General features: G+C 34.7%; 1 protein-coding gene across 1 annotated transcript; it reads left to right on the forward strand.

The window, feature by feature from the left end:
* The first annotated feature begins 44,198 nt into the window (after positions 1 to 44,198).
* Positions 44,199 to 60,598, forward strand: LOC149806891 (uncharacterized). The gene is made up of 5 exons (XM_089931956.1): positions 44,199 to 44,386; positions 46,815 to 46,877; positions 50,562 to 50,609; positions 58,339 to 58,383; positions 58,810 to 60,598. Exons 1-5 carry the CDS (start codon positions 44,293 to 44,295, stop codon positions 58,956 to 58,958), a joined length of 399 nt encoding a protein of 132 aa, XP_089788082.1. The 5' UTR covers positions 44,199 to 44,292; the 3' UTR covers positions 58,959 to 60,598.
* The last annotated feature ends 11,380 nt before the right edge of the window (positions 60,599 to 71,978 follow it).

Genomic DNA, 71,978 nt, shown 5'->3' on the forward strand with positions numbered 1-71,978 from the left:
TCTGTCTCTCTCTCTCTGTCTCTGTCTGTCTGTCTGTCTGTCTCTCTGTCTCTCTCTGTCTCTCTGTCTGTCTGTCTGTCTGTCTGTCTGTCTCTCTCTCTCTCTCAGCATTTCTGGATCACGGTTAACAAGGGAACTTTGTAAATAGCGATTCAATAGTTTTGACTCAGCTTCACGCATAATATCTTCTTCTCTTTCATAAATGCCACGATTTCCTTTCTGACAATATTGTGGAACGTTTGAACCCCGAACACTAGGTAATTGAATGTTCTGAACAAATAATTACCATCTCCACGTGGCTACACTTACGATTGACTTTGCAATGAATGAAATATACATTGCTGAACCTTTTGCATATGAATTGTTTACATTTTTACGAAATATATTTGATGTGTTCATTTTCCAGGGCTCATAAACAGGGTTAAAATAAAACGATATCATCATCAGTTTGATATAATGCACAATCCTCATTTGTCATTTTTCAGAGGAAGAGTGCTTTTTTTTTCTGTCCGCAATATGTACATGAAACATCTTCTTTCGCCGACCCTGTAGCTGTTGGTCATTTGGTCTATTTGTGTGCTGTTGCTGATCCCGTAGCTGTTGGTCCTTTGGTCTATTTGCGTGCTGTAGCCAACCGTGTAGTTGTTGGTCCTTTGGTCTATTTGTGTGCTGTCGCCAACCGTGTAGTTGTTGGTCCTTTGGTCTATTTGTGTGCTGTCGCCAACCCTGTAACTGTTGGTCCTTTGGTCTATTTGTGTGCTGTCGCCAATCCCGTAGCTGTTGGTTCTTTGGTCTATTTGTGTGCTGTCGCCAATCCTGTAACTGTTGGTCCTTTGGTCTGTTTGTGTGCTGTCGCCAATCCTGTAACTGATGGTTCTTTGGTCAATTTGTGTGCTGTCACCAATCCTGTAACTGTTGGTCCTTTGGTCTATTTGTGTGCTGTCGCCAATCCTGTAGCTGTTGGTCCTTTGGTCTGTTTGTGTGCTGTCACCAATCCTGTAACTGATGGTCCTTTGGTCTATTTGTGTGCTGTCGCCAATCCTGTAACTGATGGTCCTTTGGTCTATTTGTGTGCTGTCGCCAATCCTGTAGCTGTTGGTCCTTTGGTCTATTTGTGTGCTGTCGCCAACCCTGTAGCTGTTGGTCCTTTGGTCTATTTGTGTGCTGTCACCAATCCTGTAACTGATGGCCCTTTGGTCTATTTGTGTGCTGTTGCCAATCCTGTATTTGATGGTCCTTTGGTCAATTTGTGTGCTGTCACCAATCCTGTAACTGATGGTCCTTTGGTCGATTTGTGTTTTTTCACCGACCCTCTAGCTGTCCGTCCTATGGCCGGTATCTGTTCTTTCGTCGACCCTGTAGCTAACGGTTCTATGTTCGATTTCTCTGCTTTCGCCGACCTTACATCTAATGGTCCGGTTTTCCCACATGCAGTTAATTTCTTTTCTTGCGATGACGTTGTAATTGGCTTTGCTTTTTCTTCAGGGAGTTCCCCTTTTTGTTGACTGTTACGATTGTAAATGGTCCTGCAAACTTTGATTCCAGCATAACTCTTCGAGTAGCTTTTCTTGTATCGCGAAGCAGAACACGGTCTCTACTTTAAACAAATGTTTGCCAGCTACAGCGTAATGGTATTTCTTTTGGATAGTTTGCACTTTTTATGTTTCTTGAAGCTTCCTCTCTCTCTCTCTTTTACGATAGTTGCACTAATACTTCACACCTGACACTCAACAATTGTCATCTTGCCCATCACTGCAAGTCGGTATGTCTAACTGTATCGGCAATCGTGCCCCTCTTCCATTCTCCAAGTAGAAGGGAGTTTATTGTTGACACGTGCTCGTATGTCCTAAAAGCCAACAGGATATATGGTAACTTGTCTTCCCAGTCGTTTTGTGCTTCATTAACATAGCTAGACAACATGTTGCACATTATCCGGTTAAACATTTCTGTTTAGTCTCCGGTTTAGGGATGATACACTGAAACCATTTTATATTCGATCCCTATCTGTTTACAGAACCTATCATTGAGACTGTTACAAAACTGCATTCCTCAGCAAGTAATCAGCAAGTTGGGACAACCATGGCTCGCCACAAATCTAGTCAACGACCAAAGGACGATCTCTGCTGTTTTTCTGGAATCGGCTTAGCTTCCACCGATTTAGTCGAATACTCGTGAATATCAATATATATTTATTGTCTGAAACAAAACAGACGATATGTTTATTCGGTCTACGAAAGTATTTTCACTTAAATGGAGTACATCAGGATTTTGGGGAATTGTTCAAGTATATTATTACTATACCAAATTGATAAAAAATAAACCCATTGATCCATAAACCATTAATACAATTGTACTGGGCATATACGATTTTACTTGAGTACATTTTCAGTTAATCATGAGATCATGAGTAGTTTTAGAAATGATTTAAATATAAGAAACAAATTTACTTTCAATTGGACCTAATAATGATTGCAAAATATGCGCTTTCTATTTCTTTCACCATTAATCCTTTCTTCTATTAGGCAAAGTGTAACTATTCAATAAAAAACCAAGCGGGCTATGTACAGTTTATTTATCACTTAAATGACAATTAACGGTTTATAAATAACAGGAGGGTTTACATCGGTATATTTGTGTTGCCTGATGTGAGGTTGACAATGAATGTGATATGTTAAAAAAGTTCAACCAGTTTTTGAACTAACGGACACTGTGACCTTGACTTTTGACTTAGTGACTGTAGCATCAATTTGAGTCAGCTACTGACCATGTCCAAGATCCCTACTAAGTTAGAGGACCTATGGCCATGTCATTCAAAAGTTATTGATCTGAAATAATTGTCCAACTCAAGGTCACTGTGACCTTGACCTTTGACTGACTGCTCCCAAAATCAATATGGTCATCTAAAGGCTATGGTCAATGTCCCTTCCAAACTTGAGGACTGTGGACCAATCGCTCAAACGCTTTTAAACTGAAATTGTTTTTCAACTCATGGTCAATGTGACATAGACCTTTGACCGACTGACACCAACATTAAAATAGGTATCCTAATGACCTAAAAATGTTGTTAATCAGAAGCCAAATCTACTGATCATGAGCAACGCTCATTGAAAGTTTTAGGAGAGGGGTCCAGTAGTTGAAAAATTACACTGGTCAACAGTGAAATCATTACTGACTTGAAAAGGCCCTAATCTGTAGTATTTTGGTGTGCCGAACACGAATATAACCGTGAAAAATTTGTATTGGCTCTCGTTTTGAAGATATTCATATACCTCATTTTCTATGTTTCACTGTGTAAATTTCTCCAGTAGGACTGCAGCAACATCCGGAATAATGATGTAACATTGCATAATGCCATCATGCTCACATCATCCACAGTTGATTGCATCATTTTCTGATGCAATGCAATACTAATGCCATGCGGCTGCTGAAGTAAGTTGACGTCAGCAGTGTACTATACATGTGTAGGCCTATTATACTAATGCCAGGCGGCTGCTGAAGCTGACGTAAGCAGTGTACTATATAAAGCCCAATCAAATAGGTTCAGCATTTAAAATATTTTAGACGTTGTGCGAGACAGTTCAAGCTACTGTTACATAAAACTTATTATTTTATCCATTTACGTACAATAAAGAACAGTAATGCCTCGAAAGTGTGTTAATACCGCGGACAATTTTTGCTATATTTGTGGGGAAGTGACATTTGCCAACCAGAAGAAAAGTATCAATTCTCAAGTGAAGAAGGCACATCTTTACTTCGGATGCAAGGTTGGTGACCAAGACAAGCCTTGGGCTCCGCATATATGCTGTGCTACATGTACAACACAGCTTTCACAGTGGTTGAATTGCAAAAGGTCATCAATGCCGTTTGCAGTCCCAATGGTGTGGAGAGAGCCAAGCAACCACCTAAATGACTGTTACTTCTGCTTGGTTCCTCCTCTTTCCGGCGGAATAACGAAGCGAAAGAAGTCGAGAATAGTCTACCCAAACATTCCGTCTGCATTGAGACCAGTTCCACATGGTGAGGGACTTCCTATTCCAGAACCTCCAGCAGAATATTCTCTTGATTCATCTGACGAAGACAAAGGTGAGTCGACCTGTTCTTCTCCTGGTCCATCAGCATGCAGTGATCCAGATTTTCACTGTGGTGCATCATCAACCCCACACAGAATAACACAGGAAGAACTAAATGACCTGATTCGTGATTTGGACTTATCAAAGAACAAGGCAGAATTGCTAGGATCAAGACTCCAACAATGGAATCTTCTAGAAGAAGATGTCACAATTACTGCATATCGAAAGCGCCACCAGCAATTGGAGCCTTTCTTCAGAAAGGAAAGTAATCTGATATTCTGTTCCGATATTGAGGGCCTCATGAATGCTTTAAAAATCACTCATGACCCACAAGAATGGAGACTATTTGTGGACTCTTCGAAACTGAGTCTCAAGGCTGTGCTTTTGCACAATGGAAACATTCTTCCATCTATTCCAGTAGCGTATGCTGTCCACATGAAAGAGACATACGATAACTTAAGGCAGCTACTGAATTCCGTTGAGTATAACAAGTACAGCTGGCACCTCTGTGGTGATTTGAAGGTAGTTGCCCTTTTAATGGGACTGCAGCAAGGATATACAAAATACATGTGTTTCTTATGCGAGTGGGATAGCCGAGCAAGGGAAATGCACTACATGAGGAAGGAATGGACTCACAGGCAGAATGTAGCCATTGGAGAGAAGAATATCCAACACCCAGCTCTGGTTGAGGCTCAGAAAATCTTGCTACCACCCCTTCACATCAAACTAGGTTTGATGAAGAACTTCGTGAAAGCCATTGACCGGACTTTGCCAGCATTCCGATACCTGCATGAAAAATTCCCTCGACTCAGCGAAGCAAAGATTAAAGAGGGAGTTTTTGTGGGTCCTCAGATTCGAGAGCTTTTCAAAGATGACCGGTTCAACAACTTGCTGGAAGGTGACGCGAAACAAGCATGGAATGCTTTTCGCCTAGTTTCTACAAACTTCCTCGGAAATGTTAGGGCAGAAAACTATAAGGAACTAGTAGAAGACATGTTGATGAAGTATAAGAAACTTGGCTGCAATATGTCTCTAAAGATTCACTTCCTTCATTCCCATTTGGATTTCTTTCCTAGCAACTGTGGTATTGTTAGTGATGAACACGGCGAACGTTTTCATCAAGATATCGCAACAATGGAACAAAGATACCAGGGAAAATGGTCCACTACAATGCTGGCTGACTACTGCTGGACACTCCTCAGAGATGCTCCCGAACAGCTGTACAAGAGACAGGCGAAGAAATCTAAGATGTAGTCAATGACTTGATTTTTTATAGGTAGGCTATTACAGTTGACCTTTTACTATTGGAATGCATTTCGTTATGTAAACATTAATTTCTTGCAGATTACAAAAAAACTAGAGCCAATTTTGCAATTTGACTGTCATATTCGTGTTCAGCACATAAAAATTGATAAGAATTGACTAATTTTATTTCAGTAACATGACTTTTGTAAAAATTTGTTGTCCAGTGTTATTGATCAGGACGAAAAGAATGACGCCAGCAACTACTCCTTCTACAGTGATCCTTATATGTCTGCCATGCTACGCATTCGACAGAAAAACACCAGCATATTCACGTGCCTTAGAACTGTCACGTTAAAAAAGGGTACATTTGGGTCGCTAAATAACTCTATAAACTTTAAAACACGTGACGTTTTCCATAAAATGATGTACCTCTCAAAGGAATTTTAGTAAATTGTGAAATAATCCACAAAAAATATAAATATAAATGAAGTGATTAATTTGCGTAGCCTTTGCAGAACAATTGTTAGGTCCGCTGAAAATTCGGTATGGATTATTTCTAGCTGGGAAATTAGGTGGCGCGAGTGTTTTCATGTTTTAAGACTTTATGTTCATATTTCACTCAACGACTTGAATACACTTTGAAATGAATGATAATGCAAGTATCATGTGTTTGTTATTGAAAATATGAGTAAACTGTCTTCGAATTTGGAAAAATGATAATAGTATGAACACTTTCCAATGGACACCAAATTATGCATCAATGGGATAAAACAATTTGTGTGGACACGACTATGGTTCTGCAAGCTGACCATCACTGCGACTATAAACTTTGTAAACAAGAGGAAAATGCAATTTATAATACTCCTTTTTGATGAGACGTGGTTCCAATTTGTGTTCCCTTTTACGAGAAACGGGTCTCAAATCTATGCGTTTCATTTTATATTTTGCTCTAACAAATATCGTTACTTTATCATTGTAGCATTGATAATCATCAATGGAAGGAAGTGTTGCTTAATAAATATCGATTGATATCTATTCCAGCTCTCGGCCTAATCAAATTTGGGCACAAAAAATATATAGTTTGTACCTGTCCTTGTTCTTCTCTAATGGTCCAATCAAATCCGTATATATATATATATATATATATATATATATATATATATATATATATATATATATATATATATATATATATATATATATATATATATATATATATCGAAATATGATAAATGTAATGGTTTAATTCCCGTAGAAATAGTCATGTAAAGTTTTGCAAACACAACGGTTTTTCGGTTTTATTTTTTGTCCTGTCTATGTTTTGTATTTGCCTTTGAAATAGACTCATTAAGGGTCGAAAGCGCTCAGGCTTATAGCTAGTTAAATACTAGTTTCGCACTGTTCGTTGTCAGTTTATTGCATTTTATCTTAATCAATCCCTGACACGCGTGATCTCTTGCTGGATCCAGTGCACTATAAAGGATTGTTATTCGCCATATGATTTTTATTCTTTATACATACATACATACATACATACATACATACATACATACATACATACATGCATACATACATACATACATACATACATACATACATACATACATATAAGACAAGGTTTGTCAGAGACCCACAATGAAAAATGCAAGAAGTACTCGCCTCCGTGGTCGACGGGTTAACGACGCTGCGTTGGAAACCTTTTCGGCTCTCACCGATGCAGGTTTGAATCCCACTGGGAGCTCGACTTGGGCATTCAAGCCTCAGTCGTCGGAATTTAGCAGATTATTACTGTTGTTTTCCCTCTGATCTTTCCGCCTCTTTTAATTCTCTCTCTTTGGAAAATGGGTTGAATATAATGGTTTATTTCAATTACTTTAATCCATTGTATGTCACATTACATTAAAAGTTACAATTTATTTACCTCTGGGATGAGACAGGAAAAGCAAATGACAACATCAAAGGTTGCTTATAGTATGATTATCAATTTGTCGTTTTATTAATGTACAGAATGTAATGAAAATGCTAGAATTTTTTTAAAAAGTGAATTAAAACTTAAAAATTAAACAGCGCTGAGCAACACGTACATACATATCACAGACTTTCAATGAAAAGGTAACGTAGTTTTGGGCTGTATTATGCCTTTTTTTATAAATTTGTTTTATATCTTCAGCACTTTCCTGCACCGAGAGCATGACTGAGAATGTATTAAAATTAATATAGTGTCGGTATGTCGGTACTTACAATGACAAGAAAAATAACAGATGTAACCAAGGATATTCTCACTCATGTCATCATTTCTTCTCTTATATTTTCGATTGTTTAAAAAGTAAAGAACAAACACCAAAATAATTGTTGTTACTACTTGCTATAGTAGATAGTAATGCAATGTTTCTTTAAACGAAGAAAGTAACAAAAATGACGAGAAAGTTAATATCGACAAAAAAGAACACATTATATCAAACACATACTTACTAAAAATACAAAGCTGATCAAGAAACGTATGTCAAACGGATAAAACTGGCAACAAAAAAAGGAAAGCCTCTATATACGTTATGTCAGTGGTGCGTGATCGTAATTTGTGAAAAGAAAATAATATAATTTGGAGATACGAAAATTAGACATCTTTACCACATATTACAAAAATTCATGCTCACATGCTGAGAAAAAATGTCACTGATAAGCATGAATTTTATTTGTAACTCAATATGGACTTTTCTCTCTCTCTCTCTCTCTCTGTGTATGTGTGTGTGTGTGTGTGTGTGTATGTGTGTGGTAACTACATAAAAATCTGTTCTCTGTAGCATAGTAGGGTAGCCACTAAAGAACACTGCCCCCCCCCCCAAGAAAAAAGCTTCATACCCTCGCATCGCCGTTGCTAGCCATATACATGTTATGTGTCCAATTATTTTTTATTAAAAAAGTGACAAATTCTAAAATGTTACCATACAATCTGAGATTGAAATTCGTGGAGAGAAATGTCCCCTTTTCTTCGTAAAAAGAAGCACGGTTTTTTGTCCTGCGAAATGTATATCATAAAATAAGCAATACGTTATGACTCTGACATTACCAACACACACACACACACACACACACACACACACACACGTGATAGGAGAAAACATGCAATTCTCTTGGGCTGATTAAGTAAAATAAAATGATTTATTTAATATCTTTAACATCAGCATTCATCATACTTGCTGTTGGTCGTATAAGAATCAAACGGTCACAAAAATGTACCAGAATAAAATTAGAATAGGTGCTTTCAATGTGACAGGACCATGTTACACTAAGAAGGGACATACATTTTCAAATGGATTCATGAAGGAAAAAACCCCAATAGATATATACAATTTGTAAGAAACGTATATCAGTAGAAATATTAAAGACACTACTGGAATAAGAATTCTGTTAGACACGACGTGTCAGTGGAAATAGTAAAGAGAGTACCGGGATAGGAATTCTGTTCGACTCTAAGTGTCAGTGGAAATAGTAAAGACAGTACCGGGATAGGAATTATGTTAGACTATACGTGTCAAATAAGATAAAAAATACTCTTGAGCCTTTAAGTGTTAGAATTCTTATTATGGAAGAAAATCTGGAAGATTTAATTACGATCGTTAAAAAATATAAATGGACCAAATACTGAAAATCCAAGTTTTAGTGGCAACGTGGAGGAATATCTGCATGATAATGATCCGGAACTGTGATTATGAAGGACGGAACAGTCATTCAGGATTGGTCATATTTCTTTTTTAATATCTAGCTTTTTACAAAATGCGTTAAATACCTTTAATGCTCTGCATATCTATTTGGGGAGGAAACAATAAAAACTATCTGGACCCAAAATCTTCGAGCTTTTTCAGTTCGGCTTAAATTTGCTTGCAAAATGTTTTATTAGTTTTCATTATGCGAGATTCTATAAAACCTCTTATCGGAGGCAAGTCATTGTGCTCAATTATAGGATTTAAATATTGTTATCACACACGTCAACACACTACAGGTGATCCTTCTTTCTCTTCTAATGTTTCTAAAGGAAATATTATGCCTAATGTACACTATCTGTATCTGCCATTACTTCTCAACAATTAGCCAGCCTTCGGATTTGCAAACAAAAAATACACAGAGAACATGCACAAATAAAAATGAAATATAAGTCACCAGGGTGTGATCTCTAACATTCAACCTACTTATACAAAATCATCAATATTTATTAAGTCCTAGACAATCGAACTATCTGTAATAATGACTCATTAAGTTGCTTTAACAAGTTTTGCAAATCAGCTTGGTTTATAGATGTTGATGGTGTGTTCCATACATTGCTGTGCAAAATTGGAAAAGGATTTTTGGAGCAATCTTACTTGCTCTTTAATTCCAGCTCGAACATCTTTAATGACTTCTTATTCTTTCTCGAATGACACGGTTTAGCGGTCCTCATCTAATTATGGACAGGACTTTAATTGCAGCTGAATTTGTCGGGATGCTACAATATCAAGTGAATTTTTTTATCAGCATACAATAACAATGTGATAGAGGCATATAATTACATTAAAATATCATTCGAAACCATGCATTACCCATCCGTGACAAAAGCAATTATATTTGAAAATAACTTATGCTGATGTATTCTGAATTTAAGCTTTATTAAAAGCATCTCAAGTAAGATAATTAAAAATAACATACATTAATTACTGCGAATATTACAACATAATTTAATTTAACTGAACTCGATATTTGGTGTACTGCACTACAGTATAAGTAACCGGGAACTTACTTATACTGAACTCGGTTTTTGGTGTACAGTAGTAACCATGAACTTATTTATACTGAGCTCGATATTTGGTGTACAGTAGTAACCAAGAACTTTTTTATACTGAACTCGATATTTGGTGTACAGTAGTAACCAGGAACTGTCTTATACTAAATTCGATATTTGGTGTACAGTAGTAACCAGGAACTTTACTGAACTCGATATTTGGTGTACAGTAGTAACCAGTAACTTACTCATATTGTTTCCTTTCTTTCATATTGACGTAGACAACAATACTTTCGACAACATAAATGACAAAGTAATGTACACTCCGCAAAACCAAGCCTACATTAAAAACTCACTACTACAGTTCACAGCTGGAACTATAGACTCGACGTGATTAAATGTTTACGAAAGGCAAGATGACACATTACCAAGACTGGAGTTAGGCTCGAACGTGAAACAATTCTCCATTCGTATGCTGCTCCATTTTGGTGATATAACCGAAAATGCATGAACTGGACAAGATTACGTTACTAAATACATGCTCTTGAGCAGGAGAAAAAGACGACTTCGTAGAAACAGCTTTGTCGAATGAAAAAAGAAAGGATACATTTTGTACTGCCTGTCATCCGATCCCAAGCATTTGTGTCTAATAAATCAATCAATAAATAAATGATACATGTATATTATACATTCGTTCGATGGTACTGGATATTTTTAGCGGATACGTTTGTCATGCAACGAAATATGTGATTTCTTGAACATGAATAAATCATTTGCATTTATCTTCCAAGCAAATGTTGATATATATTTTGAGATCTGCTCAACTGTCAACCGTCATGCAACAAAGGTATCACCTGGTTATTCTTTAGTTAAAGGAAAAACCCATTTTATAAAACCGATCTGCATACAATAGGTTTCTGGTTGCGCTCGGTCATACATATCCCATGTAAGCACTGCTACAAACAGAGACTGGATTTCGATTCCTAATAATTCGCAGCTATGAGTAATAGTTGGTAGTGGAATGAAATATAAAGTACATGTACAAATTCCACATCGAAGGGTTCATACATTATTGTGAAAGAAAAATGTGTAATCGGAAAGTTCAAATTTCGTTGCTGATCGGTTTCAGATTCTAATTTTATAGGACAATATGGATGTTTTATGCATACATGCAAAAAGGTCTTGGTGTTTGATGTTTGATGGCGAATCAGAACTTGAAAGGCCATATCTAGCCTAGGCAATAGATGTAAGTGCTTTTTCGATGAGCACACCACGGCAGCCATTCAGGTCTGGACTCTGTCATAAAACTTTACTCGACTTTAAATCTTTCTTCAAAATACTGTGACCAATCAAAATCCTGCACTTTGACATTTCAAGTAGAATTTTCCTGTCTGGAGTAATTGATGTTACTTGTAATGCTAAGCAAAATTTGATGGCGGAGGGGTTTGGTCTTCGCAGGATTACATTCCACTCAGCCACCATGACTCCGAAATCATGTAAAAGTTTCACAATCCAATGCTCGAATATGAAGAAAATTACCACTCAGATTTGAAAACAAACAAACAAAACAAATAAAAATAGAACTTCAAAAGTAAATAGGCCGCCCCAGGTGGCCGAGTTATTTAAGGCGCCCGCCCTTACTGATAACTGTCATTCCAAATCTGTCCGCGTTGGTTCGAGTCTCAAGCTCGATCATTGCGGGTATGTGAGAAAGCATATCAGTAGCTTCCCTTGGGTCAGTGGTTATTACCGGGGTTTCACGGGTTCTTCCTCCGCTAGCAATACTGGCCGCCATGTACAGTCTGTCTCATGGTGAGAAATGGCGTTTAGCCAAAAACACTAACAACATCAAGAATAAATTTTGACAATGTAATCCAGTAAAATAAACTAATCATTTCAAAATAAATTTTAAAACAATGTAGCTATCCCTAACGAAACATTTATTTGGTTCTGTGCATACATTCTTGTTAAATACACGTGTATATTGAGAACTCGATAAGCCTAACACGTATTTTATTCAATAAATGCCTTATGGCAATTTCACGAAACGAAACATTTGAGTTAGAAATCCAAACCACAAACATGTTCACATGCGTAAAATGTTTTCCAGCAATGAATCATTCCGCATTCTTTTGTTTATAGAATTGCTTATGATTAAATAAATTACAATTAACCTGATGATTAAGTGGAGGAGATTACTATCTTCTCTACTAATTTCATTATTTAACACCGGTTCAGGTCAAAGTTTCGTATATTATTCAAAATTTGTTAGTATATCAGATAGCTTTTTATGTAAGTATGTGATGCTCAGTCGCAGACCAGAACGTGATATCATTTTGTGCTAACTCATTTTGCCAAAACGACCGATTAATGGGGACAGAAACGACCGATTTATTTCATTCTATATTTTTTGACAGCTTCATTGAACCATGGCATGCTTCTACTCACAATTGCAAAAACACCATGGGACTTCTGGAATAAAAAAAAGAAACACCACTGCAACCTTACACACATGTAACATTACGTATGCATGTCTAGCAAAGATCACACATCATGGCAAATGCATGTTTTTGATTTCACCAGGTATAGTAGATCTAAAGATGCAGAATTAAAGTTGATAATATTAAATAAAATACATTATATAGATCAGGTTAAGCAAATGCTATGACGTATTCGCAGCATACAAAATACATCGGATTTGACCCGCACATGATTATAAATACAGTATCATAAATATACAGTTTATCCATGCTTGCAAGCTGACCCCGCTAGAGATTACTTTTTATTGAAGCTTTTACAGACAAACCAGCCTCTACATCAACACACACACACACACACACACACACACATATATATATTGAGAGAGAGAGAGAGAGAGAGAGAGAGAGAGAGAGAGTGATGTGTAATTTGGATTTTTAACATGGCTTAAAAAAAAATTTGTCATATCGCTACGATGTCTGCAGTGTGGCAGTTTATAGTGATGTCTAGCACTGGGGCATCATGCAGCATGCAGATTTTTGCATGTACTTTTGCTACGGCCCAATTGAGTCTGCGTCATTTGCTCTCGAACCAGTCAAATTGAATAAGTGTACAAAGTAATCTTATCGGAAAGGTCTGTGGAAACTTCCCCCACTTTATAAACCCAATTTGTAAATCAAAGAAAACTTTACTGGCAGCGATAGATAGACATTGATTGAAGTCATGCTTACTTAAATGAGCTTATCAAGGAAAAAGGAATCTGATTGGTCTTGTAATCATCAAAGCCAAGTACATCAACGGTCGAGCAGACGTTCTTTGAAATGTTGTCGATACTTTGCTGTTACAAATGGACAGAGTAATCTTTTCCGTATATACCTGTGTATAGCGCACTCATAACTTCTGCAGCGTAGACCCAGCTCTCCCAATGCATGATACGATAAGAGATAAAACGATCAACTATTAGTTAAACTGATTATATCGTACAGAGCAGACCATGAGCTACCAGCGCATGATAGATGAGGAAGTTACCGAGGTAAATATGGCATGTTTCCAAATTGTCGTACATCCTTTTTCCAGTTGGTATCCAAAGTCTGTCAGATTTGCTTTCAGCACGAACTCGTCCAGCAGTTACCAGTAAATGGACATCACCCTGAATCAAAAGATCACCAAGGACAATTGTTTCCAAAATATTTAGCTTTCTTCGCTTCCTTTTTACTTTTCTTTCGTGTGTTGGCAGTATGGAAATATGATATTCATATTTGTATATTGGTCTATTTCTTTATTCTTTTTTCCCTAATTATTCTTTTATATGATACCATTATTACTTCTGGAAGTTTCTTTTTTTTATTGTCGTCATACGTCTGTTATTGTTCCATCTGTAACTGAGTTGGAAAATCTCTTGCCCAGTCCTAAATGGTGAACATTTAACAGTAAAATATTAAGTTCAGATAAAAAAGTCCGCCACAATGGCACAGTATCATAAATGCTGAACGTGCGACTGAAGGGGTGCAGGTTCGAATCCTAGTCTCGTATCAGCCTGAGTTTGCTCTGTGGTGGACAAATGGGCAAGGCACTAAATAACCTATGTTGCTGAGCTGTAAACGTTCAAAGACCAAACTTTATGTGCTTACTGGCATCAAATTGTTAAGACAGTTATTTTAGTTTTCCAGTCAGAGTTACCTTCTCTAGATACTGCTCTTCATCATGGCAATTAACCCACCAAAACATTGTTATCATTTCGAGGAAACAGTGACATCTTACACATAATGTTAAAGAATGTGGTCTTAAAAATAAAATATTTTGTTTGAATGAGCTATTGCTATCACACTGCCAATAATTAAATATCGTGTTTAATGACAGATGTGGGAAAGTTTTGTTGAAACAGTTACTTCTACATATTTCATGGGTGGACCATTCAAAATATGGCGGACATTCAATGCAAGGGAAGCAAAAATGAATGCCAATAACACCATGTGATGAAAACGATAAATAGCACAAGAGTATGTATTAAAATATTGTATTATTGATTCACATTACAGCTTTATAAATTATATCATCTAATCTATTAAATGCATTGATAAAATTTATAATCATTGCACGTATGTAGGTGGGCAGGATGAAGTTATGAGTAGTATCATTATGGATGTTTTGCATTTTTATTATTTTTTTTCTATGTCGCAGCTTCTATCCCCCATGACTTTTTCTATTCAGCAACCAAGCTAACCATGTTGTGCAGCTGTAGAGTATTAGCATTAATAATCTGGGAAAATAAAGTGGCCCAATCAAATCATACAGAAACGCAGATCAAAATAGCTTACGACACATTCTTTTTTATTTTACTTGTTTTTTATTGTCTGTAAATTCGCTCCGCTGTTCCTTGTCTGTGCTCGAAGCTGTCGGTGACTTACTATTTCCACCAACACTGTTTAAGATTCAGTCATGCTAGTTATTTTATTTTCGATAGCCACCGAATACAGTTTACTAATCGTGTTGAGACTAGATTGTGCCGCTGCAAGCAGTTCTGAATAGATACGTGCACTTGAATATAACAGTAGCAAAATTATTTTGCTAGCATCAACATAGACACAGTTTGCTATCCTGTCACAAGTACACAGTTATTGCCGCAGCAAGATCACGAAAACATTACGACCACTGAGAACATTTGTTAAATGATTTGATGAAATGAATTCTATGGCCAAACAAAGATTAACCTAATAGCTGAACTGATTTTTTTCTCTCTACAAGATAGCATTGGTTTGACAGAGAAAAGAACTGGAAATTTAATCAAAATATCACGAGCTGAACATTCTGCATCTTGTGTGTAAAAGTTGGAAATATGATATCTATATCACAGTCTGCTTAAATTGTCCATGACTCTCCTAAAACACTTAACGGAGCTATTAATTTTAATAGGGCACTTACGACATGATAAAAAGGCAATATCGATAGATAAAACAATAATGTTATGAATACAAAGACTTGCCTAAACCCTAATATCAGCCACAATGCATTGATATTGGTTCTCAACAGCTTGATAATCAGTCCGTGCCAGTACACAAGAACACGTAGAGGACAAAAACATTATTTGACAGTACAAAAGGAACATATAGAGGACAATGGGCAGTTTGTGTTTGTGATTTGGATTTTTAACGTAGCTTTATTAATTTTTCAGTCATATCGCTACGATGTCTGCAGTGTGACAGTTTATAGTGATGTCTAGCACTGGGGCATCATGCCTTTGGCATGTAGCATGATGTCCCACCTAGTCACATTATCCTGACATCAGACCGACCAGTCCTAACACTGACATCTTAATGCTGAGAGCCAAGCGAAGCAGCTGTTAGTACCATTTTTGTAAGTCTTTGCTATGACTCGGCCTGGGATTGAATCCACGACCTCCCGCATCCGAGGCGGACGCTCTAACCACTAGGTCACCGGAGTGGTCAGTAGGCAGTCTGATAGTACTATAAGAACATCTAGATGACAATAAGCAGTCTATGCCAGAACAACAAGATCATAAAAGAAACAATAAACAGTCTGTGATAGTGCAACAAGAACATGTAGAGGAGAATAAACAGTCTATGCCAGTACAACAAGAACATGAAGAGGACAACAAGCGGTCCATGTCAGTACAACAAGAACATGTAGATGACAATAAGCAGTCTATTCTAGTACAACAAGTACATGTAGAGTACAATAAGCAGTATATGCCAGCACAACAAGAACATGTAGAAGAAAATAAGGAGTCTATGCCAGTACAACAAGAACATGTAGATGACAATAAGCAGTCTATGCCAGTACAACAAGTACATGAAGTGGACAATAAGCAGTCTATGCCAGTACAACACGAACATGTAGAGGAAAAGAGCAGTATATGCCAGTACAGCAGGTACATGTAAATGACAATAAGCAGTATATGCCAGTACAGCAAGAACATGTAGATGACAATAAGCAGACTATGCCAGTACAACAAGAACATGTAGAGGAAAATAAGCAGTCTATGCAAGTACAATAATAACATGAAGAGTACAATAAGCAGTATATGCCAGTACAACAAGAACATGTAGAAGACAATAAGCAGTATATGCCAGTACAACAAGAACATGTAGTTGACAATAAGCAGTCTATGCCAGGACAACACGAACTTGTAGAGGAAATAAAGCAGTATATGCCAGTACAGCAAGTACATGTAGATGACAATAAGCAGTATATGCCAGTACAACAAGAACATGTAGATGACAATAAGCAGACTAAGCCAGTACAACAAGAACATGTAGAGGAAAATAAGCAGTCTATGCAAGTACAATAATAACATGAAGAGTACAATAAGCAGTATATGCCAGTACAACAAGAACATGTAGAAGACAATAAGCAGTATATGCCAGTACAACACGAACTTGTAGAGGAAAAAAGCAGTATATGCCAGTACAACACGAACTTGTAGAGGAAAAAAAGCAGTATATGCCAGTACAGCAAGTACATGTAGATGACAATAAGCAGTATATGCCAGTACAACAAGAACATGTAGATGACAATAAGCAGACTATGCCAGTACAACAAGAACATGTAGAGGAAAATAAGCAGTCTATGCAAGTACAATAATAACATGAAGAGTACAATAAGCAGTATATGCCAGTACAACAAGAACATGTAGAAGACAATAAACAGTATATGCCAGTACAACACGAACTTGTAGAGGAAAAAAGCAGTATATGCCAGTACAACACGAACTTGTAGAGGAAAAAAAGCAGTATATGCCAGTACAGCAAGTACATGTAGATGACAATAAGCAGTATATGCCAGTACAACAAGAACATGTAGATGACAATAAGCAGACTATGCCAGTACAACAAGAACATGTAGAGGAAAATAAGCAGTCTATGCAAGTACAATAATAACATGAAGAGTACAATAAGCAGTATATGCCAGTACAACAAGAACATGTAGAAGACAATAAGCAGTATATGCCAGTACAACACGAACTTGTAGAGGAATAAAAGCAGTATATGCCAGTACAGCAAGTACATGTAGATGACATTAAGCAGTATATGCCAGTACAACAAGAACATGTAGATGACAATAAGCAGACTATGCCAATACAACAAGAACATGTAGAGGATAATAAGCAGACTATGCCAGTACAACAAGAACATGTAGAGGAGAATAAGCAGTCTATGCCAGTATAACAAGAACATGTAGAGGACAATAAGCAGTCTCTGCCAGTCTATGTCAGTCCATTAAGAAGATGTAGAGGACAAAACTTAGTCTGTGACAGTGCAACAGGAACATGTAGACGACAATAATCAGACTGTAGCAGTACAACAAAACATGTAGAGAACAATAAGCAGTCTATGTCAGTACAACACGAACATGTAGACGACAATAAGCAGTCTGTGACACTAAAAGAACATGCACAGGAGAATAAGCAGTCTGTGACAGTACAAAAAGAACACCTAGAGGACAATAAGCAGTCTATGCCAGTACAACAAGTACAGGCAGAGGACAATAAGCAGTCTGTGAAAATAAAGCAAGAGCATCTAGAAGACAATAAAGAAGACAACAATAGAAGTAAACATTCTGTAGAAAAGAATGATTTCAATATGAAATTTTTCGCGGTGCCTCAGCTATATGTGGTTCAGCATACCTACGGAAACAACGTTACTACGGCAAGCGTTGTCTTTGACACGATGACACACGACGATTTATAAACGTCAGCAAACAAAATTTATCATAAAATAAAGAAACAGTCATTTATATTTATATTGACAGTTGCACGAACTGCTTGAATGTACTATCTGAAACAGATCACGAATTGTACCTTCAGCACACGTACAGAACACGATTAACACTTTTAACCTACAATGTTCTCCCATCGGAGGAAATCTCCTTCGGCGAGAAACATCCACTACGTTGACGAGTTTTGTTGATTGTTTTTTTCTTTCTATTTGATGCCTTTGATCATCAATGCAAATAAATCCACTAATGCCAAAACAAGTCATACAGCGTTATTAGCTAAAAAGGAAACAAACTGACTTGCATTCATAAAGGCCAAGATCAGCTGTACAGAAAAAACAATTACTACCTGTCACGGGATTGTTTTATTCAAGGATATCAATCCCTGAGTCCTGGCAGCTGGAAAGTTCAGCAGCACAAATCGGACCAGCCCTAGTTTGCTTAACTGACCCCGGCTACGAAAGAAGAATCCTGCAAAGTAACAGGTAAAAATAAACCTAACACAAAAAACAATGAAATCTGAGCACTTCTCACGCAGTACTTTCTACACTAGACAGATTCACATACAGCCAGGTACAGAAGGGTCATATGATCCTTGTTAGAAGACTTTCACAAAAGACAGAACATATACTCGAGACATGCATGGTTTGGCTAGAAATACTGGTATTATGATACATTTGAGCAGCAGTGGAATTTTATACCGGTAGATTCTAATGTTAGGTTGTGTGTATTTTAAAAAGCTTCCTACCTGGTGAATTGATTGTTCCAGCTAATTAGAAAGGAGCGGACGATCCTATCCCGGGATTCTACAAGAGAATGTTGATAATATTAACAGAATTTCATTGATATGAATAAATAACGTGTATGAAACAGGTTGGAGATCCAAAGCCGGGTTCGCGGGTAAATGGCATCTATCGTCTTGCGTGTATGCACGAACCTTTTATTCCATCTCAACCATGCACACAACACCCACAAATGATTCTATGAAGTCGGTCGCATAGGCATTTGCACGCAATCCGGGTACGTATCTCCGTCGAATATGAATTAAAAATTATTTAACCTTAATGGTATTGTAATATATATATATATATATATATATATATATATATATATATATATATATATATATATATATATATATATATATATATATACCAGAAAAGTTCTGTCCCTGAATTCAGTAGGAGAATGCTTGATAATAGTAGGCAGAATTAATATTAATTACAAATAATACTATCAAGCAGGTTATAGAATTTTTAGTTCGTATTCTACGGAGATTCGAACCCTACAGCACCCATCGCCTTGCCTGCACACACCAGCCCATATTCCATCACGACCAAACACACATCACCAAACAATGATGCTACTTAATCTGTGTTACATGCACCCGTGTGTCTATCTACAGTCAGTCCGGATTCCTACGAAAGAAATCATGATATGATTAATTGTAGAGAATTATATATATACACTAAACAGAACGGAAAGTGTTAATCCTTGATGCTGTAGGAGAATGCTTGATAACAGTAGACAGAATTAATATTTAATACAAATAATACTATATATATATATATATATATATATATATATATATATATATATATATATATATATATATATATATATATATATATATATATATATGTGTGTGTGTGTGTGTGTGTGTGTGTGTGTGTGTGTGTGTGTGTGTGTGTGTTCTTCAAAAAGTTCCTAACAGTGCATTATGTTCAGATAATTCACATGATAACATAAAGTGCATTGGTATGTCGATGAAAGTAAACGAAGTGTGGTTTTGAGGAATAATGAACTGTTAATGGGCAATATACATCTATAAACGAAGCGGTAATTCACAATCGCTTTTTCATTGAACATTTCAAACTGCTAGATTGTTCTTTTGTATATATCCTTTTTTTTACATTTATTTATCCAAACATCGATTATTCGAGTAAACCTTCTTAATTGATGTAATTCAGCTGTCAGAAATCTGCTAATCATATTGAAATCGCAACGCAGTGTCCGAAAACCATCATGAGTGGCATGTTTGACTTCTTAAATAGTGTCTTAAGTTAAATCAACAAGAAATTTATGTTCCTGCAACACAAAATAAAAATTCAAAATATTTTGAAATAAATTCCAAATAATCCAAAATGTCTTATCACAAGTTCAAAAGTGTAGAATGTTCCTAAGGAATTACAATAGTATGGGATGTCCTGGTGTAACTGTTACCATCCATCACAAAATACACATAATATAAGTTCTGAGAATAAGAACTATAATGTCAAAAAATAAAATAGTCCATCTATATAGTTTCAGAATAATTCTTATTCCCATTTTTGCAGCTGTAAGGAAACCTTTTAAATTGGGTTGAAACTGCCTTACGTTCTCTATTACAAAATATGCATCAACTATCCTTTGTGGTTAAGTACAGAACGTCTGTGATAAGATATCAATAATAATAATCTCCTTAACTTTTACAGCCGAAGGAGTCTCAAATAGATCGAGCATAATCATAATCATCATTACTAACACCCTCAAAATTTAACCTAGAATAAAAGATATCTTTGTCAGGTAGACACGTTTCGTCAAATTTATCCCAATTACCAAGATACTCGTAGTGAAAGATACCTTTTCGTGTCAGCAAGCTTGCCTTGCCAACGAAATGTTCCGTCAAATTATCAAATTTACCGCAGCCTTTTACTAGCTCATCCAGCGACGCTGCCATAAACTGCAGACTGTTCTGGACCACGATGCTTTCCAGTAATATGGCAGTGATCTTTAACTCTATCTTGTGGAAAAAGCACCCCCTCACAAATATGGCGTAGTTCTGCTGAATCAAATTCGGCTTCTTGTTTTGCTGCTAGTGGTTTCATTTTTTTCTGTCTTAGTGAGTAACATCATGATGTCGTTGATAAGGTTTCTTAGCAACCAGACAGCAGGATCTTTACCTCTATAAATCTGTATTGGTTTTCATAAAGATGTCTCAGCAACACAAACGACCTTATACGTTGCTCCGCAAGGAATATACTCCTGTATTTTTCTTGTGGAAGATTTATCAGGGTTATTATTTGCTCCTTGCACCGGAAGTAAAATGGACTCCAAAATCTGCATAGATTATAACAGTCAATTTCATCTCGTGTCTGTAATTTGTAAATTTTAATATTTTATTATCTTCGCCAGTCATAGATATTTTCTGTATGTTAGAGCAGTATTATACGTGTCGATAAAGTACACATTGGGATTTACATCCTGCAAGCACAGAAATATTTCTTTTCTTTATGCTTGTTATACTGACCTCCGACTAGCCCGTTAAAGTTAATAATCCACGCATAATGATTTTTATAACATATTAAATGTACTGTTTTTTGTGATACTAAATCGCTAATGTATCTTGGACATATGTTTTGCTCAACATCGACACCCCCCAATACATTAATACCAGCAGGTAACAGTAGATTGATCTGTTTTTCGAATTTTGGAATCGAATATTCAGAAACAGGAAAGACAATCCCACTAAAGTTTAGATTGTTAACATGACTAGTATACTTCGATACTCGACAAGAATGATCCCGTGCAGGAAATTACGCTGATAATACTGTCCATTGGAAACATTTTTTTATCATACTTATTTACATTAATACAACATTTCGAGTTTCTTTTGAAATTTTAATTGATATTTCGACATATGAGCTACCTTGCAATGGATTATATTTCATAGTGTGAATCAGTATCCCTGTTATTTTATCGAATTTCCAGCCAGACCTCGATGCTGTGTAATCATCTCTCTTCTTACAATATCTCCTGAAATATATTATCTGACAGCGATATTAAATCTGTCCCAGCTAGAATTCGACTAGATTATGATGTAATATTAGGATCGGCAAATTCCTCACGTGCTTAACGGCAAACTGCTCTGCCGCAAGATGCTCTGACGTAGACGTCTGATTGACGGGTCAATCCCTGGCTTTCTGTTGGGATTCCAGAAATATATTTAGCTTAGAAAGCTTACATTGAATTGCACTATCATTTTCAAGCCCTTTGCGCGGCAAGCTAAGATTTAATTGTTGGCTGAAGCAGATGATATAAGTTTGTGGCAGAGAAATTTGCTAGCGAACGTTTATTATCGAATCGAAAACTGTTATCAAAACCAGAAAATGCGGTTGCGATTTTTTGTGGGATGGTATCTTTCTATTGAGAATAGACATTTCTTTGCTATATCGGCAAGTTTCAACATTCTATAGCTACTGTTTTATATTTCTTTAATTGAGTGTGCTGTGAAAAGTATCGATTAGAGAAACGAAATTGCTATTGTATAAGAGGAGCAAAATTATGCTTATTGGACACATGCCAACAGTTCACGAGAAACACAGCTGCTATGCAGGAAATATGTTAAGAGTGGTGATTAATCTTAAAACTAAGGTTTCGTTTGGGATTCGAACTCCGGCTGGGTATATAATAAAAGTGAAATGTGTTGATGATGCAGAGTATACTGAAATGTTAATCAAGGACTTCATTTATTCTTTGTTTTGTGAGGGGATTCCAAATGGGATCCGAGTCTATCAGGTAAATAAGAGTATTACTGACAATAACATCGCCAACTTGTCGTTACAGGACGAATTCCAGCCATATCCGATTTATAATTTGTATGAAGCTTCTGACAAGGGTATTATCAGACATATTAAAACAAAGCATGTTGTTGGAAATATTGATAATATGGCTTATCTTACTGTACAGATTGGTGGAACTAATACTACTCGAATTAATTATAGATGTTCGTGTTCGTGTTTTAAGTTTTTCATAGACGTATTTCATTTGGTTTAGTGGCTGACCATCTTAAAAACGTCAGAGTTGATAACCGACTTCAGAAATGGACCTTGTAACACAGAAAGAAAATAGTGGGCGAGGTAATGCTGGAAATCCTAACATTTTCAAAAATCTAAAGCCGGTAGTATCAACTATGTCACAGGCAAAGAAACAACATTTTCATCAGCCTATGCAGCATCAAAATATTTTAGCATTTGCTCAGCATCAATAAAATGTCTTGCAGATGGCATTACAAACTCCATCTTTTCAAAACGATTTAATGTCGGAATTGTCTTTTGATACGAATCAACTGCTATTCAAAATATTAGCTACTTCGCTATTTGTCAGGCAAAAATTGAGACCATTCTTTAAGGTTTCCTTGTATTCGACTGGGATGTTTCCATGTCGAAGTATATGATCAAGTTCTACGGTGCTTTACCAAATCAAATTATTTTTTTCTCTTTCTACTTCAAAGCGAGCTACCATGTTAACATCACCACGAAACATATTTCTTACAACCTCTTCCAGCTGAAAATAATTTATAATATTAGCTCGAGTAACAAACCTACTCATTATTTTAATTTAACATAAAATTGCGATTGCTATGCAATCAGTACAAAGAACTCCATTGCATATCAATTTTTAGAATCTTTCTTAGAGTTTCCCTTGTCAAACAGCAGTGAGCACATTTCATAATAGTTTCTCTATCATCTCTAACAAATATTTTTTTTTATATTTCTCAAGTTCTGATACCTCAGAATCTGTCAGAAGCACATCGAACGTCCAGCAAGGATCGTATTCAAGGAGGAAAATTCACATCCTTTTTTCTGTTTTCTGTTTTTGTATATGATCACACATAAACAACTTGACAGCGTCGAATAAGAAGTTCATATTTAAAATTTTAGCTCTGAATATTATTCTTATTTCGACTGGCATTTTATTATAGTAATTTAGATTAAAATATTATGTATTATATGTCTCAAACAAATTTCTTGTTTGTGAAATGTCTGTTACATTTTTATACCGATATCGATCGTGATACAGCAAACTAGCCAGCGCATCAGAATTTGGCAAATTCCAATATTGACGGTCATGTAAAGCATCTCAAATTTGATCTAGAAACACGTTTATTCCCTGTCATTGAGGATAAATTTACCGATGAATAAGGTATAGTACAAGAAAATGAACAAATTTATGTAGCAGCGAAATCGCGGTATAATGTTAAATATCACATACAAAGAAAGATTAAAAAGTTTAATTTTTACTGTCTCTGAATATCAGATATTGTCGGAAATTGTTAAGGCCGTTTATGAACAGGCGAGAGAAGTTTACTGGCGTCGTAAAAATATATAATTTGGTTTTTTATTTGTTAAGATTTTTAACTTGATGGGAGAGTGCGCACTAACAACAACGCGAAGACAATATTTGATACCATTGTTCAGGCCAGTGAAATGTTAAGTCTGTACTTTTGAAATACAAAAAGATTTACAACGACTGGATTGGATCGCTAGCGATCTGATCAAAGATATTTTTTATTTCACAAGCTGGTATCCAGTTATTAAAACTGTCGCCGTAGCCTCTCCTTTGACCAAACTTTTCTTACCTTTCCTTGTTATCACTCGCTCGATAAAAAATATATCCTGCTCTGTCCGCTGCAGCTCCTGTTCGTAGAAACTTCCAATACTTTCTTCTGCTGCTGAGTCTTTCAGCTTATGCGTAACATGTATTGTTGTTAAAATTGTATCCACAAAGAATTCTTCCTCGGACAAGATAAGAGTAAATTCTTTTTCAAAAGTCTTCTTCACCAGTAAAATCCTAACTCTATCATCCACGCTAAACTTATGTCTTCGGTACATATTCTCGTTCGCCAGTACTGGGTTATTTTTGGTGACATTCCAAGTGTTTTAAGTTTTGTGCTATTATAATCCGACACAATCTTTGGCATATCGTCAACATACCTATTAGTGTTTTTGACTGTAAGTAGATTGTATATCTCTTCTTTTAGCGTACGACTAAATCTTTCGACGACGACACTTTTCCCTTCATTTCTCGTGATGTATTTGGTGATGTTATTTTGTTCCAGAAACTGTTCAAATTGCTTATTAAAAAAACTTTGCTCAATGATCTGTCCATACCATACCTTATTCGGTTTTCTTTCTGTGCTGACAATAATACTTCGCATCGCATCAGTTATGGTTTTACCTGTTTTATCTGTAACATGCACATTTAATGCGAAATGTCAACTACATTCATCAGGGACCTTTTATTGTCATTATGCTTTGCAATGTATATCATGTCAGCTAGATATATTGCTAGATATATTGCTCATATATCATGAGCTGAGTTTGCGACAACTTCTCGTCGAGGAATTGTGTATTTAGATATGTGAAGTTCATGTGCGAGACCGGTCTGAGTTCAGCACTCTGTGATCCATCATTTAAAAGTACACTTGTACCGAGAAAAGACTCACTGAGCCCCAGTTTATTTTTCGCTCCAATTATACCTTGGACTAGCTTACGATCAATTATATCTCTTATTCCCTTCGGTCTCATATCGCTTAACTCACCAAGCATAATACCGTCGCAACTAGATTTATCGTTTTCGTTGTCAGGGTAACTTATGTCATGGCGCGTTGCGATTGCATTCACCTGATTGTATGGCTCCTTCCCCGGGATGGGATTATCATTTCATCAAGCTGCTGATCGAGCGAATTTCAAGGTCCCGTATAAAGATGCCGTGGCAGGGTCCTTCCATGTTTGGGTTTCAGTAATTTGGCAATTAACTTGTGAATATCTCAATCAAATCCGATTACAGCTCGATTATTACAACACTGGCAATAAATTACCATTTTATCCTGCTCAATACAGGCATCGTGATCAGCTTCACGTGTACATGCGTTGCTTGCAAATTAGCGTTGAATTTTTGTTATTAATTAATCGTCGAATAAAATAGTATTATAAATTGTTGGCATTTTCTGATTTCCACGACATAGTGAACCACGTTTGAGAAACATTCTCTTTTGTTCGGCCACAGGCAGCACAAATACGTTTCAGCAGTGGTTGGTTATTTTTGGTAGTTTCCCTGGTTTCTTTTGTATTTTCCATTTTACTTCTAAACACGAAAACTGAGATTGAAATAGCTGATGTTAATCAGCGAGACCTAGAAAGTGTTGAGGAATCAAGCGCGGTGAATATAATTGCTCGAATGAAAAAAATTTAACTTTACGTTCTCCCGGTTTAACTGAGAGCAATGACAACTTTGCTAGATTTGCAGGAATGAGAGGTCCTCAACTGTGATAAACGATCAGACACTTTGATATAATTAGCAAATACTGTCCTGTAAGTGAAAGCGAGGAAAGACGATTAAGGGTTGAAAAATATTTTATAAATACACTGCTTTAGCTAAATAAAGGAAATGCTTTGACTATCGATAAAACAAACCTTGTAAAAACAAAATGTCATGGTGGTAAGAAACCAGATCAAGGTAGACTAAAGAAGTTTCACGACAAGCTTGACAAACTAGCTGAAACAAGAAAACACGAGAGTCTTTAAAATCGTAAGCTCAAAGGCACTTTTTCCAATCATCTAGTATTTTCGTGTACTCGGGATGGACTATAATGATAAAAAAGCGCTGTTAGAAATAGCAAATAACAGTACTGACGCTAACCTGCTAACAACAGCATATCTTGTTCTAATAGAATCTCTCACCGGCGATCAAGAAAAGTATAACGTATATCACATTAAGCTGCACTAAGCGCAGTATCAGATATTGAGCATAGGATAGAGTCATATAATGATGTCGAACGAGACATATTTTATCAGGAGCTTGATGAAATTACAACTGTAAAACCTAGCATTGAGGAATATGATAAAATACTAAATAATTCTAAAAATATTACGTTGAAAAACTATACAAAAAAGAAGCTGGAAAGTTACTGACAGAAGCAAAATACAGAAATATCAAATAGCGTATTGCTGCATACCTAAACCTACCTGTCAGAAAACTCGTATTCAGTGATCGTTAGATGTTTAATAAAAGTCGATAACTATTATAACGAACGGTTTAACAATTGCAGTCTGTTTAATTTATTTCATCTTGATGAATCTGTACAAATAAAGACTGTAGCCATTTTGTTCTAGGGATATAAATTATCGTTCAGTTTTACAAAGCTTGTTGCTTTTCACTCTTTTCTGTTACTTATTTTAAGAGCATTGACTGAAAAAAGAAAACGGGGGCATATCCGGGATACGAATTTCTCGAAAATATTTCAGAAATTTTGTTTTTGAAATTTAAATTCACCTTGTGTTGGAATTTTTAAAGTCCCATGTATTATTTCACATTTTATAAATCAATAGCGAAATCAACAAGCTTTTACAATGTCATCGAAAGTGGTGAACTTTATTTCAAATCCTACCCTGGAACAGTTAGACTGCTTGATAAAGAATGAATTACTCCAGATTGCCAGAATGATCTTTCTGAGGCAACGGTTTCTTTATCGAAGCAAGAAATAGAAGAAAAAAAATATTCTGTCCAATATTTGGTTAAAAAGAATTGTTTGGATCAAAGTGCTTTGGATTTGATTACGGATTTTACATCTGGCTTTGCCATAAAAAGTATGGAGTTAAAATTAAAATACAAGAATGAGATATAGTTAAGAACGTTTGAGCTTCAAGAAAGACAAATGCAAAGAGATGAAGAGGAATGAGAGACGAAAATGCAGTCGCAGAATGAGGAAAGAGTGCAACAGTTGTAAATGCAATTGCTGAAAGATGAGACAGAGAAACAGAGAGATAGAGAGAGAGATAAAGAGAAAGAGAAAAGGAAGAAAGGGAATTTTAGTTTATATCAAAAGAATTAGAGCTGGCAAGTGAAAAGCAATTCATAATTTTCTTTAAAAATTCAAGGGTTGATGTTACTAAGAATATCAGGTTAGTACCCCCTTTTAAAAAAAATGAAGTAGATAAATATATATTTCTTCATTTTGAAAACAAATATGATGAAAATTTAAAATGATCATGATATCATTGTTATTACAACGTGTACTTCTTGACCAAGCTCATCATTTAGGGATCAATAAGACATATCATGAGATCCTGAATCACTTTTATTGGCAAAAAATTAAAAGTGACGTTTGTAAATACTGTAGATCGTGTCGTACTTGTCAAATGGTAGGAAAACTCAATATTTGTTGACCATAATGTGTGCGTCTACAAGATTCCCAGAGGCAATTACTTTGAGGAATATTAAAATTCAAACAATTGTAAAAGCTTATATACAGGTTTGTTTTAAATCAACTTGGCCTTCCCTAATCTAATCAAAGATCAAATTTTATGTCTGGAATTTTCCAGCCAGTCATGCATGAATTAGACATCCAACAATTCAAGTCTTCTGCCTATCACCCTGAAAGGGAAGTGCTTTAAAAATATTCATCAAACCTGGAATTAGATTACCGTGTTTCAACAAACGACTGTTTGCCATCAGCATTATACAGGTCAGCACAGACACATCAACACTTCAGCGTTAGACTTATTTTGGATTTGTAAAAGGTTTATGAAGAACTTTAAATTATTAGGTTTCGTGTCTGTAATTCTGGGATTAGTTTGGAAATTAGTTGGCAACATCGTTAGTTCTTTTTTTATTTTCATTTTGTATTGTAGGGAAATACATTATTTGCTGGATTTTACAAAGCTTGTTGCTTTTTGCCCTTTTCTCTTACTTATTTGGAGAGCATAGACACGTAACACTATGATAAACTCATGGAAGAACTACAAAGAGAACTTCAAGTTCAATGAAAATTGCGCTAAGTCATTTGACTATTTCAATGAAAGTTTAAGAGAACAAAGTTTGGAGATTCAGTATTTAAACAACCTGGATTGCCCTATACCCTTCTAATCACCCAAGAAAATAATGCAGAGCTTCAAAAACCAATATAACTTAAAAGTAACGATTTATTTTAATGTTCTGGTAAACAGGCAAATTCCAAATGCATATTCAATGCGATTGTGATGGGTGTTTTGTTCAATGCACACAATGAATTTAACAGCTCAGACCAACACATTCTTGAATTGCATACAAACCTGAACAAACTATACATATAGCATTCTGACGCTAAACCCAGATATATTGATTGTGCCAAGTTTATTTGATAGGTTACACGAAATGCTAGCAATATTGTGATAAACAATTGAGGCGAAATGCTGGTTAAAGACATAAACCAATCACATGAAAACGGTGACCTTGCAAGACCAATGACAACAACACCATCGTGACATGCAAAGATTAATGATTATTTAATTGGAACAAATACGATGAAACATGGCGAAAATGTGAGAAAGTTACAATCAGCACCAAGTAATGCTGTTAAAGAATATGTACAGTCTTTAGACTCTAGTATAATGTTTAAAATACCTTTAGCTCATGATATACTAACAGAACAGTACTTGCTTTATATTCGCACTCTTGCTTGGACGAAAGATTTGACATAAACCATGCAAAAGCGTCGAAAGTGATAGAAAGTGGAAACCAGGACTACTGACCTCCAAACATTCCCCTTCAGAACGATACAATTAGTCAGGACTTAGTTGCTCAACCAGCTAATGACAGGTTCAGAATTGGCATTGTTTTTATCAATTTATCAATATGGCGATAATCTTCAACATACGGACCAAAATAACATTAACGAACCTCACACTAGATTCTCCCAGAATCAGTTTAAACAGTGCTTCAATACGGTGCAAAAAGGTGTAGAAACAAATTCACACAGACCTATAACTTAGAAATCAAACATTTCTTTCTCATAAATATAATTTATTACATATTTCGTTTCTGGTGCTCATGTGTACACACAGATGAATCCAAATTTATGTTTTGGGCATAATAAATGTATTTGCAAGTGCCACGTAACATAATAATTTGAAATAGCAGCATAAAATGGTATTATGACTAACTGTTGAGAAGCCAGTCTCAATAGAACTGATCGAGACTGAAGACAAAAAATGTTTCCATTACAGTAAGTATGTGTCCAACGTTTCTGTTTAACACGGCTCAGAATAGAATTTTGTTATTAAAGAATGATAAGGTGATAGTGTATAACTCAATGATAAACTGAATAAGCGGTTAGAGCTACTAGCTAACATGTGCCAAAATGTTAATTCTGTATCATTTCTGGTAGTCTTGACAATGAGCTTGTCATTTTACGCTCTAAGCATGGTCCAGTTTGTAATACAGCCATTTCCAACTTCCTCAAAAATCGTACATGGCACCAAAGTGCCCTTCACTCCATAACAGTCCTAGAGATCCCCAAGTGTCTGAAGGTTAAAATGTTCAAATATATGGTCTTTCAAGTATTCGCAATTGTGATAAGATATGTTTCAATAGTAAAGTGACGCACAAGGCTTTTCTATTAGTATTTTTATCTTTTTTGGTAAATCTTTCAAAGCTATCAATATATTAATATAGTTATTCATCTTTCGTCAAATATTTATATATCATGTCTTTAAATTGTGTATGGATATGAGTAACTTTTTATCACTTCAGATTTCAACCATGCTGTTCTACTGATTGTCTTATTAATCAAAAGGTGTCAACAATGCTGATTGTCCTTCTAGCTGGTATTTGTTTCGTCTTTCATGACGAAAACTCTTGCTGACTGCATTGTTTTTCTTGTCATAATTCGGTATGATTTTTGCCTCATCTGAATTTTTTGGACAAGTGTTTTAATGAACAGATGTTTATCATAATCAGATAAGTTAGGAATGAACAATTGTACATGATTCGGATATTTAAAAATTCAAAATTGCATTTGCTACATGCGTGATCTCTATATTCTATATTTCCCCGTTCCCCGTTAAGTGATTGTGTTAGCAATCGCTTTTTTTGTTTCCAGTGATTTCTTTCTAACAAATGTAACATAACTTTGTTGAGGTAAAACGTCGTCCGTCTTTTTCTGTCAGCAACATATGTTTCTGTATCTATTAGTCCTAAGTACCCAGTAACTGATTTTTCAAATAAGACACACTTCATCGTAAAACACTTTGAATATGATCTACATCGCTGTAAGCCAATCGTTATATTTCATGTCGCTTAATTTTAGGTACGACAAAGATAACTTAATAAATGTGTTTGGCTGGTTGTGCTGTACTGTCCCTTATTTTGTCAGACGATTTATGTCCACCTTCAGTGTTATATCTACAGACGACTCTTGTACTACTGGTGCCTTTAAATTCATAAAACATAACAGAAGGTGATATATATATATTATACGTATTTTGTATTCAAATTTTACAGCAGAAAAGGAGACATTTTCTTTTTGCTTATCCTTGGTGTTGCGGGTGTGGGAAAAATGTGTGTCCATCACGTCTCTTCATTTGTGATGATACTAATTTGTATTATTTCCCAAAGGTAATGGTACCTTCGATCTTTTGTAATCATCTCCAGAAGAGAGGTACACGGACGTGCAAGGGTAAAACCTCCACAATGAAATGATTAGCATATCAACATGTCTTTTGTCGCTCTTCTTCACATTTATGATTACATGAAATTCGTTTTATGACGTAGCTTGCTCTCTATTGTTATCAGAAATCTGTGAGACAAATTCTGTATCCACCAAAATTGTGTTTTTGTCATATTCGATTCTTTTTATTTGGACTATCTGTGATTGAACCAGCATTACCTCCACTTTCTTCAGGAGAATATTGTATGAGCTTTCTATGATAGTTTAACTTTGGTCTCTGATCAGTAATAAATATTCAATTATGTCACACATACAACGTGTACATTCATTTCTTTTCCGTCTTAAGTTGGTACATAATCTGCTAAGAAGGCGTTCAGTGATATTTACAATTTTTGCAGTCACATTGTTGGTGTAGAAGAATTTCTATAGTTCTTCTTCCTTTTGCGTAGGTCTTATTCTATGCCAGATAGTTAAATCATAACCCGCTTTACAGAACCAAATTATCCAAATCTTTTAAGGGAAAATATCAGGCAAATTTTAATCTTAGGGTTGCAATTCTGTTCCAATATTATGTTTTTCTTTTGATATCTTTTCTAGTTTGAAAAATATCAAAGGCTGCTGTAATTGTAATTTTTACAGAGCTCGTTATGTAACTAGGAAAAATAAAATTAATTTTCATTTATTTCACTGAGACTAATTTCAGTATATAATTTACTATTTTGATCTCTTTTTTGAATATTTAACTGTCTTGCGCACATTTTGGTATTTACATCTAATAGTCGAAGTCTTCATTTGACTCTTTAAGCATAAATATTTCAAAATACATTCAACTATTTTGTCTGTATGTTGGATGGACAGAAAGAAAATCTGTCCGTAGTGTTTGTATTTACCTGAGGAAAGACATCAATAATAACGAGTAAATGTGTTCGTTATGAGCATGTGTCGATTTTAAATGTTTGTTATGGTCCTTTATCCATTCTGCAACAATATCTGGCACCTTTCCGTATTATGTGCCATATAGTATTGTAACCTAGGTGTGAATTATCTGACGTCTTCGGTTGCATGGGAAATTTATGTCACGACATTCTTTTTCACTTGTAAACCTAAAGGTCTTTGATAAATGATAAAATGTCCCATATGTGTCTGCTATGCTAACAAATATATGAATAAAATAAATATAATGTATATAAATATGGAACAATAAACAAAATAGCCGTATTATATGTTATTACTAACTGCAGGGTTTTGGGAGGCTTTCTATTTATATGACATGCTTGAAAATTATACAGTTAATAGCAAATAAGAACATACGTTCTAGACAAATAAACGATAATAACTTTACATTTTGTTGCAATTATAAATATTGTATCATACATATCATATGAGAATAAATAATCAGACTGGTTTTACTGGAGAGACACAGAAAGAAGATAAGTAAAATCAATCTTGCGACATAAAACATAACACGCAATCACAAGAGAGAATATAAAATAATTGTTCAGAATGCATCATATGTTTAAATATGCAAAAATTAAATTTACATTTCAAAATACTTAGTTTACATAAATGTACAATTAAAATCTGGGATCATCCAATTTCACATTTGTCTGTGCATATATCATATTATTAAATTAAATTTTTCCGCAAGCTTTTTTCCCCACAAAGTTAAAAGATAACCGACATAACTGTCCTTAATAGTCACCTTAAAATATTTGTTTCTTATCTTAAACTTAGTAATACAAAAGAATCTATTAAAGTATAATTATTTTCGCGCATAAATACGAACAGCCAATAGATCCCATCTGCCATGGTCTCGTAAATAAAAGAAATCTTCAAATCTAGTGGAAAATAAGGTACTAAAATATATTTAACGTATCACCTCTATTTTCTGCTCATAGTTCGCACGAATACAAGTTACTAGACAAAACAAATCTTGTACAATCGAAACTTATTTAGGCTTTTTTTGATCATTGGTGTGTCCCGATTGGTCTTTTGTAAAGATCGATCCATGGTAGTTGGTATATTCCTGAAGGCTTCACAGTTATATATATCAAACTGAAAATCCCACGCATCCAGCTCCATTGCAGTGTGATTCATCGTAGGTCACTTGTCCTAAAAATATCAATAATGTGAGACAGACGTAGCATGATCCGCTGAAGAATGCATACGCCGTGTACATTGAATGAAATAACAATAAAATCAAACGTTTCTTTGATAGCAGGTGACTGACGACAAGCAAAATAAGTTACTTTTGTTCCAGCCCTAATGACTACTGCTCTCTTTGTCAAGAATGTATATAGAAACCTGTCGCACAACGTCAATAATAATGAATAAAGTTTATTATACTATTAGGATCAGAGTTATCTTTAAGTTGTCCCCTACAAATCTGAGATTTCATTCATCATTTTGTGCTGGAGTATTCGTGATTGTGAAAAAAGACTCTTTGGTCATCTATATTTTAGTTGCCAAATTAGGGAAGAATTTCTTGTTGTCTTTAAGGATGGATCATTGATCGTTGGGCTCTTCAAGTCGTGAATTTTCGGTACCACTAAATCACGAACATTGGTAAAAACCAAATTTAAAAACTATAAATTTTTAACTTGATGAGAGGCGTTTAACCTCATCAAACAATTCCTCTGTCAGAACGCTACATGAAGTTTTATTTATATAGAGTTTGCAAAACACAAAAGATGTAAATGTCTACTGTAGATTAACGAACGCTCGTAGATTCCTATTGGCAGTGTTTGGTGAACAAATTTGACATTTCCATGTTTTGCACACGGCATGAAGCCATTGTCAGTGTCAAGAGGCATTCAAATATTTTGCAAATGTCTGATCAAGATGGGTATGTATGTATGTATGTATGTATGTATGTATGTATGTATACCTGTGAACATACATACATACATACATACATACATACATACATACATACATACATACATACATGCATGCATGCATGCATGCATGCATACTTGCTTGCTTGCCTGCTCGCTTGCTTGATTGCTTGCTTACTTACTTACTTATTTACCATTAGCATATTAAAAGGACATACACATGGCTAACGACCGAGGGTTTGATAAACGCCGCATTTCCAAGACGTTTGAAATAAGTAATGGGAATGCAAACCATCAAAAAATGTTGCATAATAACACAAAAATTATAAATTGATGTGGATCAAATAAGAAAGATTGCAAACGTTACTATCGCATGGGACAATCAAGAGCATAAGCTAAGTTACACACACACTCACACATACACACATATAATGGCACGGGTGGGTCAATACGTATTTGCGTTTTGGCATAGAGAATAATTTTTTTAAGGAATAATGAAAATGTTAAAACTAACTAAAAAGAATCAAATACAATTAGAATAAATGCAATTCTAGGAAGGGACATACTATCTATGCATAAGGAAACAATGTCGGATGAATGTTAGAAGCATGATAGCGGTGTACTATTCAGTATGACCCAATTAAATACGTCATTTTTCTGAAATGCGTTAATGGAGACTGTTTCGTACAGTGTTAATGGTCATTGTAAGCAATAACAAAAAATGTACCATAAATAGAGTTAATATCGGTATAAAAGAAGAAGATAAAAATGACTTTGATGACAGGCCTGTTACATGTCTTCCAAGTCGTATAGATACAAATATGATGGTAGCAATTTATGTAAGTGTTCTAGTGGGTTGGTGTCTTTCAATGCTAAATTAAGAACAGTAGCGAAAAATAAAAAACACTAGGTCCAACATTTAATGCTGATTTAAATCTCAACAACAGTGTAATAAATTTACGTGATGCTCTGTCAAGCACACAACAATAAAAGGTTGCTGGAAGTATGAAATATTGCACCGAAACCTGAAGTAAACAGTTTTGAAGTTAACTATGCTCTATCACATGATGGTGTGTGCAAGTTACACACAAAAGATTTAGTAGTTCAATATTTTATTCAAGCAAATGAAAAATCGGGCTCGTATACAACGTTTCAACTGGCATATTATACCTGCAAGAATTTTGTTTAAAGCTAAGTGTAGAGCCTTTGGAAAGCCAAATAGTCAATGTATAGCCTACTCGTTAGACGTAATAAAGGAATCTGATGTTTCGGTGTCTTGGAGCAAAAAGGAACGAGCTATTCAGTCATGGTGTAAAATGAAAACTGGAAGCAGTATTAAAATTTGTTCATATTTATGAGAATGACTTTTCGCATGTTATATATTATTTTTTTTCCAAAATAAAACAATGATCAAATAAAAAAATAAAATGACGTGTGGCGAAGGCACAGCCTTTAGTGTGATTTACAGCAAAATAAATGCCCTTAGAAGAAATAGTTACTGGAGAAAAGATATTTAAAGATCATGCTTTGGAAGGAAGCTACTATCTTTTCAAAATGATTGATCCCGATATAGCTGAATAAGAATTAAACAAAAAAGGATGGCTGAATTTACGAGGACAATTGCAGAGTTCAATAAAAACACAGCTAAAGCACGCTATTATACGAGTGGACGATTGAGAGAACAAGTTCTAGTGACCCAATACTTGAACAACGTGGATGATGTATTTGCTCTAAAAGGATACCCAAATACTGCTGATGGCAGACAAGCCTTGAAAACTCTAACCAGTCAAAAACGAATGATTTCTATTAACCTTCGACAAACCTTGAAAACTCTAACCAGTCAAAAATAAATGATTTCTATTAGCCGTCGACAAACCTTGAAAACTCTAACCAGTCAAAAATAAATGATTTCTATTAACCTTCGACAAACCTCGAAAACTCTAACCAATCAAAAATGAATGATTTATATTAACCTTCGATTGAAAAAGCAAGTAGGTGTTAATGTGTGTTTTGTTTGTAAGTTTTGTAAATCAAACCTCAAAGGTTGTGACGGCTGTATAGGATGTACACAAAGTTAATTTACAAAGTAATAACCTGGTTGGGAGGCATGTGCACAAAGTGCCAGGCACTGTCTATTTTGTAGGTACTCACGTGGAAGGCAGCATCTGGTTCTGATCACAATAAAGAGTCAAGAGAGCATAGGTTTTATTACTAAATACTCGAAAACGAACGCTAACTGCATCAAAAGCACGAAAATATATAACAATGAGTTACATAATTCAATCCAACACATCACATATACTGAAAGCAATATTCATTATCTACATAAAGACAATACTGAATGTGTTCAAGTATTTACATTGTACCAGGACGTTTGTTTGTGTCGTTTGATACGACGACAAAGGGAAATAGCGTTTCCTGAATTATTAGCAGTATCAAATAATTTAGCGAGAATCCTTGTGAAAAATATCATCATCTCCTATTGAAAACTTTACTTTTTCCAACTTGAATGACAATATATTCTTGACATAAACAATGTGTGGTTGTGACGAACATAACTGTACAAGGTATCATAAATGATAAATTGAGAAAGTTACGATCAGACACACATGATGCGCAAAAGTTATACTATTTACATTTTATGTTTAAAAGTTTAGAAATACAAATTGGCATTCAAATACTTACAAATCATTATTACTGTGCCTTCCGGAGGATATTAAATTTAACACATCAATCGCTAAAGTGATAAAGAGTTGTAACCAAAACTAGTAACTGGAAAGCCTTTGTTTACAGTAGAAAATGCTTGCTTCGAAATCAACTACGCAGTAATGACAAATATCACAAATTAAGTGCTATTGTTGATAAATATACCACAAATTAATTGCTATTGTTGATAAATATATCACAAATTAATTGATATTGTTGATAAATATATCACAAATTAATTGCTATTGTTGATAAATATATCACAAATTAATTGTTATTGTTGATAAATATATCACAAATTAATTGCTATTGTTGATAAATATATCACAAATAAAGTGATTTGCTGACATAGCAGCACATACAACTTTAACAAATATCACACCTGATACTCGTAGAACGAGCTTAACTGGTAAATAGTATTACAAAAATATAATGGCAGGTAACGCAGGAAGACTACATATAACAGCAAGTAAAATTAAAAAATTAAAGACCTTTACAGATGGAAAATCTTCAAGAAACACATTCCAGTAAAGGCCTATTATGACTTTAAGCAAAACGCTTGATTTGATTATCTAAACTTGTTTAATGTAAATATAATGTGACGTTAGTACTCAAAATAATGTCATGATTTAAAATGGTGAATTACATCCCTGCTTTAAGCTGTCACATAGTCTACACTCAATATATATTTCAACCCGACTAATTCTCCTACTTGCAATTGAATTTCAAATTGCTACTTACATCTGGTTGCATTATATATATATATATATATATATATATATATATATATATATATATATATATATATATATATATATCGCAAAAAATATGTAATAGAAAAGAACGAAAACCAATACGTATTGTAAGATTAAACAAATAATTTAATTTCCTTGAATACAAAGTGAAAATTTAGAAAGGATTTTCAGTATCTGTTAATTAAATCTCAAAAAGTCCAAAAAGTTTTATCACGAGTCCAAATTTAAAAAGATTCACCTGAATTCCATTGGTATTCGTAATAAGCTTCAACATTGAATCTACTGATGGACCTTTAGTCTCGAATATGGTAATGTGCCAATGGCCTGAAGTTTGGTCACGTGCCAATGGCCTGAAGTTTGGCCATGTACTAACAGTTTTTTTTAATGTATTACAACAATGTAGCTACAAAATGTTCTTGTCTCAATTAAACTATAATTTCAAATTAATGTTTCCGTCGAACAACATTGTTGATGAACACACTGTATTTCCAATGATTAATAATTTAATAAATAATTCCACCCAAATTAAAGACTAAATACAGCAATAAGACTGATTTTGCGAAAGATTATAAATGCAAGACTGAGTAATTTCCCATGTAAACAACATTATCTCAAAAGAATATACAAATGCAAAACCTTGATGAGGGTCAAACGTTCAGTTGTTTGACATTTTAAGTTGTCAACAAAATAAAGTCTTTTACTATAATTATAATAAAGAACATGACAAACATCAGGTAGACATCGATTTTCATCCGGTAATTTCAATGTTCTTCACTCAGATTAAGACAAACGTGTTTACTTCCATTTATAATGGTCATACTATTTAATCTATTACTTTGCTTCCATTGATAATGGTCCTACTGTTTAGTCTATTCTTTCAAAGAAATATTTAGACATGTATTATGTTATTTACAAAATCAATGGTCCTATTCAAGGATAGAGTGAACTTGATTCTGGACAAAGTCAAGTACAAAATACAAATGTTCGTGACATATAATCATTAGGAAAAGTTAACATATAATACAAAATAAATATATATAACCCTCCCTCATATAAAAGATTTATACACCAAATATTTCTTTAAACTATTAGTCAAATATACGCGATTAAAAATGACGTAAGATAAAGTCTTAAGAATGGTAATAAATGAGAATTTTCTGCCATTTTCACAACAGTCAGAATTCAAAATGAACACGAGATAATTTTACTTCCAGCTGTCCACACTTAGTCAACATACACGTAGAGAGAAAGAATGATAAAGAACATTTCTAACTTGTATAGTCAAAACTTGCAAAGCAAAATCTATTTTTTTCTTCATGTTTTAATGCTTTAATTACATTGAACCAGCAACCCGTGATTCTATGTACCGATTATGAATGATGTGTGATTATCACCTCTTCGTTAATTGGCGACTGTGTTAGACCTTTGTTTTATAGAGGATCTCAGATGGGTAATTATTTAATATTGAATTAATGAAACTGCTTGGATAATGTCCAGCTTTTGCGAGGCTGGTCAGTCTTTAACGAATTTCATAAATTTAGCATTAAATCATTACCCATTGGAGATTATTTTTATCACATAGTTTTTTATTTTGTAGAAATTATTTATATAGAAAGAAAAATGAATAATTTCGTTCATTGTGACAGGCGATGCACCTTTCAATTTTTGTGCTTAAAAAATAGTCTCAAATAAAGTTGAAATAGTAAAAGTAGATTCTACTTTTTTACAAACTATGACTAAAAGAATAAGCGTACATCCGAATAAACAGAATATTTTACAAAAGCCAAAATCATTTTTAACAGAGTATGTCTAATGCGTGTGATGCAAAATTGTCTGATACGGTACACAGTACCGGTTAGAGTTGCCCTACCCTACACGATCAATTTTTACCCAGAAATGTCACTTCACAAAAACATTATATTGTTGCGATATTCGTGTTATTCGTGTGAAAGGAAGAACACTCGATGCAGAAATTTCCATATTTGCTGCAAAGTATTTACGACTGAATATTGGCAGTATTTGATTTGGAATAGCAAACTGTACTGAAGACGTAAACAAATTTCTTTTTGAGCCAGATTTTCATTACACATTTACCTCGGAAATAGAGACAGGTTTATATTCACATTCTTCTGTGAACAAAGGTCAGTTTATTTACTTCTGTAAGTTAACATTTAAACCACGCTTGTATATTGGGTGGGTTCTATGTAACAGTTGTACCGTTCCCACCCCCTCCACCCCCACCGCACACACCAACTATCAACTGACTAATACTCTTAGTTTTCCTTTTTGTTTCCTCTCGTCCTGGAGTTTAACGCCATTTTTTATTATTGTTACACGGGGGGAGTGAATGTCCCTCCGTATTTGGTTTTCGTTATCTAGGGGTTGACCGCCCTCGATGTTATTGCCCGGTTCGAGTAAATATAAATATAAGTGGTGAAACTTATAGGTGGGATGGATAGAGATCTGAGCAGGTATATAGAACAAACCAACACGAGCCCCCGTACACGTAAACAAACAATGTAATCAATTACATACAAACACTGTGAAAATTCATTACATCAGGAATGTACTCTGCTTTTAGAAATTTAACTTTCACCGAAATACAAAGAAAACGCAAATAGATTAAAATAAGATAGTCGATCTGTTACTGATAGATTTAGTTCATCATAGGATCGAGTGAACAATCGAAGTCAACGTCTTGTACGGTTTCATAACCTGCTCGTCCTCAGTCTGTTTTGCTTCCTCTGTCGCTGTTCAGACCCTTGGATCTCGGGATAATGCTTTCTACCACCCGTCTCAGGACACTCTCAAAATACTTCTTCAGAAATTAATACGTCGCAGGGTTGCGTCACAGGATTATATGTCTCACTGCACTCTTCTCTATGCTTCTCCGTATAGGTCTCAGAATAACATCACCTCATACGTCCCAGAATAATACGTCTCAGGTGCTATTTTGTCCCTTTGCTTTTAACGTTCCTCCCTCTAATCGGTAAATTAGTTCGTCGGTTCCCTTTGACAATCGTCCCCTTTTTGGACAACAGCTGTTTTACGGAAATTTCTTGCAAATATCCGGAGTCGTAACCTTTGGGTCTCCTCTTGTAGGAAAAGCTTAGACTGATTAAAATTCGATGCGGGCGATATTAAAACCTATGAAATTTTGTGTTGGAACACGCCCTCTCATTTAACGTACCAATCAGAATCAAATATCTCTGCCGCCTTTTTCCAGAGGCGCCAAAGTCAGGGTCAACTTGACCCTGGTAGTTTGAGTAACAGAGTTTCTGCATTCTCTCAATTGTGACAACTTTACCATGAAAATGAAGTTTTCCTTGTCCTAAAATGTCCGCCAGGCTGCTGTATAAACAAATGTTTAATTAGGAACAGAATTCTCCCTCTAAAGGACATTACCGTACACGGTAGTATGGCGATATGATACGCGCTTGTCTCCATAAATCTAATTAATGGTTGTCTGGTCTCAGCTAATGGTATTCTTGTTAGATCGACATAAAATTTGTCACTTCACAATTATGATATTGTCATACATGACATAACAAATCCATGTGGGTGGGTGAGTGGTAAATTGGCCATATTCAGACAGACGAGACCATTTTCCCCAATTCCCCTTCGCGACTCGATCGAAAAATGGACGCCAAAATGTTCATTGAAAACAGAAGTCTAGAAAGTGGGGTTGAAAAGGTTTTCCCACGATCGCAGCCAATCAGTGAAGAGAATACTGCATACTAGTTTCATGGGTTTATTTGGACCAATCAGAACTACATAAAGTGATATGTAACACGTTGTCATATCAAAAATATGAAACTGCATATACTATATGAAAACTATACTAGCGATGTGATAATTACGAATTATGAATGACATTTATCTCTCTTTGTTACATATCGACTTTTTTGTTTATAACAACTGACATCGTTTATCTGACTTCGGCGCATCAGGTAAAATAAATGTTATAAATGGTCTACTGCTCTCAGGCGTACTACACAATTCAAACGCTATACCCAATTAAATATTGTACAAAAGAACGAAGTCTTTGGAATATATATTATAAATGTGGCCATGGAATGTTAATTAATAAAAACGTTGTAACAGAGGAAACGTTGTATATATTCGCCTAGATGGTGATTAAAAATCAATAAGGTAAACAACGAAACCCTCAAACGGCTGATTTTCCAATTACTTGGGCGATTCGATCTCTTTTTCTTGTCCATATAGCTGGTCAGATTTCCTTATTAAGTTAAATTTGTACAACTTCATTTAATGAAATTTCTTACTTCATTTAAATTATATGGACATTATGTCTTCAATTTGCCTGCAGGACAATTTTTCAGAAATCAGGACCTTAATTTTGTAACACATATTTGTATTATTTTGCTTATCTTAATAAATTTTGATGTAGTTGTTTTCCAGTTACATGTCATTCGGTATTTGAGAGTCCACATTCGCAGATTTATGCAGAAACAAATCTCATTTATAGCAATAAATAAATATGGAAGAATTTGCGGCATGTCCTATTTAATTGTGTTTCGCATCGGTGGCATACGTAGAATCACTACCTTTAATCGGTAACATAATGGCGGGCGCGTGTAGTGCCACATAGCGGGCAGGGGAGGAAAAAATATGGAAGAACTATCTACCGGAAGCCGAAACAAATAATATTTGGTACAGCTGGGCTCCAAATAAAACGATTTAAATCACCATATCAAAATAAAACCATTGAGACAACACATGCGAACTAAAGCTTATTTTCTAGGAACCACAGCCGGTGTGTGCATGAAAGTAATACAATACACCAAATGTGGTGCATAACTAGTAATTACATCATTTTAATCATCTAAAGTTTTGTTCTTATTAATCAATCTATCAGTTAATTAATTAAATAATCAATTATTTATTTCATTAAGCAATAAATAGTAAATATCTGTTTATGAAAAGACATTTAGAAATCCAAAGACATAAGATGAACAAGTAATAATAACATAAATAATTTTTTTTTTATCTCAGTCACTTCATTGCAATGGAACATACAGTAGTTTCTTGCTGTCTGCGAGTAAATTTATTGAATTCTAGGTGTCCTGGTTGAATGAACTTTTTAATTCTGCTGGGCCTCGGGATTATCTGAAATGCTGAATTCGATAAGTATAACTCCTCAATCCAATAGATTTAGCGACCCTCTTGCTGAGGATACGTCCCAAATTTTAAATCAGTGCGAGATCTTCGGATATATTTGTAACGGAAAACGGTGACTCGGAAACACGCCTGAATTGGTTGGTTGAACGGCGTCTAAATAAGCACCGTCAATAATGTGTTGACGGTATACAAATTTCGCAAATTAGATCACTGTTAACGTACTTATTATAATGTTGCATAACACTGCAGCGATTGGTTCATTACAATACAAATATTATATATATATATATATATATATATATATATATATATATATATATATATATATATATAGCTAAAGATTTTGCTAATTTAATTCATGCACTAAATATTTTTTAAAATTTTCCCGAAATTTTAGTGATTTACAATACTGATTAGTCATTAAAAGTTCCCAGTTGTAAACTTCCAAGTTTTCAAGAACGACAAGAGTTCGTCCTTCTTAAATTAACTGCAATACTATTAAACACATTTTACTCCGGGGAAACAAAGATACTACATGACATGGTCGATTATTCTCTAAGATTCACTTTCCAGAAACTTCTAAATTATTGCCGATAGTGAAAATGTGAATCAGATCAAAGTTGATGTAACTCCTATCCAATTAAGTTTCATATTTGACATGACAATTCTGAAAACACGAATTAAGCCAAGTCCTCCGAAAATCATGTCTTGAAACTATGGAAGACATACTAATCAAAGCTGACTAACCAGAACAAATATGTTATGCTCTCTCTCTCTCTCTCTCTCTCTCTCTCTCACACACACACACACACAACTAATGCAGATGAACTTACATTGATAAATATATTTATCCAAAGCAAAAGTTCGTCTAAACTTCTCGATGATCTGTGGTATATTTATTTGCCTTTGTTTTCAATTATAGTTTTTTCCCCCTCATAACTGTTCTGTGTATTGTTCAAGCATTGGTGAGGAACTTTGCGCGGTTGAATTCGAGTATCGGTTCAAGTGATTAACATCTTTTATCTGTATTATTAAAACATTCGTCCTACACCATTTCCCTCGGTGATAGTTAATGATCACCAGTGAATAGCGTCAAAGTACTCCTGAATCATGCGCTCATTAAACAGATGGTTGTATGAACCCTTACGAATCGTTTTGCCGCGCTCTCCTCCCATGGTGACGCAGATTCTCGTTAGATGTGTGATAAGCTTCGCGGATAAATAGTGCCCGCGTTCCTGGTGCCCTAGCAGTATCAATATTGACGTTACAGGATTCTTACTAGTGGTGCTCAATTTGTCGTCTGCGTTTTTGAAGATTAAGAACTATGGCAGCATTAGAGGGAATGGCTCTTATGGAAAAAATTTCTTTCTCCCTTGTTGGAGTATTTGTAGCCGTCCTTCTAGTCACTTCAGATTTTGGTATGTGTTCTTATCATTTTATACTTGTCTTTTACTTTCTTTCTTAAACTGTACCATTGCAGAATCGGCCAGTCTCCAATTATGTACTAACTGTAATTTAATCGCAAAGAAATTTCGCAAAAAGTTACTTAAGAGAAATGTTTACTACAGTAATACGTATCACGTATCTGAAAATAAAATTCCACAAGCTAAACTGCAAAGCATGTTATTAGTTGTCGTTATATAGGAAAATAAGGATATGAAAACTCATTTATGATAAAATATTGCACAAACTGGATCTCTTTACAGAGCTATACATTAATTAGTGATATATTTGCAAAATAAAAAGAAAGCACGTGACAAAGAAATTTAAGTGGAATCAAAGGTTAGTATAATTACATAGTAAAATGAAAATTAAAGGTTCTCTGGAATATTTTGTGAGCTTAAATATAATAAAGCGAAACGACTTCATATACAACATAATTTTACGATCAAATGATGTATGCTGTCAAAATAAAAAACAAAACAAACAATTATTAGGAAGAATAAAGAAACGCTTTCAGAGATTAGTCAAAATTTGTTCCCTGCTGTCGTCCAGTTTTAGACTCTTTTATATTTAAAATTGGAATATTGTGATCAGTAGAGATCAATTTTATAATGTTGTGCATTTTATATAATAACATTTTTCCTGGCTATATATGCGCTACTTCAGTGTTTAGCACTGCATTCTGAATGTTATTTCAGTGTAGATATAATTTGAAAACAAAATTATTGTAAAATACATATACAAATAACTTAAAAATAGCATAGAAGGTCATCATAGTAACCTTAATGTATTTTAATATTTCGATTGAGTTGTTTTGATATTTCTAATAAAAAGATGTTTTAGATAGAATTCTCAAAATTTAATCACTATCATCAGATTCGTTTGATCCGTATTATTGAAAGCCATATAATCTGTACGTTTATCAACACATAAGCATCTTTCCGTCATTTTAAAAATCTTGAGATACTGAGTGTTTTTTTGTTTCTCATGTCAAAGTATGTAATTTGTTTGAATGAGTGTTTCTCATGCATTCAAGAAATTGGTTATGCAGAAATCATTGTAATGGATTCTTCGTCAGTATATCAGTGTGTTCGATGACAAAATATTAAATTTATAGAAAAATGAGATTAATGTTCAATGAACAAAAAATCCACATAATATATGGAAGGAGAACCAAATATGTGTCATCAAAACTTAGTATTTCTTTAATTTCTCTTTACCATAGTCCTCCAGTTTTATATTACGGCTAAGGGGTGTGTGTGTAGGTTTATTGGGTCGTAGATTTATATTTATTAACTTGCTTTCACACTCAGTTCCCTTTTGCAATTGGTATGACCTACGTACAAATGTATATGTTAATTTACTTTCTTAATAGCAATATCCACATACTGGTGACTCACTATCCACATACTGGTAACTCACTATCCACATACTGGTAACACAATATCCACGATGCGAATAACACTTTCATAAAAATCAATTCTATGAATCGTATCTTGCACCCCTACCCGCCACAACCGCGTGACTTCTGACTATAAATGAGTTTTTAATGCTAGGAGTGTGCATGAAAAAGTGTCATGTTCCATTTCATGAAACTGATAGGCATGTGTATCTATTGTCAAATTATTTTATCCACGATGATGATTATCCAGGTGGAATTCCGAAAGATAATTTTTATATCAGCTGTTTAGGAAGTTTTACCTATATTCAGAAGGAATAAGATGATGAAAAAACAAGTTATCTATTCTGTCAAGACTTTAAAGAAAGATTGAACTAGACAGTATTTTTTCAGTGTATTTGCTGTTATTTCGTATTCTAGTTGTGTGTGTGTGTCATGTAAATAAAAGAAACCTAAATTTTTTAAGAAAAGGAATCTAATTTATGTACACAGTTTAATGTTTCACTATCTAACGCCGTAATATATAATTTCGTAAAATGCTTCCTTTTGAACCCGTCATAAAAAATCAGAACAATATGGGGAATTAATGAGTTATGATCTTTAAAATATCTGAAAACGTTTTCCACATATTTATAGAACTTTTGAAAACCTAAATCTATTGCTTAAAAAATGGGTTTCATTTACTTGTTTACTGCAATTTCAGCGCACATCATAATAAGAGACAACATAGATACATGATCTCTTATCTACCAACGACTCGTAAAATCTCTAAATTAAGGCAAGTAATTGGTCAAACATTAGTAGATTAAATTAGCGAGACTGCTTGATTACTTACGTTCATTAAAGCGACAACTCAACATATTCAGGTATTTTCCATGAGATACATGCCCGAGAGACATTGTTTTCTTCTGGCATATGTAGTGGCGAAGTATTTAAAACAATACCCCCCCCTTTACAATTATTATTTTAAGTTACTTAGAGATGATTCTCGTTGATTCTTTTAGGCACAGCAAGATCATTAGCAGAGGACGATGGCTATTTTCCGCAACAGATGATCAAGAGAAACAGTAAGGACATTCTGTAAAAAAATTAACCAGAAGAAACAAGGTCTTTTTAAAGATTATATAGAAATATCGGCATTTATGATTTTTTTTATACAGTTTTCGTCAATGTCCTCATAGTTTTGGCAAATTAAATGCAAACACATTCCGTCTGTCGCATTAGAAAATATATGTGCATTTCAGTTCTTAACGCCAATCAAAATATTGGTGGTGACGTGTATGCGACAACTTGCATTAAACAACTTTTTTCGAAAAACCATTAGTAGGTATTTTAGTCTCACTACTTTACGAGATAATAAATTCCTGATACAAAGCAAACTTTACCCTTCCCCACGAACATATACAAAAGGTACTAAAGTAAAAGTCACACAGGTCGTCTATGCGTTCAACTTTGATTATTTCAGTAATGAACGTCATTTTTTAAAATTTGATTCTACATATTTTTAAATGGCAATTATTCACTTTATTTAGACCCTCAAACATTCATATACCTTGGGAAGGTCATTATTTACACGCCCCGAGAAGTACCAATGGCAAAATCGATGTTAAAGTACCTGTACATTTTTGGACAAGATCGAGGTACAGGTATGACCCTGGATAATTTGAATTGAATGTCGCGCGCTAATTGTCACAATGAAAACTACGTATGTTGATAAACAGTTCTGTACTACCCTTTATCACATAGTCGCTACAGTTTTCCTATAGTATGCGCAGTTTCGTATTTTTTTTATATCACAACGTGATATATATCACTTTATGTGATTCTGATTGGTCCAATTAAGACCATGAAATTATTGAACAGTATTCTCTTTACTGATTGGCTACGATAGTGGGAAAACCTTTATAACCCCGCCTTCTGGAATTTGTTGTTTTCAATTAAACTTTTGGCGGTCATTTTTTCGACTCGAGTCACAGTAGGGAATTGGGGAAAAATCGTCTCGTCTATCTGAATATGGCCAATTCCCCCACCCCCACTGGGGTTTGCTATGTGATGTATGACAGTATCATCATATGAAAAATGGCGTAAAACCCCAGGACAAGAATGGCAAGAAGAAGTCAAACTAAGGGCACTGATCAGTCAATAGCGGGGGGGGGGGGCCGGGCGTGTGTAGTGGGGGTGGAGGGGTATACCCGTAACGAAATCCACGCTATATACAAACGTGGCTTAAATGTTAACTGACAGAAGTATATAAACTCACGTCGGTTCACAGAAGAATGGGACAAAAACCGGTTACCCAACTGACAGAACTTTATGCAACCAATGCATATTTATGTGGTCAGTATGCGATGCGTGTCCGACTCAAAAAGAAATTTGCTTGCATCTTCTGTACAGCCTTCAAATCAGTAACTGCAAATATCCAGTCACAAACACATTACAGCAAATATGAGAATTTCTGCATCCAGTAATCCTCCTTTCACAAGAATATCGCAACAAGGTAATGCTTATTTGTGAACGTCTCATTTTAGGGTAAACATGGATCGTGTGTTATAGGCCTGCTCTAACCGGTACAGTGTACCGAATGGATCGTGTATTATAGGCCTGCTCTAACCGGTACAGTGTACCGAATGGATCGTGTATTATAGGCCTGCTCTAACCGGTACAGTGTACCGAATGGATCGTGTATTATAGGCCTGCTCTAACCGGTACAGTGTACCGAATGGATCGTGTGTTATAGGCCTGCTCTAACCGGTACAGTGTACCGAATCAAACAATGTAACATCACACGCATTGGACATTCTGTGTTGACAAAAAAAAAATGGTTGTGTCTTTGTAAAATGTTCGTTTATTCGGATGGAAACTTGTTCTTTAATTTTTACTTTATAAAAAAGTGTAATCTACTTTTATTAGTTCAACTTTGTTTGGGACTATTTCTTACGCACAACAAATGAAACGTTCGGCATCCGTCAGAATGAACGAAGTTAATCATACTTCTTTCTATCTAAATAATTTCGACTGGTAAAAAGAATCTCAAGTGGGTCATGATTTAATATTAAATTTATGAAACTCGTTGAAAAATTACCAGCTTTAGCAAGCCTTGAGCAAAAGCTGGACATTATTCAACGAGTTTCATAAATTTAGTATTAAATAATTACCTTTTGAGATCTTCTATCCATTGTGACGATTAGACTCGAGGGACGTGCTGTTCTCTTGACCCAGTTAGTACCTGGTCATCACTGTAAATGTACATAGCAATGGATAATTTTCGTCTGAAGTTCATTGATGATAGTTATGGTGCAGGGCATATAATAATCAGGATTTAATACACATTTTTAAACAAACTTTTTATTAAATTTTAAAACAAAAATTTATATATAATTTCAAACGAGTAAATGTGCATACATGACCTATATGACTTTTACTATAAACTGTTCTAGCCGTTCTTAAATCCAAGTGAAAAGTGCACTTCATTAAGTATGCTATCAAAGTAACAGACGTAGTGCAAGAGATGCATATATCTTCTGCGATTTAGAATATAAGAATTATTTCTATAAAAATTTTCAGATACTATAATTTAGGAATATTCAGTATTTGAATCGTCCCGTGCCGCTTGTTAAGAACGTTTGCAGTAAATTTATAGATATAATTAACTGTAATCATTAATGACTGGAGAAACTACAGGAAATTACCCGATGGATAAAATAATTGAATTAATTTACCGAGAGTACGAAAGCAATCAAACAATATCCTAATCACATCAGTAAATAAATCAGTGAAAACTCTCTTCAAAAGCAAGCATATCACTTGTTTGTGTTTTCATTGACTTGTATCAGCACAAAGCAGAATTTATTTGTCTTTAAATGTTCTTGCAATTTCTTAAAATGAATGATTCCTAAGAAAACATAGTTACAACTCCCAAGACCTAAATATAAATTAAACTGGCAAGGCTTGGATAAAATAGTTTTCTTTTCTACAAAAAATATAACCGTCTGGACAGCTTTATTGGAAACAAAGTAACAAAAAAATGCTTTTGTCCTAATTGTTATTCACAATGTTTTATAATATGTTTTATTGGTCTAATGCATAACTTATGGAACCTGACATTTCAATCTGAATAGGCTCGTATTAAACACAATTTTATTGCAATAAATTCCGCCGCACGGCTGGAATAGGTCTGTGAAGCGAAGCAAATGAAGGTCTTTCTAATCTAACTTGGCTAACAACCATGGTCTTTCTAATCTAACTTGGCTAACAACCATTATGTCTATCTACTACTTCGTGTCCATTTGACTGGCCCGCTAGGTTCTTTTGTACCCAATACAAATTGATTCGTTGCTTCACTTGTCAGTCAAAGCAGTATTCGACAGTAAAAACTGCATTTGATCGTCAGATATCTAGAAAAAAGTATGCCTTCGCTAATATGTTATTTTCTCCATTAGTATGTAGCTCAGAGCCGATTGGGTAATAACCAAATTCGTATATAGCTAGAACAATTGAAAAGTTTCACTGGCTAAAATTCTTTTGCATTTTTAATTTGTATCTCCTGCTTATGTACTAAACAAGCTTCCTTGCTGAGGAAATAATAATAATAATAATAATAATAATAATAATGTAGTCGTATTTCATTAAACGTTATCACATCCATCGGAACTAGAGGAAGAATAGCGTATTGTAGTGTTGATATTTTTGCCCCTGTTTTTGGTTCATATGTATTTTATCTGAATGAATTTATGTTGCTTCTATCTTTACAGCATGGTGGAGCAAAAAATCATTCGACAATGCTCTCCCAATATCTCAAGGTGAGTGTACACGTATGTACAAATTTGGAAAATTCTGAGAAATTTCGAAAAGCCCCAAAAAATTTTTTATTATTTTATGTAGAGTACTGCTTTGATGAAATTTACTTTCCACAGTTTTAGTCATACGGAACATAATGTGTCTCTTGGTATGCAGAAGAAAGTAGATATTTGTTCTGCATGTTCAAAGACGTGCGGTACTCTGGACCTTTTGGGTGGGGTGGGGTGGGATCTAGGTAGATAAGTACAACATATAGAGATCTACGATTTTTTGAGTAGATATAAGGAAATATATCACGAGTGACACGGAAACATTGCATTGTCACAATTTAATTATTTCCTTAACATTGTATATAGTGAAATATTTCCTTATATCTACTCAAAAAACTTTAATTCGCTTTTGTTCGACAAAATCCTTCGAGTTACATGGATTTGTCTCTCCATTCCGTGTCAACGCGATTAGCGGTTGAATTACTATAGGAGATAAAAAAAAGTTAACAATTTTGCAATACTTTTAGGACAGTGACTTTTTATACGATTAAACAACATTGCTGGGTGGGACACTCCAACAGGCTTTAGAGCGTAACATTATTAAACAACATTACTGGGTTGGACACGCTTCAGAGCGTAACATTTTTAAACAACATTGCTGCGCTGGACACTCCAACAGGCTTTAGAGCGTAACATTATTAAACAACATATTTTATTGATTAGTTTACTTGCAATGATATTTGATGCTATTTTGGTTAATTTCTGCATCCAGGAGTGACTTTTTGTGTTTTGGCAGGCTAGCGGTCATTTTGAACAAGAGACGCTTCACGCTGATTTTTATTCTCAGCAATCGACACTCATCAATGCCTGATTTATCCATCGTTTTCTGACCTGATTATGATTTTGATGAGTTAAAATCGCTACTAAACCATTTTATTACCATATGTAAGAAAGAGTTTTTATTAAAAATGTATACCATTTGTCGCTGAGTGCAACAGGTATACGATACTGCATGGGTAACAGAATCCCGACAGGACATTTAAATTCAGTCAGCGATAATTTCTATAATTCATGTTGGAAACTAATTTTAAAAAAGTTCATGCTGGAAGCCAAACTGTGAATAGAAGGTGAACAGTTCTGACACATTTTTAAGAGCTGTTCATTCTGATAGAGAGAGACAGACAGACAGACAGACAGAGACGAAAAGACAAAACGGAATAGATTTAATATGGAAATACAGGTTTTAAGTACATACATGATGGCAGATATAAGTTCTATATATAAAAAAAAAACAATAGTTCCAAAAGTGGCGATATACTATTTCTCCCATTGATATATTTCAACTTCTTATTATGAATTATATAATAATTCCTTATATATACTCAAAAATGTAGATTTTCTTTATATTATATTTATTAAAGCCAAAAAGCCGGTGATTAGCACGGATTTTGTTCTCCATTCTTTGCCAATGCTGTTAATAGCTGCCTTCCTATCAATATAAATTTACAATAACTCTAGGAAGCGACCTTTTACAAATTTAACTTGTACGACTGCTTCAGGCTGTGTATTTTGTCAATGTGTTTTCAAACGAAAAAGATGAGTTTTTATTTCGCTAACACATTTCCTGCGTGGATTCTAAAAGTGAAAATGTTGGAATATAACATTTATAACAAAAGAAAATGTTGATAATTGTGTTAACTTGTATGGAGTTTGGGTCATTAGTTTGTTCATTTCTGCATTCAGACTTGAATTTTGGCTCTGGCAAGATTGCAGTCTAGTTCTGTAATAGACGTTACTCCCAAATTACGATTGTAACTTAGTTTGGTTTGCAATCAGCGCTCGTCAATGCTCGATTTCTCCATAGTTTTTAAAATGTGTTTATGGTTGTGTTGAGAGTCATAATCGCTACTTAACCAATTTTACTACGGTATTGAACCAAGTGCTTTTCCTAAAAATGTAGACACTTTCTGCTTTTTCATTTGTATGCTTTGTTGGGTTTAGCGCCATGTTTTAGCACATGATACGCTATAGACGGCAGCCAATATGGGGGGGGGGGGATAATCAGGGAAAACCCCTGGAAGAACCACTGACCCACGTGAAGCACCTTGCAAGCTTTCTAACATACCCACACTGGTCAAAGAAGACTTTAACGCCTCGATTGATCTGTGAAGGCGATTGGCTTAGATCACTCGGCCACACGGGCTCCGTATGGCTGGCAGAATATCTAATAACAGTTCATGCAAGTTCGGTTACTTAGAATTTGCAGAATTCATGTGGAAAACTAATTAAAAAGACAGGCTTGAAGACAACTTTTATTGTTTGGAATTCGTGTTTACGTATTTAAAAAATGCATTCTTTAGGGTCTACAGTCTTGATATATTTTAAAATCTCTTCATCTTGACGGGAGTGCGAGTATGAGCAAAAAGAAGAAGAAAATAGTCCCAAATATGACAATGCAGATTCGACTAACATACATAAAGGGCAGATATATTTCCAACATGGGAAAAGAAAATTGATTCATAATGTGATATCACCAATGTGACAATATCATTTTTATTATCTCGCTGATATATTTCAATATCTCATTATGAAATTACAATAATAACCGCATAACGTAAGTGAAGGAAAATGTTTTCTAATAGTTCGAGCTATTTAAGTCGATGAAAGTAAAATACTTGCAAAAACAAATCAAACAATTGGCCGAGAGAAAACCTGAACCACTAACATGTTTGATTCACAGGAGAAATCTATGAAAAAGAGATAATGGCTAAAAAGTAAAATGACAAGCATTAACAAGCCGTGTGAACTTCATTTCTAATTTGTGTTAGGGTCTGAATAGCAAGAGTTTATATATATAAAAAATAGTCATTTATACTGATTACAGATGTGCTAAAACAGTTTGATAGTAAATTAAACAAATTTACAAAGTTAATTAGTTAATTAATTAATTTCATGGATAATCTCAAAGTTATTTTAAGATGTCTTTTAGTTCCTATAAAAGGATTCAACAAAAAAGATAATTAATAGATAAGAATCTGAAGAAATTAATCATATAATTTTGAAATAAAAACAGTTTGCGCAAAAAGAAAACTTTCTCATTCAAATTAATTTTGATTAAAAAAAATCAGCGACAACCTAAATACTTGTACGAAAGAAGATCTGCCCTTTCATGAGGTGTTCTCGGATTCTTCCTTCACCAAATATACTGGCCGCTATATACCATGTCTTGGAAAATGGCGTTAAAACAAGATATGCACTTTGATTTTTCACAAATTACACCTCATGGAAGCTAAATTATAAATATACAAATTCTGTAACTATGCAGTTTTACTATGACAAGTGACACGGAGTCAGCATGCAGAGCACGATTCATGGAATTATTGTATAATCTAAACTGTCCAGACACCCTGTCTAATGCTTATCACATAGTGTTAACTTGTCTGCCGAAACTGTCGCCATAAAGTCATGAGGACTGCCTCACGCCCGGAAAGATTTGTGCCTGTTCATCGCGAAATAATTTAATTTTGTTTTCCCCGAAGCAACGCTGGCTCGTTTGAAATCCTTAACCACGTCATCAAAGAAGTTAGTAGAGAAGGTTAATTGGCATGCATCAATAAAACAAATGGATTTTCGGTTGATATTTTTGTTGGTTTGTTTGGGGTTTTTTGTTCTTTTTTTGTGCGGAGGGGGGGGGGTATAATGCGTTAATTTGGCAATAAATGAGTTTAAATATACCTTATTTTATTAAGGCGACGCGAGTTAGAATTCTGCAATAAACTCTCAATTAGATCGGCAACAATAAAACAACTAAATTAAAAGTTCAAGAATTTAAAATTGTAAACATTTATTATCACAGAACAGACGAGGAAGAAAAAAGACATATTTTTTCACAAGATATTGCTCTGGACAAACCGGAATGTCAGCACGCAAAGTCTACCTTAAACTCTAGTACACTGTAAGTTTTGGACCAAGGACAAAAGTTGAGGCATTTGGAGAGAAGATATATGACAGAATCAGACAACTCAGCTGAGGATAAACAAGTTCAAGACAGTGTTTAGTACGGAGAATGTGACTCAATGAAAAGTCAATTTGCTACGATGGAGAAACCAATCCCTTTCACAATGAATCCCATAGATTCCGCCCTAAAAGTGATTATGTTCCATCACGCTAAAATACCTAGCCCTACAAGTATTCTTATTTGCAGTGGAAAGTGACTTTAATTCGCAAAAACAGAGCCTTAATAAAGAAGAAATTGACCCGGACAAGAAAGTCAGTCACTGAAAAAGAATGCGCGAGCGGAAATTTATTGTATTGTCATAAAGCCAGCAGACAAGCGGCCATGCGTTGTCATGAATGTGTCTGACTACATCGCTGAAACTGTACAGGCAACTATCCAACGCAAAGTGTTATTAAGAAAACAGAAAGAAGAAAATAAGAAAACAAAGCAGCTTAGCAACGACCCAACACTAGAACACGCTGAACTGTGTCAGGTATTTAACGATATGCACAAAGGAGGGCACACTCATGACAAAACACTGACTTGCCTCCATCTGGTTGATAGCTAAACATGTGAGGTTTTACTTATTACCAAAAATACACAAAGAAGGGTACCAACGGGGCAGTGATTTGCCGAAACGACAATCCCACTTAAAAATTTGTTATTTGACTAACAACGTCTTAGAAAAACTGCCTTCATACATCCTAGATATTACCGACTAACTTAACCAAACACCGAAACCTCATTTCCATACAATGCTCTTCTCGCTGCTATGTCTGTCTGTTTCTTATAAACTTACATCTCACAAGATGTGATATTTGTGGGCTTTCACGCCATTCTTTTACACTTAACAGGCTATTTATAGGGCAGTATATTTGGTAGAAGAATCCAGGAAATCAACTGACCTACAAGAACCCATTTGTCAAGCTTTATTACATACTTACGTTGGTCGAGCCGAGACTCGAACTCACGCGGACAGAGGTGAGACGTGTAAGTGATTTGCAAAGCCCCCTCTCCTCCCCACAAACAGACAAGGACACGAGGAGAAAACCCAAGTATGATAAAGAAAACACGGGGTAGTTGGACTAATCCTTCCCCTTCTAATGAGTATCTAGTGAAACTTTTGACCGATGTTTAAAACAATCAACAATCAGCACATGTTGCAAGCCAACTGGATTGTAATGGGTACTAAAATGTCACCTTCGTATCAGAATATTTTCATGGCAAGGATTGAACAAAAAATCCCCAATGGAAAACCCCCATATACCTCTAAGCTGATGAAGATTAATTGACGACATATAATTAACATGAATAGGAACTGGCAAGAATATAAAAACATCCTTCAAATTCTTAAATTTTTCCACGATACAATTAAATTTACCTTAGAGTCATCAAACAGATCCATATCTTCTTGGATATCCAATCTATCCTCTGGGAGGAAAAACTGAAATTGACCTGGATTGGCTCTCACCGTTTTCTGCTCACAATCCGCACCCCAATCACATAACACGAAATTTCCTTACAGTCGCCACCTGTTCCAATCTGGCTACTCCTGAAACGAGACTTGGGGAGCTCATAGGGTACGTTAGAAGGAGAAGATACATAAACAAATGTACTGACGATTATATAAACAAAAGCAGAACCCTCGACAGAAATGCTTTTCTGAAATACAAAAAAACAAACCAAAACCAAACAAATGAATCCCCTTCCACCCTGATGCTCCACACTTGCATCAAATCAATCGGACATATTCGACCAGACCGATTCTTCCGAACATCCGAAGTACATTCCGAGAGGTTCCTATGGCTGCGTGCCTTTAGACATAAACTCTCAAGGACCACCTGCTGCGTTCCAAGGCAACTTCAAACAGGTCCACGGAAACGGCAGATAAAATTTAAATGACAAGCGCTGTCGATCTGTAAGCAACTGGCCGAGGCCATATCTTTTGGAAATACGGTTAGCTTTACTATCAATCAGAAGCTAGGCTGTTGAAACAATGCGTGAATCCATCTGACGACAAATAAAATCTATGCCATACAATTTGATTGTGAAACCGACAACTTCAGAAAATGAAGCAATAAAGACAACAGTCACATAAATTCAATGCGAAACTCGCCAACCACTTCAACTCAACTGGACATTATGTAAAGTCCCTACGGTTGGTTTCGTTTGAATCCATCCAGTACTGGACTGATAAAAAAAAAGTACGGGTAAGGAACGATACTGGATGTTGCAATTGAGACCTAGTGGTAATTTTTTTCTAAACGAGAAATTAAACATTCCCAAAGCAGTCTTGGCAATATTTCAGGCATCAGTGCTTGACCCGTACATGTATCATTGCGAATATTTTAACCATGTCAATATTGTTTGCTTTTTTCATGAAACTCTTATTATTATTATTATTATTATTATTATACAACAATCTTCTGTCACATTTCCTTTACTGCCTTTCCCACGAGATCTAATTTTAAAACATGTTTTAGTTTTCGGTCTTTGTACGTGTTAATATTGTTTTAATTTCTTCTTTCTCATCTGATTATTTTTCACATTATTTAAATCCTTGTTCTAACATGTCATATAAACAGGTAAATTGGTCAGGCCTTTTCTCAACGTTTGTGATAGGAATTTGCTTTGTTTGTGTAGGCCATTTCTTCCTCCAACAAAGAGCTGGATTAGCTCGATAAAATTGTGAAAATAACTGTGCAGTTATTAACGTGTGTGTCAATATGTAATAATTCTAATAAGCAGTCAACAGACAGGAACCGTGATGTCTATTCGCCTAATTGTAGCGATTGAATGTAAAATACGTGCCTTAATTAGTCTGAACAAACTGAATGACGAGCAGAGTAATGTACATAAGAATGCATAGAAAATACTGCATTAGCATCATACACAATACACACGTTATGGGGGAGGGGTTTGCATACAAAATACTGCATTAGCATCATACACAATACACACGTTATGGGGGAGGTTGCATAGAAAATACTGCATTAGCATCATTCACAATACACACGTTTAGGGGGGTTTGCGAAATGTGCCAGAATAAATATCTTGAAGAATTAATTTTAATTACACACATTGAAACCACAACCTGCCGTCTTACCAAACGTGGATAATTAAGTAGGTAATTCAGTCGTATTGACTGACAAAATCTCTCAGATCCTCTATACCAGTAGTTAGGTTGCTGTTCGCGATACTATTTTCGCAGAAAAGACAACAAATTGAGTTCTAGAACCTGTAAACTGTTTTGGAATATTTCAATAGGACTGTCTCGGTGAAATAATATTTGGGATATATTCGATTCTATTTTTAAAAATACAACTGTTAACCTCAAAATTGTTTGGTTCGTTTTTGTGGGTTTTTTTCCTAAAAGACTGACAATATTTTCCAGTAAAAGTTTGACAGAAGATGAGAGTTGAAGCTCCCACAACAAAACCAAAAGATACGATCATTTAATATAATTGCTCCTCTTGAAAAACTTATGCAATTTCAGAATATTCCAGATTTTTTTTCTTCACATTAATGTTTTTACGATTCTGTAAAATAAATATGAACGGAAAATGGTAAGAATCAAAACAGCTCTAAGATGGACTGTCAAGATATTTGAGTCTTCCACGTCGTCTGATTTCATTTTAATGCCAATGCTTTAAGATTAATTTAAAGTTTAAAATACAATTGATCATATTATTGTAAACTAACCAGTTTTTTTTCTTCTCACATTTACTTGTTTGTGATTTTCAGATTCTGCTGAAGGTCAGAACTGCAAACAGGCCATATCATCCTACAGTACGTATATTTCTTGTCCTCTGCAACAAAAATATTGCAATAGTTTACAATTCAATTTTTTGTGTCGATTTAGTATAAAACTAACGGTACTGGGAATATTTGTCCTGACTTTTCATGAGGAGAATTATTTCTCTGATTACGATGAACATAGTAATTAAGTTTGCCATGAAAGTATGCATTATTCGGTCTGGATGAATAATTGGGAGCTAAATGATCCAGGTATGCAAGATTCAAGATGCACAAAAAGAGAGGACAAGAATTTGGCTATCATAGACATTATATATATATATATATATATATATATATATATATATATATATATATATATATATATATATATATATATATATATACACACACAAACACACCTGGATTTATATGACATGAGACACAGGTTAGGTATTAATATAAACCTCTCATTTTCAGACTGCTATGTGGAAAAATGTGTCGGAAATTTTGTTGCCTGCGCAAGACAGTCGAGATCAGAGGAGGTTTTTGAAGTATGCAAACTGCTTCACAAAAGCTGTGCTGCGTCTTGCTCATTCGTAACAGATGAAGTTATTTTGGGATTGTGATAAAGAGTCAAAAGATGTTTTTATGCGGACCTTTAAAGAAGAACGCAGGTTATAACTTTAATAACTTGGATGTACTTAAATAGTTAAGGACGATAACATTATGCTTGCGGTAAGCACCGACTTTACGTTTTGTGACTGTAGGTAAATCTGGATTTGAAAATAAAAATACTGCTAGAATTATATATATAAAAAACTACATCAAGCACTTGACAAAATACGTTTCTTTCATATAAATTATTCGATATTATTTAAATTGTTTTCTTTCAAATACAAACAGACAAATATAAGCTTCAAATCTGCTTCACTTTGTCTCCCCATGTGTATCCTATCATGCGTTGAAAAATGGTGATAAGCCCCAAAGAAGAAGAACAATGACAGCAAATAATGTTAAACATCTGCTATCATACTGGATACAAATAAGTAGAAACTTTGCTCGCAGACATACTTCTTTGTATACGCACTGTGTAAGCTGTCATACAACATGGAGCTTAAAATACATTTTGTATACTGAAAATGGATTAGTGCATATTCATATGTTGATTTATTAACATAATGAAATGTTGTACTAGATGCATTTAGCTAAATTAATTATTAAATGGTGTAACGCATAAAAAAAAAAAAACAATACAAACTGTCTATAGAATGTTGATTTTGAAAGTCGAATGACCTTCAAGTGTAACATAGTCGGTACAGGTTTCCTATATATAGTATGTGCAGTTTCATATTTTTGATATTACCACATGTTAAAATATCACTTTATGCGATTCGGATTGGTCCAATTAAGCCCATGAACTTATTGTACAGTATCCTCTTTATTGATTGGTTGCAATCCTGGGAAAACATTTTTAACATCGCCTTCTCCAGTTTTTTGTTTTGAATTAACATTTTAGCTGCCATTTTATTTATTCGTCTCGCGAAAGGTAGTTGGGGAAAAATGGTCTCGTCTGTTTCAATATTGCCAATTTACCTCTACTGGAGTTTGTTATGTCATGTATACAATATCATAACATGAAAAATTGCTAAAAACCCCAAGACAAGAACAATAACAAGTAAAACTTAGGGTATTGCTCAGTTGATAGTGGGGGTGGAGGGGCAGTATATCTGTAGCATGGAATCCACCCTATATACAAGCGTGGTTTAAATAAACTCACTTTGTTCACAGAACTTTATCCAACCAAAGCATATTTACACGGTAAATATGCGATGCAAGTCCGACTCAAAAAGAGAATTGTTTATGTCTTCTGTACAGTCTAATATTCTAAAAAAAAAAACTGCAAAAAAAAATATCCGGTCACAAATACGTTATAGTAAATATGTTTATTTCTGCATCCAGTAATGTTCTTTTCACAAAAATATTGCAATAATGTAAATTTTGAAGAATAAAAATAAAAAGATTGCAACAGTGTTTTGTATGCCAACTCAAACCGGTACTGTGCACCGTATCAATGTGACATCACACGCATTGGACATTTTGTGTTGACAAATGATTTTGTCTTTGTAAAATGTTCTGTTTATTTTGACGGAAGCTTATTCTTTGATTTATTGTTAGCAAGTGTGTACTATTAATATTTTAACTTTATTTGGGAAATTTTTTACGCACAACAAATTAAAGGTACAGCGTCTGTCAGAATGAAAGAAAATTGTTCATTCTTCTTTCTATGTAAATAATTTCTACTTAAATAAAAACTGATAAAAAGTCTCAAATGGGTAATGATTTAATATTAAAGATATGAAACTCGTTAAATAGTGTACAGCTTTTGCGAGCCAAGGTTAGCAAAAGCTGGACATTATTCAAGTGGTTTCATAAATTCAGTATTAAATTATTACCCACTTGAGATCCTCTATGTATTTCATTGTCAAAAAATATGAACTAAGATACTAGTGCAGTCTATAGTGAACAGTGTAAAACTGAAGTTATCTGGAAAATTATCAAAACATTATAATGACTTAAAACGTGTTCTCTGTGGTAAAATGTTAAATCGATTGTATGATTTTTTTGACGAAATCACAAACATATATAAATGAACTAAATTCGATCTGTATATAACTGCAATATAGGTCACAATACAATATTATGAGCTGTCTGGTTTTTTATGGCCTGAAACGATTCAGCATAAATGTTGGAACAAATTAAGTGCACCAATGCATGGATAATGCTGTTTTGCTACCCTTTTCTTATCTCAGTCCGGTCGTCTCAGTCATGGTGTCCACGCGCTTGGAACTAACTTTAAAAGGAAGAAACCCCTGTTGTCTTCTGCTGTGCTTGATAGAGTTGTTATAAAAATCGAATAAAACTAATAACAACTGACATAAAACAAAAATAAATTCATTCATGAAGCAATTTAACGTCTCTCAAATTTTTATAACACACCATACAAAACATTTTGAGATAAACAGACACACACGCGATGTTGAGCTATTAAGTATCATGCTAGAAGCTACACACACTATGGCGAATTTGATCCTACATGTAACTTATTACATTTTCAGGTCAGTGTCATTAAATGTAGCCATAAGTATCTAATTATTCATACTTCGTGTGAAACGAATTATGTAATTTAAACTAGATGTAATTACGCTGACAAAAAAATTAGCTGAGCTACATATGGTATAGACTTCGCGATGCTGTGTTGAACGAACTATGAGAGAAGACACTGTGCCAGACACACAGGAAATAAACATCAGTGGCTACAAAAATCCAAACTCTCAGGAGCATTCGAAAACCCGGCAACAACCAGAAATGTGTTATGTCAGACCTGCGTTCTTCATACTTTGTCAAACGCACCCACTCAGCCCCAGTTAAGTCAAACATTGTAAACAAATGGAAATTGCTGCACTTACCAATCAGAGTGGTACATTCGTCGGTCCACGCGCTATTCCACAGGATTTCAATGTAACGTATCATTGCACCAGTAATAGCTACAATTGCTATATTTCTGGGACGGAAAATATAAATTTCCAAGAATATCATGAATTAGAAATCTCATCATAGTCGTTACACACTTTGTTAGAGCTTTGTATTTTATCGTACCGTTGCCTACCATAGAACCTTTTCCAAATTAGAACGGATGCAAGTTAAATGTTATCCGTATGAATGGCATTAATTGCTTATTGTTTTTTTTTCTCTTCAAATAATATTCATCGATAAAACTTGATAATGCAGTGCTATTATCAAATGATTTTATGTTTCTATTTTCTCATGCGTAGAACTTGTGTACTTAAAGTTGAATGGGCTTCCCATTGCACTCATTAAAATATTCGTATTAATAATCGTCTACAAAAATAAATGCTCGCGGCTCGAAACGCTCATGATGAAATACCTACAAAATGTAACAATTAAGACCTTTTCCTTCATCTTTTGTTTCTTTTCTAAGAGCAACATTTATAGCTAGATTCTACCTAGTTGATTATTCAGATTTTCATAAACGAGTACAAAACCTGATGATCTTTACAGAGTGAGAGGTAATACTGGTACCTGTTGAATATTGTGTTTTTAGTCTGCTGATTATATTGCAAGCGTGTAGGGTTATTTTAATTTAAATGAAAAAAAATGGGTGAGAAAAATAAGCTACGTCGGTGTTTTTGCCAAGACAAGGAAATTACAGTCGTGGGATTACATTTTTTATAATGTAATAATGTAGCTAATAATGTAACCCCCTGACTGGGATTTCCTTGTCTTGGTGCAAACCCCAACATAGACTATTTTTTAATATCTGAATAAATCATGATGATGAACCCCTTACAGAACTGGAGATAAAATGGTATAGTGGAGGTCTCACTAATGAAGAAACAATAAGCAGGTTGAAAGTTTGTTGTTAAAACTATTTTTGTATGTGTAATGTGTAACGGCCTTATATCAATATTATTTTATGTTACGTGTTCAGGCTCCATGAAAGAGTGAAAATAACAAGCTTTGAAAAATTTAGCAAGTTATTTATTTCCCTGGAAAAATGTTTTATAAAAAATGAAAAAATAAGAACTTACGGTTTTAAGAATCAAATCCAAAAATAAAACAAGAATAATCCATGAATAAAATTTTAGATGTCCTAATAATAAAATGTTCTAATGATTTCAAGTTCGAGTCCCGACGAAGAATTCAAAATGGAAGGCGATGACGTATGCTGTATCCTGTTCAATGTAGTTGTCTACAGTTCTTTGTAGAAACACAAGAAATAATCCAGTTTTGGAAATCCGAATAACATTTTTAAGAAATGTCTTTGTTCAAGAATTCTGCAAGAGCGCTCAAAATATTTCCAGAGAAACGAATTAATCTTTCAGAATCCAAATAATTCGAATAAACATTAAAATATAATTCCCAAAATGACACATCAAAAGAACCACCTTTACATCCCAGTGTTTAGAAGCCCGACTGAGAGGTCTCTCTCTAGGCATCACTATTAAAACTAAGTAATGCGCAATTTTGGAAATGCCTAATTGCGAAATAGAGGATCACGTGATCATGTTTACATATAAATAAATCACGTAGCCCTGGTATGTCATTGATAAAAACCAATGATTTTACTCTGAGAAAATAGGTGTTTACTTCACTTAAAACTATTCACAAAAAGTCGAGGGTCACGTAACCAACACAGCCTCGATCTCAGCCTTATTATTCCCACAATAAAAATAAATTTTAAATAAAACTGTACACCTGACTTACAAATTTTGAATTAAGATCGGGAACTAGGTCAGTTTTAAGTGTTTACAAAATGAACAGTCAAGGTCAAATTATTTTCTGGAAAAGTATCGAGTTCCCAGCAAACAGAACTACATTATTTTGACATAGAATGCAAATAAAAATAAAAAGATTTTAAAACTTACAAATAATTAAATCAGATATAAATTAAATCAAATATAAAAACACTTCCCCCATAAAGAACAAAGAAGATTTATATGATAAAGCTTTCTTTTCAGCACAGACTAATTATACACGAGGATAAAAAGAACCCACATAAATTACACGCAGTGCACATGAAATAATACATTGATACACATGGAAAAGTGCGTCTGCTATTAAATTATATTTTCCCTTGATGTGCCTGATGTCAATATCATATTCATGTAACAACAAAGTCCACCTTAGTAGACTTTGATTTTTAATTTTTATCTTGCCGATGAAAGTAAGGGAGTTGTAGTTACTAAACACAATAATCTAAGAAGGAGCTGAACTAAGGTAAACTTCAAAATGCTGTAATGCCAATATCAAAGCCAAACATTACTTCTCGATTGTTGAATAATTTCTTTCGTGCTTATTTAATTTCTTAGAAAAAAAAAACACACTGGATGATCAATACCATTGCCATCTTCTTCAATCAAAACTGCTCCAACCCTAGCATCACTTGCATCAACAGACAGTTTAAATGATTGGCTGAAATTTGGAGCTGTAAGTACTGGCGCGCTTTTAAGTATGGCTTTTAACTTGTCAAAAAGTCCCCTGATATTCTTCAGTCCAAAGGTACTTGTTTTTCTTACTTGTTTTTCTTACTCAATAAATTTGTCAGGGGTTCAGCAATTATAGAAAAATTTTAACAAAATTTCCAATAGTATCCTGCCATACCTAAAAATCGCATAAGTTGCTTTTCATTAACTGGCACAGGAAATTCAGAAATAGCCTTGACCTTAGCCTTTATTGGTTTAACCTGTCCATGTCTCACGATATTTCTTAGAAAAGTTACACTAACACGGCAGAACAAACTTTTAGAAAAATTAATTGTCAAACATGCATCAGTGAGTCTGTCAAAGAATTTCTGAATTTGTGCTAAATGTTCCTTCCAGGTGTCGTTTTAGATGATGACATCATTGATGTAAGCGTCACAATTGTCTAGACCAGAAGTAATCATATTCATGAGAGACATTGAAATGTACTTGGCGACCCTTTCATCCCAAACAGCATTACTTTATATTGGTAAAGTCCATCTGGTATCACGAATGCCGAAAATTCCTTTGCTCTTTCCGTTAGTGGAATTTGTCAAAATCCTTTCAGAAGGTCAAATTTGGTGACATATTTGGTATTCCCGATCTAATCAATACAGGCTTCGATTCTTGGTAATGGGAATGAATCTGTTTTTGTCACACTATTCACCTTCCTATAATCAGTAAACATACGGAAAGTTTTATCTGGTTTTGGAACAAGTATGCATGGTGAACTCCAGTCACTTTCACTGAGCTCTATAAAATTCTCCAGCAAATACTGAATTTCCTTTTTCAAGCATTCTTGTTTGAGAGGGTTCATCCTGTACGGGTGTTGTTTCACAGGCTTGGAATTGACAATTTCAATGTCATAGAAAGTTGTGTTTAATCTTGTAGGAATATCTGGAAATAAGTGCTCGTATTCAAATAATAACTGTTTAAGTTCATTCCTTTCTTTATCTTGCAAATGTAAAAGTTTCTGGTCCAGATCTTTCATAATTTCTGAATTCCGAAGATTTATCACTCCAAAATCAGTAGAATCCGATGATATTCCTTCCCTTAAATCTTCACTGAGTGGGACAGGTACAACTAAATTAACTGCATGTTTAACCTGGCTATCTCTTTCAATATCCTGTTACTCCAATAATGTATTTAGATCCCAGGAGCACAAATATTATAATTTAACTCATTCATTTTCTTCTTGATCCTGTAAGGGCCGTAATATCTAAACTGAAGAAAAAGTTGACGAACGAGCAAATAAGCCAGAACACTATTATCGGACACAAAAGTTCCCACCCCTGTACTTCTGTGAAAACATAATTTCACTTTAGACTTGAATTGGTGAATGTCAAATTCAAGCAATATAGGCTGGAAAGTTCCATACCTAAAATTTGACCCTTGACCTGACTGGACAGATTTGGGAAGGCCAAATTCAGTTTAAAAAACTTTGCCTCTGGAAGCCTTGTTGACACACACATAAAGGTCAACAGGTATTGGTTACCTGACTTGGTCTTAGGTAAGGGACCAACACATTCTACCATAATTCTACTAAATGGTTCGTCAAAGGCAGGAATAGGTTGTAGATGAGCCTTAAGTATTTTCTGATTGAGTTTTCCTACCATTTGAGAAGTAGATCTTGTCAGATCTACAGTATTTACCAACATCACTTTTGATCTTTGGCCAATAGAAGCGAGTCAAAATCTTCGGATAAGTTTTTTTTTTAAATCCCTAAATGACCAGCCAGATGGATTTCATGGTCCAGACTAAGTATTTACTGTCTGTATGGTTTTGGAACTACAATTTGATAGTTCACTGACCACTCATCACCAGCAGGTACCTCAGGAGGCCTCCATTTTCTCATAATAATTCCATTTTTAATGAAATAACAGACAAGAAGTTCAGTAGCTTCAGTTTCACTAATGGTCCTTTGAAACAAACATGAAATCTCAGAATCTTTTTCCTGTTCGACGACAAATGATTGTCGTTTATCACCCTGAGTAGAATAAAGGGAATATGTGGTTAAAAGAGGATCACTGTGATCAATACCTTCTGATTGATCCAAGCAAGGAGTGAAAGTGATCTCCTCAAAAGTCTGACCAATACATATGTCAACTAAAGGAATAAATTCCTTATCAACATCATTCTCAAGAGCTTTCTTTGCCATAGTTCTGGTAACTGCACAAGCTGGGAATAAATCAGGGAATTCTTTTTCAATTGGATCGAGTTTCTGATCCAAGCATGGTTTCTCAGTTGCAAGTGGATTAACCACAACCTTGTCTCCAGCTAGGTCATTGCCTAGTAATAAATGAATGCCCTCAACTGGTAAAATACACACTGTGCCGACTGCCACGGGTCCTGAGACTAAGTCTGATGTCAAATTTACACAACGGAGAGGAACATTAACAAAGCCGCACTCTACTCCCTGAATAAGAACACCCATTAGAAGAAGACTTCTCGGAAAAAGGCAAAATACCTGACAATAAAAGACTGAGAATCTCCCGTGTCCCTTAAAATTTTAATAGGGATAGGATTCGCCGAATCAATTAATAGTGATACAGATCCTTTCGACATTAATGATTCATTTTTTCCATAATAAAATCAGACTAGGGTTTATTAGACCCCACAAACGTATTGATTTCAACACATGATCTTGACCTTGACCTGTTAGAAAAAGAGCATTTGGAATAGGTCTGTCTTGATTCTGATGCCTATTTTTCAACTTGTAGCAATCAGAAATAACGTGTCCTTTCTTCTTGCAATAGGTACACGTAGGATTAGACAAGGATCTTGAATCAAGTTTATCAGAAGCTTAATTTTTAGAAGCAGTGCCAGATTGACTTTTAGAAGGGCTTGTATAAGGCTGAAGTACTCTTCTGCCAGAAGACTCATCAACAGCACGAACAGCATTTTCCAAGGTTTCAATCTGATGCTCATCAAGATAAGACATAATGTCACTATGGACACTGTTCTTGAACTCTTCAAGTAATACAAGTTGTTTGAGACTTTCATAATCTTGATCAACTTTCTTGGTTAAGCACCATCTATCAAATAACTGCTCGTTTTCTCTAGCAAATTCTACACGAGTTTGTCCAGGTTCTTTTCTATAGTCTCTGAATTTTTTGCCGATAAGCTTCAGGGATTAACTCATAACCCGTTAAGATGCATTCTTAACCACATCATAGTTACCACTTTGGTGAACTGACAGTGAATTGTAAATATCACTAGCCGCACGAGTGAGTACACATTGTAATAACTGAGTCCAATACTCCCTTGGCCATTTCAAATTTCCAGCAACTTTTTCAAAACGAGCAAAATATTTGTCTACTCCTTTTCTCTGAAAGGGGGCACTAACCTAATTTCTTTGCAAGATCAAAACCTAAATTTGGATTTGAAGTATGAATGTGCTTTTCACTTGCCAGTTCTATTTCTTTCATTTTACATTGATATTCCATCCCTTTCTCTCATTCTTATATTTCTAATTGCATTTGATTTTCTTGTAACTGCATTTGCATGTGTTTTTCTTGTAACTGCATTTGCCTTTCTTTCTCTTTTTCTTGTAAATGCATTTGTTTTTCTTTCTCTTTCTTGTCTCTCTCTCTCTCCTCTTTCTCATATTGTAACTGCATTTGTTTTTCTTGTAACTACATTTGCATCTCTCTCTCTATCTCTCCCTTGCTTCTTTCTGAAGTTCCAGATTCCTTTATTCCAATTTCATCTTGTATTTTAATTCTAATTCCTTTACTTTTGTATCAGAGTCTGAAACAGACTTACTGATCGAAACCAAAGCACTTTTATCCAAACCATCCTTTTCTACCAAATACTGAAACAAAATATTTTTTATTTCTTGTGCCGATAAGGAAGTTTTTATCTCAGAAAGATCGTATTTTCTGGCAAGTTGAATCAATTCATCTTTTTTCGAAAAGATCTACTTGTTACTGGGTAGGATTTGAAAGAACGACTTCCACCTTTGATGACATTTTAGAAAAAGCTTGTCCATTTCACTAGGATTTCCAAAAACTAAAGTAATTCAAATTTCAAAAAACAGTTTTCTGAAATATTCTATCCAAAATTCAAAATCCCTGACAAGCCCCCAAATCTTATGCTACGTGTTTAGGCTGGAATAAACAGTTTCACAAGAAAGAGTGAAAACAACAAGCTTTGAAAAATTTAACAAATATTATTTTCCCCTGGAGAACTACTGTAAAAAAAAGAAACAATAAGAACTTACTGTTTTAAGAATCAAATCCAACAAATAATCCAAGAATAATCACGAATAAAATTTTAGAAGTCCTAATAATAAAATGTTCTAATGATTTCAAGTTCGAGTCCCGATGAAGAATCCATGATGGAAGGCGATGAAGTTTGTTGTATCCTGTTCAATGTAGTTGTCTACAGTTCCTTGTAGTAACACAAGAAATAATCCGGTTTTGTAAATCCGAATTACATTTTTAGGAAATGTCTTTGTTCAAGAATTCTGTATGAGCACTCAAAATATTTCCAGAGAAACGAATTAAACTTTCAGAACCAAAATAATTCGAATAAACATTAAAATATAATTCCCAGCATGACATATCAAAAGAAACACCTTTACGTCCCAGTGTTTAGAAGCCCGACTGAGAGGTCTCTCTCTAAGCATCACTATTAAAACTAAGTAATGCGCAATTTTGGAAATGCCTAATTGCGAAATAGAGAATCACGTGATCATGTTTACATATAAAAAATCACGTAGCCCCAGCACGACCTTGATAAAAACCAATCATTTTACTCCGAGAAAAAAGTTGTTTACGTCACTAAAAACTATTTACAAGTCGAGGGTCACGTAACCAACACAGCCTCGATCTCAGCCTTATTATTCCCACAATAAATATAAATTTAATTTTAAAAAACGTGCTCACGTGACTGTTATTAATTTTGAATTAAGGTCGGGAACGAGGTCAGCTTTAAGTGCTTACAAAATGAAAAGTCAAGGTCGAACTATTTTCTGGTAAAGTATCGAGTTCCTAGTAAACAGAACTGCATTTGTTTTTACATATAATAAAATTATTAAAAAAATAAAATGATTGTAAAACTTACAAACAATTAAATCAGATATAAATTAAATCAAATATACATAACAATTATTCAAGATGATATCTTATTGTCATTACAAGTATACAACTATGTCAGGTAGCTTGCATAAGCGTGACAGACAGTGTTTTAATTTTCATCCAAAGCAGAAACTTATGCGATTTGATATATGAGGGTTAGATGGAGACGGCCTACTGCGGTAAGTATAATTTAAGTTGTCGTGTAATATAAACTTTTATACATTCATTCTTAATTATGACAGTCTGATTGATATTCTGGTCTCGAGTTTACGGGTAAAATGACCGCAAACCAATGCCATTGTAATGAGTCAAAGTTAATTACACACACAAGCATTCAGTATGTGCATGTGAATTACATATCCTTATGTATTGGTTGTATTACATTCGGAGTATCCTAGCTTTTCATTACGTCTAGGTAATCTGTGGTCGTTAAATTCAACCATGTGCAATTGCAATCAGTGGAGATGTGGTCCCTACTTATTTAAGGCAAGATCAACTTGACGCGACAACCCGCTCAATCGACAGTAGGAAAGAGCCGCGTGTGTTTCACAACATCACGTATTAAAGCCAAGAAAAACAGAATAATTGTTCCACTTAAGCAAACAAAAAGCGTCTGTTACAGAAACATTTAACATAACTCTTACGACGCGAATATGGTAATACTTCACTCACATGAAACCACAAATAGATGTATTACCTAACCTTATTGAGGGCTGTAATAATTCTTATCAGATCATTTAATACCGATGACCCTAAAATAGACATAAAAAATGGATTACTTTATCTAGCTATCTGACCACTGATACATACGGAGGAAATACCTATGCAATAAGTAAGATAATTGTGATCTTAAAATATAAATATATTTTTACACTTGGCTGTCTTTCTAATGTTCACACTCTGGTAAGTCATATTAGGTGAACCTACAATATATAAATTAGAAAACGTAAATGGAAAGCAGAAAAAAATTGAGGAATGCTTTACAAGAAGGACGTATCGTTATATGGCGAAGAAGATTACATGTTTAAAGATGAACAAGTATGTAAATGAAAAGAAAGAATGGTTTGAAAAATGGAAAGAATATGATACTTAATTTGATACTTGAGATCTAATGCAACGTTATGTCACTAAATAAATGGAACGTGTATGGTTTGTTACTCCATAATGAAAGAACCACTTATGAATAAAAATTTTTAAAAATATTCTGAAGGACATATATTGTAATATGTTATATGACGAAATAATAGCACTTAAAAAGTTTAAATATACCTGCTGCTAATGTAAGAAATTTAAGACAATGCTATAATTTCAATTATCGGCAACAATAAAGAGCGGATATGTACGTTTTGTTTTAGAAGACACAAGTTGCTATGAAAATAGCTCCTATTTGTAAATTAAATATTTCCCTTTATCACACAGTCAGTACACTTTACATATAATATGTACAGTTTAATGTTTTTGAGATGAGAACATATTAACATATCACATCATGTGATAATGATTGGTCCAAATTAGGACACAGATATTCTTTAGCAGTACTCTCTTTGCTGACTGGCTGTAATCGTGGGAATGTTCCTAACCCCGCCATCTGGAAGTTTTGGTTTTACAATTATTATAAGTATTTTAGCAGCTATTTTTGGGATCGATTGGCCAAAAGATATTGGTAAAAAAAACCAAAAAAAAACAACGGTCATGTGTGTCTGAATATGGTCAATTTACCCAACATGGGCTCCTTATTTATGTGCTGCACAATGGCATAAAACCCCAAACAAGAACAACAAATAAAACTGGCGTTACATATTGCATTGGTTGACACGTGGCCTGTAGTGTTCAACTCTTTTTTTTACATGAGTGCGTGTTGTTGGGTTCTATTCCCACAAATGTATGCCCTCCATTCAGGACGTTAGGGACCTTTATGGACCCACTGCCTGAGGCTAAATTAATAGTGATCTTTGAGCACATAAATGCCTGGGGGATGAGGTTCTAATTCCTTCCCCAGGATCAATTAACAGGCCGCTGTCGACCATTAGCTTGAGGTACATGCACACATGTGCGCACACCTCATTAATTCAAATATCTAATCTAAAAATCTAAACAAATAACTAAGATTACTGGTCTATTGATAGCAGTCGCGGGGGTCTGGATGGGCAGTATACCGGTGACAGGGCATCCTAAATACAAGCGTGGTTTATAGGAGTAAATAAACTCACCTCAGTTCGCAGAAGATGGATATAAACTGGTCTCAAATGACAAAAATGTTCACCAACCACGATATTTTTATGCGGTGGAACAGTTTTAAACAAGCTAATATTTCTTATGTGATGCAATTAGGACTCAAAGTAAAATTTGCCTATTTCTACTATTTCCGAATCAAACAAAACAAATATCCGGTCACAACTACATTACGGTATCTACTAATCATCACTTCAAATGAACAATAACAGGTCATTTAAGTTCAGTCGCTAACAATATGCTGGATTCTTGTGGAAAAATCTTTTTTTTTTCAGGAAGTCCTCAATGATTA

The sequence above is a fragment of the Sinohyriopsis cumingii genome, chromosome 1 (genome assembly GCF_028554795.1).
Source record: "Sinohyriopsis cumingii isolate HCF-2022 chromosome 1, ASM2855479v2, whole genome shotgun sequence".
NCBI lineage: Eukaryota > Metazoa > Mollusca > Bivalvia > Unionida > Unionidae > Sinohyriopsis > Sinohyriopsis cumingii.

Coding starts and splice junctions, on each gene's coding strand:
- LOC149806891 (XM_089931956.1), top strand. CDS start 44,293: ATGGCAGCATTAGAGGGAATGGCTCTTATGGAAAAAATTTCTTTCTCC. Junction 44,387..46,814: donor TCTAGTCACTTCAGATTTTG/GTATGTGTTCTT, acceptor TGATTCTTTTAG/GCACAGCAAGATCATTAGCA. Junction 46,878..50,561: donor ACAGATGATCAAGAGAAACA/GTAAGGACATTC, acceptor CTATCTTTACAG/CATGGTGGAGCAAAAAATCA.